The sequence below is a fragment of the Saccopteryx bilineata genome, chromosome 2 (genome assembly GCF_036850765.1).
Source record: "Saccopteryx bilineata isolate mSacBil1 chromosome 2, mSacBil1_pri_phased_curated, whole genome shotgun sequence".
NCBI lineage: Eukaryota > Metazoa > Chordata > Mammalia > Chiroptera > Emballonuridae > Saccopteryx > Saccopteryx bilineata.
In genome coordinates, this window is record NC_089491.1 from 169604043 (window position 1) to 169675701 (window position 71659).

Sequence of the window (71659 nt, forward strand, 5' to 3'; positions counted from 1 at the left end):
TGGGGGCGCATGCAGGAGTCTATCTCTGCCTCCCCTCTCCTCATTAAAATAAAATAAAATAAAAATAATAATAAAAAATTCTTTCAAATTAGTTTTAATCTACAAAGCATTTTGTTTAATATTTTTTAGGGACTCTGGCAAAATCTAAAAAATGTTTTAATGATTCAAACTTGCTATAATCTATTCTATGGTCATCAGAGAAACCTAATTACAGAAGACATGGTTTAGCAAAATAAGAAATGTGTATTAGGCATTGTAAATCTAACCCAGTGTTTCCCAACCTTTTTTGTCCCATGCCCCACCTTAACCTTTCTAAAATTTTTATGTCCCCCCCTATGTAACATACATAATTTTTAACATTAAAAAATTGATTTGTTCACTTAATAAACATAAATGATAGGTTCTAGGAAGAAATCACTATAAAATTGTTAACAAAACACAGTAAGTAAAATTTCAAAACATATAATGAAAAACAGAAATTTAAATTCCAAATAATTTTAATACAGATTTTTCTATATTAATTTATTATTTTAATTTAGTGTGATCCTTGCGCTTGATGCTTGCTGCACAGAGATTTTATATTAGGTTCCAATTGGGTTAGCTTTAGTCTCAAGTCTCCACGTTGTGTTATATCCAGCCAATTTCTTTTTTTTTTTTTACCAGTAAATCATTGACAGCACTAAATCCACATTCAGCTAAAAATGAAGATGGAAACGGTAGCAATAGTTTTCTTGCACATTTGGTTGAATTTGGGTATTTGATTTCTGTTTCCTCACAAAGCCATGCCATCGCTCCTTTGATATTAAATAAAGCTTTAACTGACTCATCATTTTGCAATTCTGCGAGTTCTTCTTGATACTGCATATTTGATATATCAGACAAATCCACTAACATTGGCTGCATCATCCATGTTGGGAAATCAATTTGTTTTAAATAAGAAAATCTTTCTTTTAAATCAGCCAATAGAATATTCAAATGATTGACAATAAAAAGTAAAGCGGTATCAGTTACTTCACATTTTTGGAGCCAATGAAACTGTTTAAAGTTTTTGTTGTTAATATGTTTCTGACAGAACTCAATATTGGTAATGAAACCAAATATCTTTGCTTTTGCATCGACAACAGTTTTATTTATTCCTTGAAGTTGTTTATTTAATATATTTAGTTTTTCAAAGATATCGGCTAAATAACTCACAAATGCTTTACCATCTATTGTTAACAGATACTTCATTTCAGGTTTGTCGCTTAAAAATCACTAAGAGTATCAAACAGTTCCATAAATCTTTTCAAACGGTTTCCTTTAGATAGCCATCTTACTTCAGTATGAAGTAAAAGTCTCACATGGTCTTCATTTTGTTCTTCACAAAATAGCTTGCCTGACCTGTGGTGGCGCAGTGGATAAAGCATTGACCTGGAAATGCTGAGGTCGCCGGTTCAAAACCCTGGGCTTGCCTGGTCAAGGCACATATGGGAGTTGGTGCTTCCAGCTCCTCCCCCTTTCTTTCTCTCTGTTTCTCTCTCTCCCTCTCTCTCTCCTCTGTAAAAATGAATAAATAAAATTTAAAAAAAAACCCAAAACTTAAAAAAGAAAAAAGAAAAAAACCCACAAAATAGCTTGAAAAGACGCTCACATTTGGCACTAGCTTTTATAGCATTAACACACTTTATTACTGTATGTAATACTTCATTCAGAACAGGCGAGATGTTTTTAGCTACCAAGTTTTCCCTATGAATAACACAATGCACAAGAATCATTTCTGGATTCACATCTTTCATCAATTTTAAGCAGCCATTTTTCTTGCCCATCATATTGGGAGCACCATCTGCAGCACAAGATGTTATATTTTTTATTGGTATATCATTGACATCTAAGTAGTTTTTTAGCTTATTATATATATCTTTGGAGGTAGTGGTGCTTTCTAATCTTTTACAGAACAACATTTCTTCAGCAAAATGTCCTTTATCAATATATCTTACATAAGTTATCAATACTGCCTCACTGTCTCTCAAAGTTGATTCATCCATTTGCAAGGAGAATTTTCTTGTTTTCAGCTTTTCAATAAGTTGTTTTCAATATCCTCACTCATTTCGTCTATTCTTCTGCTAACAGTATTGTTACTGAGTGGCATAGCTTTTACATCTTTGTCATCTTTTTCAAGAACCGTTTTAAGAAATGCTGATATTGACAGTTTTATTAAATTCTCTCCTATAGTGTGATTTTCTCCAGTTTTAGCAATGAATAAAGAAATTTGATAACTAGCCTCAAGAACACTATTATTAGTTGAAGTATGAGCAGTAAATAGAGACTTTAATGTTCTTTTTTCAAAATTTTTCTTTAAAGTTTTAAAGTAACTCAAATCTGAATTAATATGAGCACTATGTTTCGCCTTCAAATGCGCCTCAAGACGACCTCGTTTCATTGATTCGTTGGTCAAGCATTGCTGGCATAAAAGACAAAAAGGAATCCACTCATCGTGAACAGCGGGTATGAACCCAAATTTTAAATATTCCTCCGAATATTGACGAGTTTTTTTCTTGCTTGCACCACTCATTTTACTATGGGCTATAATAAAAATAAGATCAATTAAAAACTAATATTAAAATATGTGTTAAAATATATTCAATGTGACATAGAGTAAACATATACTAAAAATTCATATTTATTTAAATGTATATAACACATTTACTACACTACCACTGCAAATCAAAAGGTATCTATATTTTTTCCACTTGACAAAATTTTCTGGAAAGTTATGCTTCTAAAATTAAAATTGTCGTGCATGCACTATTATAGCCCCAATAATATTTATAAAATATTATTGCTTTCTAGCCCCGATGCAAGAAGTACTTAATAAAGAGTTTAATATTGATAAAAATAAAATCAAATACTTACCAATTATATCTATGCAATATATATATGTATATTTATTAAATCAACAAGCTTTTACAACAATTTTGACTGACACTTATTTCAAATTAACACCAACTGAATGATGTGAAACATTACAGAAGTTGCGATGGGCCAATTAGGTGAGAATAACTGTGTTGTTTAGCGAGTTTTTAAAACGTCCGGGGTTCCCCGCGGCAGACGGCACGCTCCGCGATGAACCCAGGACGAAGTTTACTTGACGACGCCAATCACCTAGTTGATATTTTGGTCTCGTCAAACGAAATTATACTTAATAATTATTTACTGCAATTATTTAAGAATTGCATTTTTTGTTAAATTTGGCACCGATATCTAGCATTGCATTTAAATGGCCCGGGGTGAAAAAGTTAAAGTCGTGTTGAGTCCATTTTCAAATTGTCCCCCTTAACTATCGAATTGCCCCCCTGTGGGGCGTGGGCCCCACATTGGGAAACACTGATCTAACCAATGTGATGATATATTGCAATTTATTTTATTTTTTTCATTTTTCTGAAGCTGGAAACAGGGAGAGACAGTCAGACAGACTCCCGCATGCATCCGACCGGGATCCACCCGGCACGCCCACCAGGAGCAATGCTCTGCCCACCAGGGGGCGATGCTCTGCCCATCCTGGGCGTCGCCATATTGCGACCAGAGCCACTCTAGCGCCTGAGGCAGAGGCCACAGAGCCATCCCCAGCGCCCGGGCCATCTTTGCTCCAATGGAGCCTTGGCTGCGGGAGGGGAAGAGAGAGACAGAGAGGAAAGCGCGGCGGAGGGGTGGAGAAGCAAATGGGCGATTCTCCTATGTGCCCTGGCTGGGAATCGAACCCGGGTCCTCCACATGCTAGGCCGACGCTCTACTGCTGAGCCAACCAGCCAGGGCCGCAATATTTTTACATGCTCATGTTTATATGTTTTCAGTCCTAAAAATTTGGTTTTATAATTGCTAAACCAAAGAAGAATTAGGAAAACATACTGGAATATATCATAGATACATCTGAACTTATATGAAATTTCATTTACTTCATGAAGGTCTAATATCAAGCTAAAATGTTCACCAGCACCATAGTGCTCTAGCCAGAAACTAAATCCTATTCAAATACATGTGCTTACTAATGATGTCTTAGCAATTTTTAAATGTATTAATTTATCTGTTGCCCTTGATTAATATAGTTAAACTTTCAATTCCAAGGAATCCCTTAAAGCCTTTGAACTCAAAGCAACACAAAGGCAGCATCAGCTTAGTTTCACCATTATTGAAGAATGAATGAGAAGTGAAGATAAAGAAGTAGTAAGTTTAAGGACTTCCCAAAAACTTGGTGACAGAATGAATACAGATAAAAGTCAAAATATATCAATTATATCTAAAAAAAAAAAGAGTAGGCTTGACCAGGTGGTGGCACAGTGGATAGACTGTCAGACTGGGACGCAGGGGACCCAGGTTCGAGACCCCGAAGTCGCCAGCTTGAGCGCAGGCTCATCTGGTTTGAGCAAGGCTCACCAGCTTGAGCCCAAGGTTGCTGGCTTGAGCAAGGAGTCACTCGGTTTGCTGGAGCCCCCCCAGGTCAAGGCACATATGAGAAAGCAATCAATGAACAACTAAGGAGCCACAATGAAGAAGTGACACTTTTCATCTCTCTCCCTTCCTGTCTGTCTGTCCTTATCTGTCCCTCTCTTTGACTCTCTCTGTCTCTGTCACAAAAATAAAATAAATAAAATAAAATAAAAATGAGTAGCTCTGGGCAGTTTACTCAGTGGATAGAGCATCAGCCCAGGGTATGGATTTTCCAGGTTCGATTCCTGGTCAGGGCACACAAAAGAAGCAACTGTTTGCTTCTCTTACTCCCTCTCTCCCCCTTCTCTCTCTCTTCCCCTCCTGTGACCAGTGGCTTGGTTGGTCTGAGTATTGGCTTTAGGCACTACAGATAGCTTGGTTGATCCAAGGGTGTCAGCTTCAGGTGCTAAAAATAGCTCAGTTGATTGAAGCATTGGCCCCAGATAGGGTTGCTGGGTGGATTCTGGTTGGGGCATATTTGGGAGTCTGTCTCACTATCTCCTCTCCTCTCCCTTAAAAAAAAAAGAGTAATACTGATGAAAAATATGAATTGCATAAAGCTGCTTAACTGAAACATATTAAATATAATCATGCACACAAAGAATCAAAAGATAGTGACCATTTAAGATGGCAGACACTTGACCTTATTTATTTATTTAAGACTTGAGCATATTTAAATGCTGAAGGATAGAGTCATTGGAGAAGATGAAAAATAGAGCTAAGTAACTAGAGAGATTAACCTGAGAGTAGAGGAAAGATCTTCTTCAATAGTATTTGGAGGGATAGATATGGGTTATAAATGTAATAGCAGAAAATTGGGGACCTTTTTGTGAAGCAGTGGGATGGTGAGCTTAAGTGAAGTGAAAAAGCTTTGAAAGGGTGACTATGGAGCTGCCTTTAGGATGTAGTTGAATATTCTTATCATAGTGTTGAAAATTCTTCATAATGCAGGCCGTATGTACATCCTCAGCTTCACTGATTCACACATTCTCACACCCAACAACACTTATTCCAACAACACTGATCTTGAGTCCCTAGAATGTTTCTCTTATGCTGTTTGCTCTTGCAGAACCCCTGTCTAGAACACTTTTCTCCTCATCTCCATATAAACATCTCTCATTTTTTTTAAGAGTTGGCTTCCATACCCTGGTCACCAGGTAGCTCTGCTGGTTCCAGCATTGTCCCAGTAGGCCAAGACTGTGGATTCAATCCCCACTTGGGGCACATACAAGAATCAACCAATGAATGTATAAATAAGTGGAACAAATAGATGTGTTTTTCTCTTTCTCTCTCTAAAATCAATTAAAAGAAAAAAAGAGCCTGATTGGTGGTGGCACAGTGGATAGAGCATTGACCTGAGACACTGATGACCTAATTTGAAACCCTAAGGTTGTCAGCTTGAGCATAGGCTCATCTGGATTGAGTGCAGTCTTACCAGTTTGGGCACAGGGTCACCAGCTTGAGCATGGGATCATCGACATGACTTGCTGGCCTGAGCCCAAAGGTCGCTGGCTTGAAGCCCAAGGTCTCTGACTTGAGCAAAGGGTCACTGGCTTAGCTGGAGCCCCTGGTTAAGGCATGTATGATAAGCAATCAATGAACAACTAAAGTGATAAAACTACAAATTGATGCTTCCCCTCTCTCTCCCTTCCTATCTCTGTCTGTCTCTTGCAAAATAATAATAATAATAATTCCACAAAACTCTGGCACAACCAGGGACTGACCTAAAAACCTATTAGAGATACATGAAAGAGTTTTCTTGCACCTATGAAAAGCCTGGCCATGTCACAGCTTGCTAATACTTTTGCACAGATTTAACTAGTTGGCTCCTTTTCAAATCAGAAACTAAAAAGGACCTAACACTGCTAAGCTTAACCATCTGGGATGACAAACTTCTTTTTGAATATATCACACTTTGCACCAGTGTTTTTCAACCACTAGTCCACAGACTGGTCCACCAGAAATTTCATGCCAGTTCATGAAAGAGTTAACCACCTGTTAGGTTTGGGTCCAGGGCTCCTTTAGATTCAAGGCCTCTTTAAAAACTTAAATTCCCACCTGACCAGATGGTGGCACAGTGGATAGACACGGAGGGCCCAGGTTGGAACTCTGAGATTGCCAGCTTGAGTGTGGGCTTGAGCATGGGATCATAGGCATGACCCCATGGTTGCTGGCTTGAGCCCAAAGGTCACTGACTTGAAGTCCAAGGTCGCAGGCTTGAGCAAGGGGCCACTTGCTTTGCTGTAGCCCCGCTCTCCCCCCCCCATCAAGGCACATATAAGAAAGCAATCAACAAAGGAGCCTCAATGAAGAATTGATGTTCCTTATCTCTCTCCCTTCCCTTCCTGTCTGTCTGTCCCTATCTGTCCCTCTGTCTCTGTCACAAAAAACCAAAACCAAAAATATCCCTCAAATTCCCCTCACCGCAACCTTGCACTAGGGCAACTTCATTAAACACCTCCTTCTCCCAACCTCCCTTTTCTTTAAGCAACTCCCCCCACCCTGGAAAAGTTCTGGAAAATGTCCTTGGTTGGGACAAGGCCATCGGTTGGGAAGGGAAGACAGTCTGTAACCAAGGCCAAAAACCAGGATATGCTAATCTGACCATATCCAGGTACACCAAACCCCATGCCAGCAAATGCTTGCAACAAACCCTATATCAGACACCCCCTCCCTGACACTCTTCGCTTATGCCACTAGGGTTGCAGCTCATCTGTTTTGCAGATGCATAAAAAATAAACTTCTTACAAAATTCATCAAGCCTGTACGTCCCTGTAAACAAGTGTTTTTTTTAGGTTTGCTCTCCTGTGTTGGGGAGCGCCCTGTGTGTATAGTCTATGCAAGGTTATGGATATTTGCCCTCAGGGTGGCAGATTGCAAATTGCAGATTGCCTTCCTGCTTGGGATGGGGGATTGTTTGCTGAAGAAGGATTTTTTTCCTCCAGCCTGTTTTCCTAGAGTGCAGAGAATGAGTCCACGTTGTGGAACCGGAGACCGAGTCCTGGTTTGGGAGCCCTGATTTCTGCCCAGGCTATTTGGCTGAGAACTGCTGAGACTGGTGGGGTCCTGAGATGGAAGAAAAGGAAGCAGTCTTCCCTGTCTGTTTGCTTGTCTGCCATTATAAGACTTTAATAAATGGAATGGCCCACCATTTTTCGGCTCCACAATTCCTTTACTGTCTGCCCAAGTCCAATGAAAACCTGCATCTGCATGGTCACAATGGCAATGGCCACTGGCCCTACAGTCCCTCCTTTGGCTGATCTACCACCACCCTGATGTTGTATGAAGATTATAGACTCAATGATCTTAGCTGAATTCACTTATGCTTATGATGATTTCTGCCTTAGTGGTCCCCAAAATAATTTTCCTATTTTCACCAGAGCTCAAGTGTAAAAAGGTTGACACATGAGAACCACTGCTTAACACATGGGCCTCCCAAGTCATGGGTTCATGATCCATCCTCAGACAAAGGCAGCTATATATATATATGTTGTTGTTGTTGTTTGTTTGTTTTTTGTACTTTTCTGAAGTTGGAAACGGGGAGGCAGTCACGGTCAGACAGACTCCCGGGATCCACCCGGCATGCCCCCAACCGGGATCCACCCGGCATGCCCACCAGGGGGCGATGCTCTGCCCACCTGGGGCATTGCTCTGTTGCAACCAGAGCCATTCTAGCACCTGAGGCAGAGGCCACAGAGCCATCCTCAGCGCCCAGGCCAACTTTGCTCCAATGGAGCCTTGGCTGCAGGAGGGGAAGAGAGACATAGAGGAAGGAGGGGGGGTGGAGAAGCAGATGGGCGCTTCCCTGTGTGCCCCGGCCGGGAATCGAACCCAGGACTCCTGCACGCCAGGCCGATGCTCTACCACTGAGCCAACCAGCCAGGGTCATTTTTTATTTTATTTTATTTTACAGAGACAGAAAGAGAGTCAGAGAGGGACAGACAGACAGGAACAGAGAGAGATGAGAAGCATCAATCATCAGTTTTTCATTGCGACACCTTAATTGTTCATTGATTGCTTTCTCATATGTGCCTTGACCATAGGCCTTCAGCAGACTGACTGAGTAACCCCTTGCTCGAGCCAGCGACCTTCAGTCCAAGCTGGTGAGCTTTTTGCTCAAAGCATGAGCCCACGCTCAAGCTGGCGACCTCAGGGTCTCGAACCTGGGTCCTTCTGCATCCCAGTCCAATGCTCTATCCACTGCACCACTGCCTGGTCAGGCGGCAGCAACATTATAGTAAAAAAAGAGAGGGTCGCAAGGTCAAAGTTCAGCTGAGGGCTGGTTCTCTATGCAAACAGCCTCCCTTTCTACTTTAGATTTTCTTTACTGCCCAACCAGTTCCTATTACTGAAGAGAACTGAGGAGAAAGAGAGTAAGAAGCTCACTACTGATTATAATTAAGGCTAATTCAAAAAAGCAGTAGAAAATAAAAGAAAGCAAATAACTTCTGGGTAATGTTTAGAAATCCCCCAACATACAGTATTTTTCTCTTGACATCTCAAAAGCTTCAGAGAAATAACATTCTTATGAAACAAGGATAAGATTAGGCTGTTAACATTTGGAAAAACTAATGATGGCTTGAGTTTCTACAAAGTATTAGGACCCAAAACTTTCTTAAAGAACTTAATGGGCACCTGACCAGGTGGTGGCACAGTGGATAAAGCATCAGACTAGGATGTGGAAGACCCACATTCAAGACCCTGAGGTCGCCAGCTTGAGCGCAGGCTCATCTGGCTTGAGCAAAAAGCTCACCAGCTTGAGCCCAAGGTCACTGGCTTGAGCAAGGGGTTACTCGGTCTGCTGAAGGCCCGCGGTCAAGGCACATATGAGAATGAGAAAGCAATCAATGAGCAACTAAGGTGTTGCAATGAAAAACTTATGATTGATGCTTCTCATCTCACTCCGTTCCTGTCTGTCTATCCCTCTCTCTGACTCTCTGTCCCTGTAAAAAAAAAAAAAAAAAAAAAAGAACTTATGGGCAAAACCATGCATAAGCCAGCCCAGGGCAAGCAGGAGGCACTAAGTTAGAGAGTCCTATCCATAGGAGAACAGATACTGCAGACAGATAGGGAATGATTACAGAAAGTAAAAGCAAACAAACAAAAACAAAAGAAAGGTGCTATTGGGCAAACAAGTGCCTTAGGTTTGCTTGCTTGTACTTTGCCTGATTGGTGCATGAGCACCGGCCAGCACCACATGCTCTGCAGGTGCTTGCCCTCAGGGTGGCAGACTGTAGATTGTGAATTACCTGCCGCCATTGGGGGAGGGCACTTTTTGCTATTGTTTGGCAAAGAAACCCCCCTACCCCGTCTGTTTTGCTCCTCAGCCCTGAGAGATGGAAGCAGTTTTCCCTGCCTGCTTGCTTGTCCACTGTTGAGAGACTCGAATAAATGGGAATGGCCCAACACTTTCCAGCTCCACAGTTCCTCTACCCATCTGCCTAAAACCAATGTGAACCTGTATGGCCACTGCTCTTACAGGTGCCTTGGTCATGTAGCTCTTCTTGATGCACTAAAGTTGTGGGTTTGATCCCTGGTCAAGACACATGAAAGAATCAATATATCAATGCAAGAAACCGATGTTTCTCTCTTTCCCTTCCTCTCTCTAAAGTCAATCAATTTTTAAAGGTCATTGTTAGGAAAACAGCAGTGTTAGGCTTGCTCGCTTGGACTTTGCATGGTTAGTGTGTGACCACGTGGCAAAGCCACGTGTGTACAGCCTACAGGCTATCCACGGGTACTTTCCCTCAGGGTAGCTTCTGGCAGATTGCTTCCCTGTGATTGTGAGGGGCTATATTCCTGTTTGTTCACCTGCTGCCATGAGAAGAGGTTTCCTCCTGCCTGTCTGTCCACCCGCTGTTGCGAGACTCTAATTAACGAGAATGGCCCAACGCTTTCCAGCTCCACAGTTCTTCTACCCGTCTGCCCAAATCCAATGTGAACCTGCCTGGCCTCAACCACCAGCATTACAGTCGTTCCATCTGGTTTCAAACCAAATAAACCCTCCAACCCTAACAAAGACAAAGGAAAATTGCCGTTCCACAGAACATACCAGGGTATGGTTTGATATTTATTTTCCTATGGTCACCCTTGATGTTCATTTTGATCCAAACATAAAGTGACATTTTGTGATACAGCCAGCCTCCAGGGGTCTCCAAACTTTTTACACAGGGGGCCAGTTCACTGTCCTCAGACCATTGGAGGGCTGCCAAATACAGTGGTCCTCTCACTGACCACCAATGAAAGAGGTGCCCCTTCCAGAAGTGCAGTGGGGGCTGGATAAATGGCCTCAGGGGGCCCCATTGCAGCCCGCGGGCCGTAGTTTGGGGACGCCTGCTAGACAACTGTCAGGACTATATCATAATGCTTCCACATAAAATGTTTTTTTAGGGATGAGGTCATTTCCTGGGATAATTCTATTCAAAGTTAATTTTGGGAAGAGCTGCATGATGGAGAGACCTTTATAGTCAGAGACTTGGGTCTGATTCCTGCACCTACTACTTATTAACTGGGTTATCTTATTCAAAGGAGTAAATTTTTTTTTGAGAGAGAGAGAGGGAGAGGGACACACAGGGGCAAACAGACAGGAAAGGAGAGAGATGAGAAGCATCAACTTGTAGTTGTGACACTTTAGTTATTCATTGATTGCTTTCTCATATGTGCCTTGACTGGGAGCAGGGGGTGGGGTACTCCAGGTGAGCCAGTGAACCCTTGCTCAAGCTAGCAACCTTGGAATTCAAGCCAGTGACCTTTAGGCTCAAGCCAGTGACCATGGGATCATGTCTATGATCCCACAGTCAAGCTGGCAACCTTGGGCTTTTGAACCTGGGTCCTCAGCATCCCAGGCTGATGTTCTATCCACTGCTTCACCACTTGGACATAGTTTCCTCATCTTCAAAATAGAACTAACAACTACTTTGCATGCTTCTGGTAAGAGGAAAATGCAGACTATATAAAGGTTGGCAAGCCGTAAACACTAGATAATAGCTGTTATTTACATGACTTTTTACTAAATATAGATGCTGTGTTAGGCTTTGTGCAGATACAAGTGAATATTCTCTTAGCAACAAATGATAAAATTCCTGAATGTGCTGAGTTTTCAAAATTCTTTTTGTGCATCAATTCTTTTTATTCCCTGGCCTAAGGAACACAGGGGCAAGCAATTAAAATAGCTAAAATTTTGGAAGTACTTAACAGTTTATAAAATATTCAAAGGCTCAAAATGAAGAGTCCCTGATTCCTAAACAACCACAAAATAATTGGTAAAGATAAGAGAACTGACATCTTAGTGAAAGAATGAGACGGCACTCGAATTCCAGGTGTGCAGACTTTATTAGAGGAGAAAGACCTGCTGGGGTACTCCTCCGGGAAGAAGGGCCCCCAAAACCGAGGTAAAATTTTATAGGGTTGGGGATAGCCTGGAGCAAGGGTGTGCTGGTATGTTCGGCTTTCTGGAATACTCCTCTTCTAAGAGATTGACCAGCTTCCTGGAGTTCCTTTGTTCCAGGGGCGATTGTCCAGTAATGAAGGGTGGGGTCAGGCAGCCAAGCAGAACAGCAAAAGGGCAGTTGTAATTCATGTATCTATCACTTAGCAACCACCAGGGTGCACTTTTCAGTCTCCTGACCTCCCTAGGGTGCCTGGGGAGCTGTTTCTGGTCAGGTACTTTCTGGCTGTTTGACTCTTAACTCACCAACACCACCTGCCAGAGACTTAAGTATTTGGCCCCTATGATGCCAGCAGGTGGGTTACTGAGTGCCAACTCTGGCCTTCCAATGTCTCTAAGTGGCCTCTTAAACAAGGCTCATTCTTATTGAAGTACTGTGAGGAAACGTTTTCCTCTCTGAGAATTCCATCTTTCTGACCCCGCTGCATTCTCCCATGGTCTCGGGGCTCGCCAGGCTTAGCAATCGCTCAGCCACGCTTTTCCGGCTCTCCGCGCGTGCTCCCACGGCCGGCCAACCACAACGAGCCTCAGCGCGGAGCAGTCCGCTGGCCTTTGCGGTCAACCCACCTCCTTGCACTCATTGGATAGGTTCTCCCTTTCCCTGCCCCCAAGCTTTTTGCTCCCTCAATGATTGGACCTGGCCATTGTCCATCACAACTCTCAGGCACCGCCCTCTTCTCACGACGCATTGATACCCTCCTCCCGTTTTCTTCCCTAACCAGGGAACTTCTCACCCATCCCCAGCCCAGCGGGAATCGGGGGCACCTGACAGTGACCTGTGCCTTATAGGGGCAGGCCCCGCCTCCTGCTACAATCCCACCCACCTAGCCCAGCTCCTCACCTCCCAGGTTTTGCACTCCATCACAGAGGTCCCGCCACCTATCTTCGCCTCAATTCCTCTGCTCCTCCTTCCAACCCCGGTTCAGACGCGCTGGGAGCTCTGGCAGAACAGGCGGGCGACGTGCAAGGGGGATGCGCTCCTTGAGGGCTCTGCAGAATGCGCTGAGCAGGGCGGGCAGTAACTTTCGGCGGGGAGGCTGGGGTCACCTGAACCGGAGCCCCCTCCTTGGCGGGGGCGATCGGCACCACCTCAGTGAGGCCGCGGCGCAGGGCCGGGAGACGCGGCACAGCCGGGAAACGCTGCATAGCCACCAGCCGCAGCACCCGGATCAGTAAGGCTTGCGCGACGGGTAGGGAAAAGGCTCCCATTTACTAGCTCCCAAGTCCCATTCCTCGGGAGCGCATCTCACCTTCCCTCTCCTCTCCTTGCTCACTAGTCTGAGATGCCTTTTCCTTTAGATTTGGGGCTTTGGGTCCGCCGCACTCGGGCGGTAAAATGCTGTCAGCCCGGGAGGGTGTTTGGTCAGGTGGGTCCTTGGGATGGTGCCTGTCCAAGGTACGTACCTAAATGGGAACGTAGATACACGGGGTGTTTCTCAGTGCACGTGTCCGAGTGCAGGGCCGTGTGCACACCACCCAGCCTCACCCTCCCTCTTCTCCCCGATCCGCATGTGTATTTAAGGGGATGCATGGGTATGCAACAGCCTCTTGCCTCGAGTCGCGCTGTACTTGGGTCTGTCAGTGTGGTGTGTCTGTGTTTTCGGCGTGTAATAATATATAATGCGCATGTATTATTGGTGCGCAAGCACGTGCGTGTTACCGGTTTTGTGTCGTTTGTGTAAGTGTTGGGTGTGTGAGTTATCAGGGCTCTGTAATCTGTGAATAAGAGCTCTGTAATCTGTGAATAAGGGTAGTTTTCCAGTTGATTGTTGAATGAGGAAAATCTTTATAATGAAGGGGAGCGGGGTCATAAGACACAGATTTCCCAAACCAGAGTCCATCGGGTCCCTTATTTGCGCTGCTCAGGCTTACTGATGTAAGGGGCTCTCTCTCTTCCCTTGGGCTCTTATTCTGCCAGAGAGGCTGCACCTCTAACCCTCCACCCAGTAACACTTGTTTGCTGAGCCTCTTTTCTCCCTACGAGACACAGAAAGAGCAGAGCAGGAAATTTTACCACTCCAGAAGTCAACATTGACACTTTCCAATCGCCCCCACCCTATTATAGCAGGAACAGGAAATGGCCCATCTGCCCTGTCATTAACATCTACTATGACTTTCAGAAAGGCATGCGTACCATAATTAAAGTAGCCAGACAGACATAACACTACCTCACCACCACTGGAGTCCCTGTCCCAACAGGTAGCAGACCAATAAGGTATTACTTATTTATTAATAATAATTATTGTGCTGTATGTACTTTTCCATCAGTCTCAAAGAGACATGGAACGTTTTTAAATTTTTTTACTAATTAAAAACATTGATTAATATTTCTCTCTTCCTCTCTTTCTAAAATCAGTTTGTTGTACCACCTACTTATGCATTCCCTGGTTAAAAATTTTTTTATTTTATTTGTTAATTTTAGTGAGAGAGGGAAGGAGTAATAGACAGGAACATTGAACTGTTACTGTATGAGCCCTGACTGGGGTTTGAACTGGCAACCTCTGCACTTCAGGATGATACTCTAACCAACAAAGCTATTGGGTCAGGGCTGCCTGGTTGATTGTAGTATGTGCCCTGACGAAGAATGAAATCTGTAACCTTGGAGTATCAGGACAATGCTCTAACCACCTGAGCTACCCAGCCAGGGCAAACATGGAACATTTAAACTTTAAAGAATAAGCCCTCTCTCCCCTGATCTACTCCCCCCAACTTTCACCAAATAATTGCCATAGGAGAAATGGCAGTGGAAGAGAGCAAAGGCTTAACCTCCCTCACCCTTACTCCCTCACACTTTCTTTGGGATGGGGAGCAAGAGGTGTCCCTGATCCCCTGCCTCCTTTCCTTTTCCAGTGGAGTCAGGTGATAGGAGTGTTTTTAGGAAGCTTGATCTCCTGCCTATGACTGCCTATGCCCAGAGACTTTGCTAATGGCCTTGGACTGATGCTCCCATTGGCAGAAGGAGTTGAGAGCACTGGAGAGGGATGGGCTCTGGGAGAATGACATTGTGAGGGGGAGGGGTTCTTGTATTGGAAGTAAGGAGCACAGCAAAGAGAAAATGCTGTTGTTCAGGGTATTGCTTGTTTATAATATTTAGCTGTATTGTATTTTTAATTATAAAAGAAAAACAAGATAAACAAAACATCCAGGAAAAAAGATCCCAATATTAGAGGTAGCCAGTTAATTTTGTGATATATAAACATCTATATCCTATATATGTATATATAAAATTTAACAAAAATAGGATTATAGCATTCATATTCTTTGGTAATCTGTATTTTCCATTTATGAAGGGCTTTTAATATCATTGAATGTGTGTATACGATATTGTCATTTTTTAATTAATTTTTTTTGCAAGAGGACAAGGGATAGATAGACAGGACAGACAGGTAGGGAAAGAGATGAGAAACATCAACTCATACTTTCAGCACCTTAGTTAAATTCATTGATTGCTGTCTCATATGTGCCTTGACCTGGGGGCTCCAGCAGAGGGAGTGACCCCTTGCTCAAGCCAGTGACCTTGGACTCAAGTCAGCAACCATGAGGTCATCTCTATGATCCCACACTCAAGCCGGCGACCCCACGCTCAAGCTGGTGAGCCCATGCTCAAGCCAGATGAGCTTGCGCTCAAGCTGGCCACCTCAGGCTTTTGAACCTGGGTCCTCTGTCTCGCAGTCCGATGCTCTATCCACTGCACCACCACCTGGTCAGGCTGATATTTTAATGGCTGCCATTTTAAGATTCTATTGTATGAAGTATCATAATTTAACCAATATTCAGTTTACTTACTATATATTCTTGTGCACTTGTTCAATTATTTCTTTTTTTTTTTTTAGAGACAGAGAGTGAGTCAAAGAGAGGGATAGATAGGGACAGACAGACAGGAACGGAGAGAGATGAGAAGCATCAATCATTAGTTTTTCACTGTGCGCTGCAACACCTTAGTTGTTCATTGATTGCCCTCTCATATGTGCCTTGACCGTGGGCCTTCAGCAGACTGAGTAACCCCTTGCTCAAGCCAGCGACCTTGGGTTCAAGCTGGTGGGCTTTTGCTCAAACCAGATGAGCCTGTGCTCAAGCTGGCGACCACAGGGGTTTTGAACCTGGGTCCTCTGCATCCCAGTCCGACGCTCCATCCACTGCGCCACCGCCTGGTCAGGCATTGTTCAATTATTTCTTAAATTGCTAGGAAGTTTTGCTCTTTAGATATATCTGTCATTGATATTTTGTATAACCATCTACTAGAGATATTTTATGCATATATTAGCAAATACATGTTGATATTATTAAGGCTTGGGATATATTCAGTGGTATGGCATTATTTCTGTCTTTCTTTAGCTTCTGGCAGATAGACCTGCCCTCAAAGTGTTCCTGTATACTTTCCTTCTTGAGTTATTCCTAAGATATATTTTTCCTCCCTTCCTCTGTCACCACATAAATCCTCACTTCCCTTGAACTTCCTCAGAAACAGAGGAAAATGTCCCTGTCTTGGTATTCCTCCTCGAACAAAATACATATACACACATGCCTAATCTATGCCAAACTTCTGGAGAGGCTTTTTATTTTTGCTTTTTTGTTTGTTTTGTTTGTGTTTTTTTGTGTGTGTGACAGAGACAGAGAGAGGGACAGATAGGGACAGATAGACAGCAAGGGAGAAAGAAGCATCAATTCTTTTTTGCAGCTCCTTAGTTCATTGGTTGCTTTCTCATATGTGCCTTGATGGGGGGCTATAGCAGAGTGAGTGACCCCTTGCTCAAGCCAGTGACCATGGGGTCAAATTTATGATCCTTCACTCAAGCCAGTGACCCCATGCTCAAGCTGGTGAGCCCACGCTGAAACCAGATGAGTCCGCATTCAAGCTAGATGAGCCTGCACTCAAGCCAGCAACCTCGGGGTTTCAAATCTGGGTCCTTTGTGCCCCAGTTTGATGCTCTACCCATTGTGCCACTGCCTGGTCAAGCTCTGTTAACATATTAATAGGAGAACTTTTGAAGACCAAGAAGTCTTCAGTACCTGGAATTTTAAGTATTATAAGCCAGCTAGAGAGAATTTAGGGAACAAAACTTCCTGGAAATTTAACTATTTAATTCTTTATTGAAGACCCATTATGTGCTAAGGACTTTCCTCAATGCTAGAAAGACAAAAATACATAAAACACAAAGAGCTAACAGTAGAACAAGGGAGATTCTTCTGTCAATAAGATGGTTTATTGTCATACCAGCAGCATAGCAAAATCTGGAAGGGGGGAAGCCTTTACAGTGTTAGTAACATTTGATCAGGACTTGAAGGATGAGCAGAACTGTGCAATGTGAAGGAAAAAATTTCAGTGCACAAGTTTCAGCATAAGCAAAGGCCAGGAAGCCTGACGGTGCCTGGCCCGTTTGGAGAACCGCCTGGCATACCTGGAGTGTGGGGGCATGGTGAAAAATAGGCAAAGAGTGTTGGCAGGTTCTAAAGAGACTTCAATGCCACACTAAGAAATAAGAACTTACTTTGTAAGCACTAGGGAGCTATCAAAGGTTTTTGAGTAAAGAAATAATATTTGAGTTCTAGAGAGATAACTGATGCATGTGGAAGATGGGATGGAAGTCAAGAAAGTGAGTCTAGTACTGTTAGGTGACAGACAATAAGGAGCTGATGATAAGGAAGCATGATTTACCAAGCATCTACCTTGAGAAAGGCAGCTTTTTATGGCATGTTATGTTGATGAAGCTTTACATCACCCAAGTAAAGCAGACATTACTACCCTTATTTTATAGATGAGGAAGCAGGTTCAGCAGTATTAAATAACCTTACTGTCCATATTAAGATCACACAACCATTAAGAGGCAAACACTGGTCCTTTCTACTATACCATGCTGGCAAAGGGAAAGAGAAGAAAAGAGGATGCATTTGAGATATTATAGAGGTGGATTCATCCAATGTTGTTTACCAACTGAGCATGGATATAAAGTATGGGAATTATCAAAATGTGTCCGTGTTCCCAGCTTGGCACCTGAATGAGTGGTAACACTATGAACCCAGATGGAAACACAAGAAGAGGAGCACCAAGGGAGGAGGTGAAATGATCTTACAGTTGGACATGTTGAGTTTGTGGTGCGTATGAGACATCTAGAAATGGATGTGTCTGAAAGCAACTCAAAGTAAAGGTCTAAAGATCAGAAACAAAAACACTAGGGAGTAAAATTTAAGACTTCTCAGGACAGATGTGAAAGTTGGAATTATGAGGATAGATCAGATAGCTCAGGGAAGAGGCCTAGAGTGAAGACACCTAATAATAAATAAGCCCATGTTCCAGGAGGAGCAGCAAGGAGCAGTTCTCAGGCTACTCTTCTCCCCTGTTTCTGTCCCCAAACAGTGATTCTTCAGAGAGTGGCATGCTGTCCCGCTTGGGTGATCTGCTCTTCTACACTATTGCTGAGGGACAGGAACGAATCCCTATCCACAAATTCACTACTGTAAGTTCCTCTCTGCCTGCTCAGAACCCTAATATCTTGGGATCTCTTGAGTGTGGAGAAAGGAGGAGAGGACAGTGCAGGGCAGTGAACAATGGGCTGTTTTATGAGGATGAAGAATCTGATGAGACAATCTCATCCTGCCCCAGGGCGGTCAGATTAAACTCTCTGATTCAACCCATCATCTTGTTTTGGGACATTGACCCAAGGGGTTCAGAAATCAGATGGCTTGATAAAAAAGACTAGGAAACCCCCATTAACCCTCAAAGCTACTCCATTCCCTCCTTTATTAGTCTGCAAACCCATTTGTTACACTTAATGTAGTCATTGGGGTTGAGCTCATTGTTATCCATTGGGAAAGACTGGATTACTGTCCCTGTAGCTGACTTTACCAGCTTCTTCTTTACCCTAAAGGCACTGAAGGCTACTGGACTGCAGACCTCAGATCCTCGACTCCGGGACTGCCTGAGCCAAATGCGCCGCATGGTTCGCGAGTCCAGCAGTGGTGGCCTCTTAGACCGAGATCTCTTCCAAAAGTGAGGGCCCCAGAAACAAAAGCACTGCTCTCAAAACTGTCTTGGACATAGATTATAACAGCAGGGATCTTGGGGATCAGATAGTTCAACCCCTTATTTTATTTTATTACTTACTTATTACACAAGTTACACACGAGTATGTATATAATCGTTATGAGTTCAATATAGAAATACATGTTCTCTTTTCCCTGTCTCCCCATCCCAGTTCCATTATTAACAGATTAGTGGGTGTCTTTTAGATAATGTCCTATGCATTTACATACATATAGGAATATATGTGAATGTGCTTATATGATTTAGGATTTTTAAAATATAAAGATGACCTACTATACATTTTATTCAGCTACTTATTTTTCTTGGGATATCTTTCCACATTATTCCAACTCCTCATTCAAGAAACTTGAGACCCAAAAAGATAATGTGGTGTGCCAAAGGTCACACAGCTGTTGGTCCCAAACCTGATGACCACTCACACTTTCTTTATTCCCAATTTCCATGGCTCCAGAGTGAGTCACAGCTGCATTTCTCCAGCTCCCTAACCCACTCATGTCTGGGATCCAGGTGTGTGAGCAGCAACATTGTGCTCCTGACCCAGGCATTCCGAAAGAAGTTTGTCATTCCTGATTTTGAGGAGTTCACGGGCCATGTGGATCGCATCTTTGAAGATGCCAAAGAGCTGACTGGAGGCAAAGTGAGGGCCAGGGGACTAAGGGAGGGGCAAGGGCTCTGGGCCAGATAAACTTTGTTTCTTAGATCTCCTGGGGCTGGGAATCCAATGGATGAGAGATGAGAAGCAGGACTTCTAAAAATGGGGACAAGGGCTTTATGTATTTCTATACATGTGATTTCTAGAGCCAGCGAGGGAATCTTGAGATTTTTATGGGAACATTTGGCATAAAGACTGAATAAAACTTTGAAAGAGACCTATAGGGTAACTAAGACTAAAAAGCAGAAAGGGAAGCTGACCCCGGAATCCTCCTGCTAGGAGCAGCAACAGAAAGATAGACGTCTTAGGTGTCTCTGGGAACGACATCCATATTTCCATTCTGTCCCTGTTTTCTCTATCCACTCCTGGCCAGGTGGCAGCCTACATCCCTCAGCTGGCCAAGTCAAATCCAGATCTGTGGGGCGTCTCCGTGTGCACGGTGGATGGTCAGCGGTGAGCTCTGGGGGAGAGAAAGGGGAGGCTGGGCACAAGTGCAGCCTATATGGCCGAACTCTCACGGCAACTATCTACCTGCAGGCACTCCGTGGGCCACACGAAGATCCCCTTCTGCCTGCAGTCCTGTGTGAAGCCCCTCACCTACGCCATCTCGGTGAGCACCCTGGGCACTGACTACGTGCACAAGTTTGTGGGCAAGGAGCCCAGTGGCCTGCGCTACAACAAGCTCTCCCTCAATGAGGAAGGTGAGCACTGCCACAGCTCAGACCAGGCTCATAAATGCCCCTTCTTACCCCCACCCCCACCATTTTTCTGTTTGTTTCTTTGCCTTTCCTGATTAGCTCTGTCACTCCATCCTCCCAGCAAAGAACTCTTTGTAGTCTAGCCTGCAGAATGTGCGGGCTGTAAACAAGGTTTTTCTCAGTGGCTGATAAGACATTGGGTGGTTTGTGTTTCCCCAGGAATCCCCCATAACCCCATGGTCAATGCTGGTGCCATTGTCGTGAGCTCCCTGATTAAGGTCAGTTCCCCTCTAACCTTCTCTAAACCCCCTTTTTCCTATATCCCTCCTCTCTGTCCAGCTCTCCAGGGAGACTGGTAGAGCCTTGATTCCTTTGAGGATCCTCCGAAGAATAGTAAGGGTATATATTATGTTGAGGATGTTAGTAAAAGGAATTGTACCCCTGCCCCCACCCATGAGTCTGGAGCCCAGAGCTTCCTGGCCCTTAGAGAAGTGAGCAGGTCCTCACCCCTGCTATGACCAAGGGATAAATGCCAGACACAGGGGGAGGACAGCACTATTAGGTGCTGATTGGCCACTTCTGGGTGAGGGACACATGGAAGGAAGGTTGAAAATGGCCAGGACAGGGCAGCTATTCACGTCACCCAGAACTGTGAGTTGGCCTTGAGCAAGGGTGTCAGGCTGACTTGTCAGCTGTAGGTCTCCCAGGGTTTGAGCAAGAACCTGAGAGCAATGTGGGCAGCAATACTCCAGAGCCAATCACAGCCCCTCCTGGGAAGGTGGTGTTAGGACTTAGGTATCAGAGTCCCTGTAGTGTTGACACTATAGTTGACAAGTGCAGGAAGCAATGGGGGTTGGGGCACACCAGGCTCAAGCCCTTCCCTTGCTCTGGGATATCTTTACAGCTCTGTCTGGGACCTGCCTCACCCATTCCCATCTAAGCAGACCCTATTGGACTTACCTCTCAGCTAAAATCTTTAGCTTTATTTCAATTATCAATATAATAGATATATGTGAATATTATAGTATATGTAACCCACACCCTCATTCCGTTCCTGTCACTCCAGTCTTGGAGATGGCTGTGGGAGTGAGAGAAAGGACAGAGTGAGCTCCAGCACAGAGTATAAGGGTGGGGATAGGATCAAGAATAGAGGTGGGGTTTGGGGACAGGGTTAGAATCAGGAAAACGAAAATGGGGTTTGGGGATGAATGTTGGAATTGAGAATGGAAGTGGCCCTGGCTGGTTGGCTCAGTGGATAAGATAGTGTCGGCCTGGCATGTGGGCAGCTGAGGTTCAGTCTCCGGTCAGGGCACACATGAGAAGTGACCATCTGCTTCTCTTCCCCTCCTTCTCCCCCTTCTCTGTCTCTTCGCCTCACAGAGTGGTTTGACTGGTTCAAGCATCGGCTGGGTGCTGAGGACAGCTCAGTTGATTCAAGCATCGGCCCCAGAGCGGGGTTGCCGGTGGATCCCGGTCAGGGCACATGTGGGAGTCTATTTCTCTTCCTCTCACTTAAAAAAAACAACAAAAAACAAAAAGGGAATAGAAGTAGGACTGAGACTCAGGGATGAGTGAGGCTTATAGATGAGGTGAGGTTATTTGTATTCATTACTTAATAATAAAATCTAAATGGTTTGGTTTTAAGGTCACTAGATATGCATGGATAAAAAGGTCTCAGTTGCTTTTGTCTTTTTTGTTGTTGTTAAGGTGAGAGGAGGGGAGATAGTAAGGCAAACTTCCGCATGCGCCCTGACCAGGATCTGTCAGGCAACCCCATTTGGGGTTGATGTGTACCAAGCTATTTTTAGCGTCTGAGACTGATGTGCTCCAAGGGAGCTATCCTGTGGCTCAAACCAAGCGAGCCACTGACTGTGGGAGGGAAAAAGGGAGAGAAGGGGGGCAGAGAAGCAGATGGTTGCTTCTCCTGTGTGCCTTCACCAGAATCAAACCCGGGATGTGCATATGCTGGGCCGATGCTCTATCCATTGAGCCACCAGCCAGGGCCCTCAGTTGTTTTTTTAAAAAAGAAAAATGTAATTGTAAAATGTAACAGTTTCCTAGTAGCAAAACCATTCTAGCCTGACCAGGCGGTGGCGCAGTGGATAGAGCGTCGGACTAGGATGCCGAGGACCCAGGTTCGAGACCCCGAAGTTGCCAGCTTGAGCGTGGGCTCATCTGGTTTGAGCAAAAGCTCACCAGTTTGGACCCAAGGTCACTGACTCAAGCAAGGGGTTACTCGGTCTGCTGAAGGCCCACGGTCAAGGCACATATGAGAAAGCAATCAATGAACAACTAAGGTGTCGCAATGAGCAACGAAAAACTAATGATTGATGCTTCTCATCTCTCTGTTCCTGTCTGTCTGTCCCTATCTATCCCTCTCTCTGACTCTCTCTCTGTCTCTGTAAAAAAAACAACAACAAACCATTCTAACACTTTAACTGACCCTTCCTTTTTTTTTTTTTTTTTTTTTTTTTTTTTGCATTTTTCTGAAGCTGGAAATGGGGAGAGACAGACAGACTCCCGCATGCGCCCGACCGGGATCCACCCAGCACGCCCACCAGGGGGCGACGCTCTGCCCACCAGGGGGCTATGCTCTGCCCATCCTGGGCGTCGCTATGTTGCGACCAGAGCCACTCTAGCGCCTGAGGCAGAGGCCACAGAGCCATCCCCAGCGCCCAGGCCATCTTTGCTCCAATGGAGCCTTGGCTGCGGGAGGGGAAGAGAGACACAGAGAGGAAGGAGAGGGGGAGGGGTGGAGAAGCAGATGGGCGCTTCTCCTGTGTGCCCTGGCCGGGAATTGAACCCAGGACTTCTGCACGCCAGGCCGATGCTCTACCACTGAGCCAACCAGCCAGGGCCTTAACTGGCCCTTCTGATCCTCCTCAGTCTTCCTCCTAGGCTTGGAATACTGATGACACTCTTTCTGTTTTTGCAGATGGACTGTAACAAAGCAGAGAAGTTTGATTTTGTAAGTTTCCTTGCTGCTCCGCACCTGGCTGCTTTTCTCCATGGCATGTTGTTGTCCTCTCCAGCCGCCCCAGTGCCTGGCTCTAACCCCACTTTGATGGTACACCCATCTAGAAGCCTTATTTCCAGAGGTGGGGGGATCTCCTGGCCTCAGAGAAGAAAGCCAACTGAAGTCCTTGCTGGGATAAGGACTGAGAAGTTAAGAGTTAGTCTTGTGTTTAGTAGGGGTCCTCACTCACATGCCCTGTTTCTCTTCTAGGTGTTGCAATATCTGAATAAAATGGCTGGAAATGAATACATAGGTTTCAGCAATGCCACGTAAGGCCTTGTTCGCAGAATGGGCTGAATGCATTGTGTGGGGCGAGGATGGGGAGGGATGATAGACTCTTAGGAGGAAGAAGTCCCAGGGGAATATTGGCCTCCCAACCTCCACTCGGCCCCCTTTCATTGACATTTGTTTACTCTGTAAAAGGATTTGCTCCATTTCTATTTAGTATTTAGTGAGTGAGGAGGTCTTGCCAAGCCTCTCAAAGCCAAAAACCACTAGTTTTCCTGGACTAGATGACTAGATAATTTGGGTTTTCTTTTTCTACATTTTATAATAATGCTCTGCCCAGTACTTGCTAGTGTCCAGAAGTTTCTCAGTATTACTGTGAGAATTTATAAAGGGGCTTATTTAATTTAATATTTACGATCTAGGCCCTGGCCGGTTGGCTCAGTGGTAGAGCGTCGGCCTGGCATGCAGGAGTCCTGGGTTCGATTCCTGGCCAGAGCACACAGGAGAAGCACCCATCTGCTTCTCCACCCTTCCCCCTCTCCTTCCTCTCTGTCTCTCTCTTCCCCTCCTGCAGCCAAGGCTCCATTGGAGCAAAGTTGGCCTGGGCACTGAGGATGGCTCTGTGGCCTCTGCCTTAGGTGCTAGAATAGCTCTGGTTGCAACAGAGCGACATCCCAGAAGGGCAGAGCGTCGCCCCCTGGTGGGCATGCCGGGTGGATCCCGGTTGGGCGCAGGCAGGAGTCTGTCTGACTGCCTCCTGGTTTCCAACTTCAGAAAAATATAAAAAAAAAAAATTTACGATCTAGTTCGGTCTCTCTCAGGGAAGGTATTTTTTCCTTCTCACACTCACCCTTCAAACATCAAGTGCTGAATTGGTCGTTTGCTTCAGATTCCAGTCAGAGAAGGAAACGGGGGATCGGAATTATGCCATTGGCTATTATCTGAAGGAAAAAAAGGTAACTGCGAGAGGCTGGTAGAGCAATCCCTGGGAATTCTGTGGCTGGGATAAGGGCAGCTGGGGTTGGGGACTTGGGCTAAGATCCTGGCTGTGGAAAGGGGCTATTGATGGCCTAAAGAGAAATGCTCTCCCCTCTTCTTTCTTGCAGTGCTTTCCTAAGGGGGTGGACATGATGGCTGCACTTGATCTCTACTTCCAGGTAAGCCAACACTGCCGTTCTCCTCAGGGCCACAGGATGTTCCTCTCCAGAAACACCAGGGGAACTTGTTGAAAGATCAGGATGCCAAGAATGTTGTTCTATGTCCAAGAGCACAGTGTTCAGGTCCACACCACATCCTCCCCTCTGCCTTGTTTCCATAGCTGTGCTCCGTGGAAGTGACCTGTGAGTCAGGCAGTGTCATGGCAGCCACTCTGGCCAATGGTGGGATCTGCCCCATCACAGGAGAGAGCGTGCTGAGTGCTGAAGCAGTGCGCAACACCCTCAGCCTCATGCACTCCTGCGGCATGTACGACTTCTCAGGCCAGTTTGCCTTCCATGTGAGTGTTCCCGGCCCTCTGTCTCCACTGGCCGTGAGCCCATAGCCAAGAAGAGAGGACATTGAGTCTCTAGAGGTACAGAGGTGGCAGTTTGTTCCTGCCTCTCATTCACTAACTTCCAGCCAAGCAATTAGGCCAAGAATCCCTAGGGATTTGTTAGACTTATCAGGTTCCTCAAGCACATAAACACATGATGTTGTAGCTTCTGAACCATTCCTCTGCCACCCTTCTCATGGCTGGGGCTTCTCTGAGTTTCAGTTTAGATGTCACTTCCAAAGAGAAGCTTTTCTGACCACCATCTCTCAAGTAAAGCTCCCTCCCACTTCTTTCTCTATCCCTTCTTTCTACTTCTTTTCTTTTGTTACCATAAGCTGTGATTATTTTTCTGTTTACCTACTTACTGTCTATCTCCTACTATCAGAATGTAAGTTAAATGAGAGGCTTTGTTCTAGCCCTAGCATCAGTCACAGAGTGAATACAATAAATACTTCCTTACTGAAGCCATGAATTTAAGGGTGGCAGGGGAGGACAGGAGTAAGAAAAGCTAATTAACAAGCCTTGCTCGTGTAGTCATTTGGGACAGACTTGGAGCCCCTCTAGCTCATCCTCAGTTTCAACTTTGTCCCCAAGGTGGGCCTGCCAGCCAAGTCAGCTGTGTCAGGAGCCATCCTCCTGGTGGTACCCAATGTCATGGGAATGATGTGTCTGTCACCTCCTCTGGACAAGCTGGGGAACAGTCACAGGGGCATCAGCTTCTGCCAGGTGAGGTCCTCTGCATATAGTACTAAATAGTCTTGAATAAGTAACTAAAGCAATTTTTAGCTCCTACTAAGTGCAAGGAATAAGTAAATAATCTCTTTGGCTTACGATTTTAGAAGTTGGTGTCTCTCTTCAATTTCCACAACTACGACAACCTGAGGCACTGTGCCCGCAAGCTGGACCCACGGCGTGAGGGGGGAGAAGTTCGGGTAGGAGAAGCACAGGTGGCTTCTAAGAATATCTGAGAATAGAACATTCCCTAACACCTCAGCGATGTCCTTGCCTAAACATCCATGGAGGAGGGTCACAGGGCAGAACTGGGCATGGGTGGGTTCAGAGTCACCACTACTCTCAAGTGGGTATGATCTGTTTTCCAGAACAAGACTGTGGTCAACCTGTTATTTGCTGCCTATAGTGGTGATGTTTCAGCTCTTCGAAGGTACTTCTGTGACCAAATAAACACTATAAAATACTCCTGGTCAGAGATCTCATGAGGAGTCCTCATAGCAAAATAGCTAAGTGCTTCACCTATAGAGCCAGATCAAATGGATACACACTGCATTTAAATGAGATTTTTCTCCAAGTACCATGCCTGCCATGGGATAAGACCTTAATTAATTGTAGCCACTGTTAAGATTAACCTGGGTCTTAAGAGCAGAAGTGGTAGGTGAAGACCTTGCCTTAAATGGATTACTAAAATCAACAAACATATACTGGGTACCTACCATGGATGGGTAAGCAGTGATGTTTCTGGAACCATCCCACTCCCATCTCTCTGATGTGGGTGTAACAGTCTCATCTGGGTAAGAAAACACAGATTGCACAAGGTTTGTAGACCTTGGCATAAGGTCTAGAACCTACCCAGTCTGGCCCCAGTTCAGAAAAGACAGGAGTAATTCTAGGCTGATTTGGGTTATTCCAGCTGCTTTCCACTACCCTCAGGTTTGCTTTGTCAGCCATGGACATGGAACAGAAAGACTACGACTCACGCACAGCCCTGCATGTTGCTGCAGCTGAAGGTATCTGAAGGTTAAATAGGGAAAGGAGATTGTAGGACCCTTCCTTTCTACTAGGAGAACCCCACACTGGTATGCCTTCAAGGTTCCAGGGGCAGCCACTTGTTTTGTGCAGATGCCCTTCAGTTTGCAGGCTATTATTGGGTGTTGCAGGGAGCAAAATGGAAGAGGCCTCTTCTCTTCCCTTATTGGGTCAGAAGTCCCGCTGCCAAGTGTCTGTACCAATGTTATCACCAAAAGGTCAGGATCTGTACCCTCTCATCTTCCTTCTGCCCATATTCCTAGGACACACTGAAGTCGTTAAATTCCTGATTGAGGCTTGCAAAGTGAATCCTTTTGTCAAGGACAGGTGAGTAGGATTAAGCTAAAAGGGGGTGAGAGGTGGGAAGCAGTTTCTTCACTACCGCCCTCCAGCCACCACTGTTAGCAGTGATTTTCAACCTTTTTTGAGCCGCGGCACATTTTTTACATTTACAAAATCCTGGGGCACACCACCTACCAAAATGACACTCTAACACAGTACATATTATACATATAGTTAATAATATAGTTTCTAAATGTATTTATACTCACTTAGTGTGAAACCTGGGCCTGTTTCGATGAACACAAAAGGGATATCCTGGCAGGAATGGTAGAAAGACACACACGAAGCTCTTCCTCAACAGTTCTCAGTCTCTCTCTGTTTTTAGTTTTTATTGCAGTCAAGCTTGAGAAGCTCAGCTCACATAGATATGTGGTTGAAAACGGGAGCGCTAATAGATACTGGAGCTTTCATCAAGGTTGTGGGTTCAAATCAATTTGGCAAATACTCTATATAGAGACTGGACAAAATCAATTTTAGAAAATGGCCTGACCTGTGGTGGCACAGTGGATAAAGCGTCGACCTGGAATGCTGAGGTCGCCGGTCAAAACCCTGGGCTTGCCTGGTCAAGGCATATATGGGAGTTGATGCTTCCTGCTCCTCCCCCTGTTCTCTATCTTTCCCTCTCTCTCCCCTCTCTAATAAAAATGAATAAATAAAATCTAAAAAAAAAAAAAAAAGCCTGATCTGTGGTGGTGTAGTGGATAAAGTGTCAACCTGGAAACACTGAGGTTGCTGATTCAAACCCTGGCTTGCCTGGTCAAGGCACATATGGGAGTTGATGCTTCCTGCTCCTCCCCCTTCTCTCTCTCTCTCTCTCTCTCTCTCTCTCTCTCTCTCTCTCTCTCCCCCCCTCTCTAAAATGAATAAATAAGTAAATAAAATTATTTTTAAAAATCTGAAAATAAAAAATAAAATAAATCTAAAAAAAAAAGTAAATAGAATATGTTGGGTACTTGTGTAACATCATAAGTCCTCAGAGCATCTCTACTGTCAGATTGAGAAGTTTGCTTTCTAGGTAAGGATTCTGATAAATACTAGAGTTCTCCCTGAGGTTGTGGGTTCAAATCCCATGGTCAGCTGGGTGCAGGGGCCTTGGTTCTGTCTGTTTTGATGGTGTATATAGAGATTTGAGCTCTTTAAGAAGATCACCCTTCAGGAGGCCATATAGATAACATTGTGATGCATTGTATATCACCCTCTGTGGGGGCCTCTTTTAAAAAAAAAAGGTCAAATATCTATATACACCATCAGGATAGACATAACCAGCTGAGGCTGAGGCTGAGGCTGAGGCTGAATCTAGTGGTGGCAACATTTACCTCCAGTCCTGACCAGGATTAGAAATCAGGACCATGGGGAGGAGTAGCAGCTTCAACTACTCGCCGCAGCCCCAGCGGGGACCTTCCTGGGTGTGGATGAGAGGCAGCCTACTATTGGTTCATCGCTAGTGGTCAGGATAAATCCTAGGTGATTGGTCAGTGAGCATTCCCTGTGCCTCCACTCTTCCTGTTGCTGATAGCTGGAAAGATTGTGAGGGGAATGTTTTGTTCAGATGGAGGCGGCTGGCCGGATAAATAGCCTCTGTGGGCTGTATCCGGCACGCGGGCCGTAGTTTGGGGACCCATGTTTAATTTCCCCATGGCACACCTGACCATGTCTCACAGCACACTAGTGTGCTGCGGCACACTAGTTGAAAAACACTGATATAGAACCAAGGCATTCACTATGTCAGTGGTTTTCAGCCACTTGTCCATGGACCAGTGCTTGTCTGCCAGAAATTTTGTGCCAGTCCACGAAACAGTTGCATGAAGATTACAGACCCAATGATCTTATGATCAGGGTAGTTGCCACTTATCAGCCTGTATCATCGATGAAAATACTATTGAGGCTGTCTTAGATATCTTTGGAACTTGTCAGTTATATAGTCTATTAATATTTTTATTAGTTTGGTTATTTTAGAGAATTTTCATTTTATAGTATTGTAATTAAAGAAAAGTGTACAAAATACTAATAATGGTTTTTATTTCTGCCTTAGCGGTCCCTGAAATAACTCTATTTTCACCAGTTCCCAAGTGTAAAAAGGTTGAAAACCACTGCTCTGTCTTCTTTGTTCCTCTCAGGTGGGGTAACATTCCTCTAGATGATGCTGTGCAGTTCAATCACTTGGAGGTGGTGAAACTGCTTCAAGATTACCAGGACTCCTACATCCCCTCTGAAACTCAGGCTGAAGCAGTGGCTGAGGCTCTGTCTAAAGAGAACTTGGAGAGCATGGTGTGACCATGGAGCCTGCACAGCCCCGCTCTAGAAAAGCATGAACTGGCCACATATTTAACCCATAACCATCAAACATGCTATGGAGAGCCGCACTGCTTCAGTGGGGACCAAGACAGGTCAGTGCTTTCTGTGATAGTCAAAATACCCCATTCTCTTGGCAGACAGAGTATAGAGAAGTGCCTCGATGGATACGTGAAGTAGAGCTATCCATGGAGACTAGGCTTCTTCAAGGTATAGCCTAATTGCCTGGCCCACTCAAAACCTTCCCAGGTCCCCTCTTCCTGACCCTGAAGAAACTATGATATATGAGAGAGAGACCAGTGAAGGGGCCCCAGCCACCATGCACATGTATATATCCACAGAGCTATGCATATGTATATTTCCACAGTGCTATACATCTGGCTTTAGTTGTCTGAAGTGATCTGCCCCCCTTGGCCAGGAAACAGATTTTATAGACAGAGAAAGTATTTTGTGCTCAAATAAACTTTAATTACACAAATGATTATTTTTGCTAAACCCAGTTCTTTTCTTTCTCCTTTAAAGGCATTTAGTTACATCACTATAATAAAGGTAAAATAAGATGGAACCACAGGGTCAGACAGCAATACATATTTTACATACCTACTCACCCCACCAGGTTTTCCTCAACCCCTAATACTGCTTTAGGTTCAATGTGTTCTGCCAAGGTGGGGGTGGGAGGTGAGGGCTTGAGTCTGAGTTGGCCCAAAAATGTACTATGCAAGACTCCAGGTCCTCTCCTCCTTCTGGAAGTTCCGAATGTAGCAGAAATGAAGATACAACTTCTCAAAAATAAAGCTTCCAGCCTGACTAGGCAGTGGCACAATGGATAGAGTGTTGGCCTGAGATGCTGAGGACCCAGGTTTGAAACCCAGAGGTTGCTGGCTTGAGCACGCGTCCTCAAGCTTTAGTGTGGGATCACGGACATGCCCTGTGGTCGCTGGCTTGAAGCCTAAGGTTGTTAGCTTGAGCCCAGGGTCACTGACTCAGTTGGAGCCCCCCAGTCAAGGCACATATGAGAGAAATCAATGAACAACTAAGGTGCCACAACTATGATGCTTCCCATCTCTCCCTTCCTGTCTGTCTCTAAAAAATAATAAAGTTCTAGCACTAATTCCATCGATATTCCCCAGTGTCTTTCCTTTTGTTCACGGTTATAACTAGCCCGGTGATTACAACATATTGACCAGGTGTCAGAGGTGTGTGTGGGTCCGGGCAGATGAACTCACTGTGAGGGTAGCTGCAGCTACGTGGGGCTGAGGGTCTTGCTTTGAGGTACTGGGGAAGGAGGGCTCTGGACTGACACAGTACTTCCTGACACAGCCTGAGCTGTGCTTTAGAGAAAGGGTCAAGTCTTTGCCTGCGCCACTCTTCCAGCCAGCGGTAGAAAGGACTTCCTGTGGAGAGATTCATTAGAGCCCCAAGAACAGACAAAAGTTACACGTGGGCAAAGGGAGAGAGGTATCAGAGTAATGAATACATTGGAACATAGCTAAAAAGTGAGACCCCAGGACTGAATAGTCTGAGAAAGGCCTGGGCATAGTCAGGCAGAGAGACTGAAGGAAGCAAGTCAGGGAAAATACATTCATGGTAGCCTAGAAAAATTGGCAGTAGCCTAGCTTTCACAGATAGGAGAGAGGAAAATGACTAAGATACTGCACAGAGGACCCAGCACTGAACTGCGGGAGATAGAGGTCGCTTGAGGCTAAGTTAAAAGGTTTCAGACACTTTCAGAAGGAGGCTGGCCAAAAGCCTGACTAGAGACTCCAGCTCTTGGGCACCTCAAGCCCTGAGTGGGTCAGCAATTCTCCATCCCAAAGGGCAAAGGCAGGTACCACTGGCCCTCGGAAATCTGTCTGCAGTGTACGAACCACAGCAACTCGGCTCACATCCACCAAGCTCAGCTTCTGGGCCTCGTACTCCAGCAGCAGCCCCACCTTCTCTGGTTGCCCAATGCCCTCAATAGGGGCTTTCTCGTTGGCCAACATGGTGTGCCACTGGCGCTGGACAAAGGTGAACACCCAGGAACGATCGTCAACACCGATGCAGCTATCCCGAGAAAGGTCCACATCTGCTACTCCTACCCGGAACTGCTGGGAGCGCGTCACTGTCACCTCCCAGAAGTGCCTGCCGCTGGAGACCGCGGTGTCGGCCAGCACCACTGCCCACTCCCGGAAGCGCTCCACATTCAGGGCCAATGTGGTGGGCTCCAACCCCACCATGCCGTATCTGACACCTGTGTCATCTTTTAAGAGGGCCAGGCTGCTGTGGGTCGTTTTTCTTTTCCAGTTTGAAACTGACGCCTGCGGGTAGAGCAAAGAGATTGGATGATGACACCGGCGAAGAACTCTAGAACGAGTGATAAGATACATTACTTCCCATTTGAAGCAGGCAGTCACGAGATCACGAAGAAAGCAGGAAAGAGTCCGAATGTCAAGCGGACAAGAAAGTGGGGCGTCTTAGTATGGGAGTTACAAGGAGCCGAAAAGCTCGCACCGGTGAAGCCATGGGTTTTAAAGAAACCAGATAGTGTCCTAGGTTAGGTGCCTCAAAACTCAACGCAGATGAGGGAGGGGAAAGGACCCCAGGGGGATCTGGTAATAACAGACAGAAACGATTCTGAGGTAAAAGTAAAAGGAGAAAATCCTACCTCTGCGGGCTTCTGCGGCAGCAACCCCCAATCGTTGGGCTCCCCATCGGCACAGGTACAGCGAACGCTTAATGGGCAGCGCCATTTTACCGCCGGCCTCAGTCACCACCATTAGACCGGAGACTCCACGTGCGCGAGAGACGGTGGCGCAGTGTGATTACGTCAGGGAACCAGCGCCCACCAGGGAGCTGCCATTTTAGTGAATCCTAGGCTGTGGGTACAATTTATTCCACTTCTCTGTGGGGAGGAGCGCTAGTGACGTGTTTTGTTTTGTTTTTTAAGAATTTTTGTTTACTTATTTTTAGAGAGAAGGATAGATAGGGTCAGACAGACAGACAGGAACGGAGAGATGAGAAGCATCAATCATCAGTTTTTCCGTTAGGACACCTTAGTTCATTGATTGCTTTCTCATACGTGCCTTGACCCGGAGTAACCCCTCGCTCGAGCCAGCGACCTTGGGTCCAAGCTCCTGAGCTTTTGCTCAAACAAGAAGAGCCTGCGCTCAAGCTGGTGACCTCCGGGGTCTTGAACCTGGGTCTTACGCATTCCAGTCCGACAGGCTATCCACTGCGCCACTGCCTGGTCAGGTCGCTAGTGACGTTTTAACTAAATAGGATGGTGTGTGTCCATTGGCTGCTGCCATTGTTATGGCCACGCAGGTTATCACTGGATTTGGGCAGACCGTCCAGAAACAGTGGAGCCAAAGAAGGTTGGGCCATTGCATTTATTAAAGTCCGCCGCCTACCGGCAGGCGGACAAACAAACAGAGAGAGCGCTTCTCTTTCCTTCGGAACTCCCAAAGTCCTAACGCATTCTCTAGTTCCACAACCCGGAAAATCTCTGATTCCTCTTGGAATCAAAGGCCTCCACCAGCCTCCACGGAGCCCCCCAAAGCCCCTCAGTGCCAGTTCCACATCTGCACTCCTCCTTCTCTTCCTGCAAAACCCAGGCTGGGGAAAAAAACCCTTCTCCCGCAAACATTAGCCACACAATGGCCCCTACCAAGCTGGAAGGTAGTCAGCAATTTGCAATATGATGCCCTGAGGGCAAGCACCTCAGCCTTTCACAGACTACAGACACAGGGTGCTGCCCAGGCCAATGCAAAAGTGTCACAGTAGAGCTCAGCTCTACGTTGATCAGGCGTCCCTGCTTCGACTTCCCCGTGCAGTGGGACACTCCTGCTTATTAGCAGGGCTGGTAGCCTCTTCGAGACTACTCTTGAGGCAGCTATGAGGATGCTACTGTTAAATCCACCGGAGGAGGCCCTGGCCTGTTGGCTCAGTGGTAGAGCGTTGTCCTGGAGTGCAGGAGTCCCGGGTTCAATTCCCAGCCAGGGCACACAGGAAAAGCGCCCATCTGCTTCTCCACTCCTCCCCCTCTCCTTCCTCTCTGTCTCTCTCTTCCCCTCCCGCAGCCGAGGCTTCATTGGAGCAAGATTGGCACTGGCGCTGAGGATGGCTCTATGGCCTCTGCCTCAGGCGCTAGAATGGCTCTGGTTGCAACAGAGCGTCGCCCCAGATGGGCAGAGCATCGCCCCCTGGTAGGCGTGCTGGGTGGATCCCGGTTGGGCGCATGCGGGAGTCTGTATGCCTCCTGGTTTCCAACTTAAGAAAAATACAAAAAAAAAAAAAAAAAATGCCAGCCCTGGCCGGTTGGCTCAGCGGTAGAGTATCAGCCTAGCGTGAGGAGGACCCGGGTTCGATTCCCGGCCAGGGCACACAGGAGAAGCGCCCATTTGCTTCTCCACCCCTCCGCCGCGCTTTCCTCTCTGTCTCTCTCTTCCCCTCCCGCAGCCAAGGCTCCATTGGAGCAAAGATGGCCCGGGCGCTGGGGATGGCTCTGAGGCCTCTGCCTCAGGCGCTAGAGTGGCTCTGGTCGCAATATGGCGACGCCCAGGATGGGCAGAGCATCGCCCCCTGGTGGGCAGAGCATCGCCCCTGGTGGGCGTGCCGGGTGGATCCCGGTCGGGCGCATGCGGGAGTCTGTCTGACTGTCTCTCCCCATTTCCAGCTTCAGAAAAATGATAAAGAAAAAAAAAAAAAATGCCACCGGAGGAAAGACACGACCGACACATAAGTTAGTTGCAATAATCACACAGGCACCTGACCAGGTGGTAGCACAGTGGATAGAGCGTTGGACTGGGATGCGGAGGACCCAGGTTTGAGACCCTGAGGTCGCCAGCTTGAGCGCAGGCTCATCTGGTTTGAGCAAAGCTCACCAGGTTGAACCCAGGGTCACTGGCTCGAGCAAGGGGTTACTCGGTCTGCTGAAGGCCCACAGTCAAGGCACATATGAGAAATCAATCAATGAACAACTAAGATGTCACAACAAAAAATTAATGTTTGATGCTTCTCATTTCTCCGTTCCTGTCTGTCTCTGTCTATCCCTCTCTCTGACTCTCTCTCTGTCTCTGAAAAAAAAAAAAAAAGATTGGTGATAATACACAGCTAAAAAAATTATTTTTTAAAAAATAATCACATAGGCAATTTATTACTCACAAATCCTTCTGGCATGCCTAGGTACAACTTTAGGGGCCCTATCAGTGTGCTCCTCCCAGCTGGCTTTGGTAAGAGCTCAGAGCGGCATGGATACAGTCCACATCAACGTTGGAGTCTGGGCAACTACTGCAGCAGGGGACCTCTCAGCTTTAGTACCTTTTCTGGCCAATGCCTTCTAACAGGTGTCAATCTATAGGATTATCACCTCAAACCACCTTTTTTGGAGTTCCTCATAGGGAACCCCCTTTATGTCAATTTACTGAAATGTTTACATTAAACCGCTTTTTAAGATGTTCTTATTTTCATTAATTTACAAAGTTAATGTAAATAATACTAAGCCACTTCCTATCTATGTATAACTTCACACACATACTAACTGGGTTCTGCTTGTAAGCCATAGTCTGTTTATCACGGTGATTCCCAACGTGGGGCCCACGCCCTACATGGGGGCAACTCGATAGTTAAGGGGGGCAATTTGAAAATGGACTCGACACGACTTTAACTCTTTCGCCCCCGGGCCATTTAAATGCAATACTAGATATCAGTGCCAAATTTAACAAAAAATGTAATTCTTAAATAATTGCGGTAAATAATTATTAAGTATAATTTCGTTTGACGAGACCAAAATATCAACTAGGTGATTGGCGTCGTCAAGTAAACTTCGTCCTGGGGTCACCGCAGAGCGTGCCGTCTGCCATGGGGAACTCCGGACGTTTTAAAAACTCGCTAAACAACGCAGTTATTCTCACCTAATTGGCCCATCGCAACTTCTGTAGTGTTTCACATCATTCAGTTGGTGTTAATTTGAAATAAGTGTCAGTCAAAACTGTTGTAAAAGCTCGTTGATTTAATAAATATACATATATATATTGTATAGATATAATTGGTAAGTATTTGATTTTATTTTTATCAATATTAAACTCTTTATTAAGTACTTCTTGCATCGGGGCTAGAAAGCAATAATATTTTATAAATATTATTGGGGCTATAATAGTGCATGCACGACAATTTTAATTTTAGAAGCATAACTTTCCAGAAAATTTTGTCAAGTGGAAAAAATATAGATACCTTTTGATTTGCGGTGATAGTGTAGTAAATGTAGTAAGTGTTATATATATTTAAATAAATATGAATTTTTAGTATACGTTTACTCTATGTCACATTGAATATATTTTAACACATATTTTAATATTAGTTTTTAATTGATCTTATTTTTATTATAGCCCATAGTAAAATGAGTGGTGCAAGCAAGAAAAAAACTCGTCAATATTCGAAGGAATATTTAAAATTTGGGTTCATACCCGCTGTTCACAATGAGCAGATTACTTTTTGTCTTTTATGCCAGCAATGCTTGACCAACGAATCAATGAAACGAGGTCGTCTTGAGGCGCATTTGAAGGCAAAACATAGTGCTCATATTAATTCAGATTTGAGTTACTTTAAAACTTTAAAGAAAAATTTTGAAAAAAGAACAACATTAAAGTCTCTATTTACTGCTCATACTTCAACTAATAATCGTGTTCTTGAGGCTAGTTATCAAATTTCTTTATTCATCGCTAAAACTGGAGAAAATCACACTATAGGAGAGAATTTAATAAAACCGTCAATATCAGCCTGACCAGGCGGTGGCGCAGTGGATAGAGCATAGGACTGGGATGCGAAGGACCCAGGTTCGAGACCCTGAGGTCGCCAGCTTGAGTGCGGGCTCATCTGGTTTGAGCAAAAAGCCCACCAGCTTGAACCCAAGGTCGCTGGCTCCAGCAAGGGGTTACTTGGTCTGCTGAAGGCCCGCGGTCAAGGCACATATGAGAAAGCAATGAACAACAAAGGTGTTACAACACACAATGGAAAACTAATGATTGATGCTTCTCATCTCTCTCCATTCCTGTCTGTCCCTGTCTATCCCTCTCTCTGACTCTCTCTCTCTGTCTCTGTAAAAAAAAATAATAATAAATAAAATAAAATAAAAACCTTTAAAAAAACCCCGTCAATATCAGCACTTCTTAAAACGGTTCTTGAAAAAGATGACAAAGATGTAAAAGCTATGCCACTCAGTGACAATACTGTTAGCAGAAGAATAGATGAAATGAGTGAGGATATTGAAAAACAACTTATTGAAAAGCTGAAAACAAGAAAATTCTCCTTGCAAATGGATGAATCAACTTTGAGAGACAGTGAGGCAGTATTGATAACTTATGTAAGATATATTGATAAAGGACATTTTGCTGAAGAAATGTTCTGTAAAAGATTAGAAAGCACCACTACCTCCAAAGATATATATAATAAGCTAAAAAACTACTTAGATGTCAATGATATACCAATGAAAAATATAACATCTTGTGCTGCAGATGGTGCTCCCAATATGATGGGCAAGAAAAATGGCTGCTTAAAATTGATGAAAGATGCGAATCCAGAAATGATTCTTGTGCATTGTGTTATTCATAGGGAAAACTTGGTAGCTAAAAACATCTCGCCTGTTCTGAATGAAGTATTACATACAGTAATAAAGTGTGTTAATGCTATTAAAGCTAGTGCCAAATGTGAGCGTCTTTTCAAGCTATTTTGTGAAGAACAAAATGAAGACCATGTGAGACTTTTACTTCATACTGAAGTAAGATGGCTATCTAAAGGAAACCGTTTGAAAAGATTTATGGAACTGTTTGATACTCTTAGTGATTTTTTAAGCGACAAACCTGAAATGAAGTATCTGTTAACAATAGATGGTAAAGCATTTGTGAGTTATTTAGCCGATATCTTTGAAAAACTAAATATATTAAATAAGCAACTTCAAGGAATAAATAAAACTCTTGTCGATGCAAAAGCAAAGATATTCGGTTTCATTACCAATATTGAGTTCTGTCAGAAACATATTAACAACAAAAACTTTAAACAGTTTCATTGGCTCCAAAAATATGAAGTAACTGATACCACTTTACTTGTTATTGTCAATCATTTGAATATTCTATCAGCTGATTTAAAAGAAAGATTTTCTTTTTTTTTAATTTTTTTCATTTTTTTCATTTTTTCTGAAGCTGGAAATGGGGAGAGACAGTCAGACAGACTCCCGCATGCGCCTGACCGGGATCCACCCGGCATGCCCACCAGGGGCGACGCTCTGCCCACCAGGGGGCGATAATCTGCCCATCCTGGGCGTCGCCATGTTGCGACCAGAGCCACTCTAGCGCCTGGGGCAGAGGCCACAGAGCCATCCCCAGCGCCCGGGCCATCTTTGCTCCAATGGAGCCTTGGCTGCGGGAGGGGAAGAGAGAGACAGAGAGGAAAGCGCAGCGGAGGGGTGGAGAAGCAAATGGGTGCTTCTCCTGTGTGCCCTGGCCGGGAATCGAACCCAGGTCCTCCGCACGCTAGGCCGACGCTCTACCGCTGAGCCAACCGGCCAGGGCCGAAAGATTTTCTTATTTAAAACAAATTGATTTCCCAACATGGATGATGCAGCCAATGTTAGTGGATTTGTCTGATATATCAAATATGCAGTATCAAGAAGAACTCGCAGAATTGCAAAATGATGAGTCAGTTAAAGCTTTATTTAATATCAAAGGAGCGATGGCATGGCTTTGTGAGGAAACAGAAATCAAATACCCAAATTCAACCAAATGTGCAAGAAAACTATTGCTACCGTTTCCATCTTCATTTTTAGCTGAATGTGGATTTAGTGCTGTCAATGATTTACTGGTAAAAAAAAAAAAAGAAATTGGCTGGATATAACACAACGTGGAGACTTGAGACTAAAGCTAACCCAATTGGAACCTAATATAAAATCTCTGTGCAGCAAGCATCAAGCGCAAGGATCACACTAAATTAAAATAATAAATTAATATAGAAAAATCTGTATTAAAATTATTTGGAATTTAAATTTCTGTTTTTCATTATATGTTTTGAAATTTTACTTACTGTGTTTTGTTAACAATTTCATAGTGATTTCTTCCTAGAACCTATCATTTATGTTTATTAAGTGAACAAATCAATTTATTTTTATTTTATTTATTTTTTTTGCATTTTTCTGAAGCTGGAAACAGAGAGAGACAGTCAGACAGACTCCCACATGCGCCCGACCGGAATCCACCCAGCACGCCCACCAGGGGCGATGCTCTGCCCACCAGGGGGCGATGCTCTGCCCATCCTGGGCATCACCATGTTGCGACCAGAGCCACTCTAGCGCCTAAGGCAGAGGCCACAGAGCCATCCCCAGCGCCCGGGCCATCTTTGCTCCAATGGAGCCTTGGCTGCAGGAGGGGAAGAGAGAGACAGAGAGGAAGGCACGGCGGAGGGGTGGAGAAGCAAATGGGTGCTTCTCCTGTGTGCCCTGGCCGGGAATCGAACCCGGGTCCTCCACACGCTAGGCCGACGCTCTACCGCTGAGCCAACCGGCCAGGGCCACAAATCAATTTTTTAATGTTAAAAATTATGTATGTTACATAGTGGGGGACATAAAAATTTTAGAAAGGTTAAGGTGGGGCATGGCACAAAAAAGGTTGGGAAACACTGGTTTATCACATTACAGAGTTAAGGCACCAAGTACTTCTTTTTTTTTTTTTTTCTGAAGTTGGAAACAGGGAGGCAGTCAGACAGACTTCCGCATGCGCCTGACCGGGATCCACCTGGCATGCCCACCAGGGGGCGATGCTCTGCCCATCTGGGGCGTTGCTCTGTTGCAACCAGAGTCATTCTGGGGCGTTGCTCTGTTGCAACCAGAGCCATTCTAGCGCCTGAGGCAGAGGCCATGGAGCCATCCTCAGCGCCAGGGCCAACTTTTTGCTCCAATGAAGCCTTGGCTGCGAGAGGGAAAGAGAGACAGAGAGGAAGGAGAGGGGGAGGAGTGGAGAAGCAGATGGGCGCTTCTCCTGTGTGCCCTGGCCGGGAATTGAACCTGGGACTTCTGCACGCCAGGCCAACACTCTTCCACTGAGCCAACCGGCCAGGGCTACTTCTTATCTATGTATAACTTCACACACATATTAACTGGGCTCTGCTTGTAAGTCAGAGTCTGTTTATCACATTACAGAGTTATGGCACTAAGCCACTATATTAATTCCTATCCAGTTGGCATAACTTTACTTAATTTTAATAATTATTTTAAATATCCTTTTAATTACTTTTATATATCATCCATATTTTTATATTTCTATATATTTAATTACTATAACCTTATATTACTACAACAAAAATATAAGTGAGCAAACCTAAAAAACACATTTTACAAACTTATTTGCCTAATACGTTTAAAGAAATGGTGTAGCAAGTGGGTTAAAAGTGATTTTGGAATTAAACAATAATTGGATTCAAGTCTGAGTCCATTGTGTGGCTTTAGACAAATCACTTAACTTCTCTGAGCTCTGTTCTCATGTATGAAATAAAAATATCTAGTCAGCAGACTTCAGTAAAAATTTAATGAGAAAACAGCCTAGAATACAACTTGACAAGTAGTAACCAGTAGGTAACTGACAGTTGTTGTTTTTTTTTAAGATTTTATTTATTCATTATAGAGAGGGAAGAGAGAGAGAGAGAGAAGGAGGGAGGAGCAGGAAGCATCAACTCCCATATGTGTCTTGACTGGGCAAGCCCAGGGTTTTGAACCGGCAACCTCAGCATTTCCAGGTTGATGCTTTATCCACTGTGCCATCACAGGTCAGGCCGATAGTTGTTTTAATAAATGTTAAATACCACCCTGGACAGATTGCTCTTAGTTGATAAGAGTGTCAGCTCAAGCCTAAAAATTGGGGGTTGGATCCCCAGTCAGGGCACATACAGGAACAGATAGATCATTGTCTCTCTCTCTCTCTCATTCTCTCTCTTCCCTTCCTGTCTCTCTAAAATCAACAAATTAAAAAATAAATATTAAATACATAAATACTGTGTAAATGTTGGTTTTACTTTTCAGGGCTGGGAATGGAGGGTTGTTGGTCAAATAAGTTTTTAAATATGCTATATGTTTGCTCGCTTATAGTTTGTATTGGGTGTGGGGGACAAGCTGTAAGCAGGCCAGGTCGTTATATCCTAAGGCAGGGGTCCCCAAACTTTTTACACAGGGGGCCAGTTCACTGTCCCTCAGACCGTTGGAGGGCCGGACTATAAAAAAAACTATGAACAAATTCCTATGCACACTGCACATATCTTATTTTAAAGTAAAAAAACAAAACGGGAACAAATACAATATTTAAAATAAAGAACAAGTAACTTTAAATCAACAAACTGACCAATATTTCAATGGGAACTATGCTCCTCTCACTGACCACCAATGAAAGAGGTACCCTTCCAGAAGTGCGGCGGGGGCCGGATAAATGGCCTCAGGGGGCCGCATGTGGCCCGCGGGCCGTAGTTTGGGGACCCCTGTCCTAAGGCTTAGTTTTAAGACTAAGCTTTTCCCCCATCCTTGACTGTGCATTTTCATGTGGAATCCCAATATGCCTCAGATAAGTGACTTTGTATCAGAGACTTCCTTGATTGTATATTGGATTAAGGGTTTTGGTTTCTACACTACAGTGTGTCCGTAAAGTCATGGTACACTTTTGACCAGTCACAGGAAAGCAATAAAAGACAATAGAAATGTGAAATCTGCACCAAATAAAAGGAAAACTCTCCCAGTTTCATACCTATTCAGTGCAGTTCGATGTGGGCTCACGCACAGATTTTTTAGGGCTCCTTAGGTAGCTATCCCGTATAGCCTCTATAGACTCATCACTGACTGATGGCCTACCAGAACGGGATTTCTCCACCAAACTGCCGGTTTCCTTCAACTGCTTATCCCACTAAGTAATGTTATTTCTATGTGGTGGCACTTCATTATAAACGCACCGATATTCACATTGCACTTTGGTCACAGATTTGAATTCAGCAAGCCACAGAACACACTGAACTTTCCTCTATACCGTCCACATCTCGATTGGCATGGCCGTGGGCTGCTCTGCTGTATACACGGTGTTATGTCATCATCTGCTCATGCACACATGCTGCCACATCATCCTAAAGAAACTGGGAGGGTTTTCCTTTTATTTGGTGCAGATTTCACATTTCTATCGTCTTTTGTTGCTTTCCTATGACCAGTCAAAAGTGCACCATGACTTTACGGACACTGTATAAGGCAGACCGGGAACTTGCTCTCTTTTGGATCCTGAGTTTAGCATTAGAGAGGAGAGCAGAGAAAGGCCACATGGAGGAGAGGAGAAGCAGCCAAAATGGTGGAGTGCTGAGGGAGAAGCCAGTTTGTGCAGAAAGAAGGAGATGGGGAGCAGAGGTAAATAAGGCTGGTGAGGTACTAACCTTTGATCCTTGGAAAACTCGAATAAGTCAGTAGCTTTGTGAGCACTGAATGAGTGGATTTTGGAGCCCAGTATGTGTTTTTACTTGCCCGCTGGGTGCAAGCTAGGATTAAAGCTAATGGCCCACCAGTTCTTGGCTCCGTTGTTTCATTACCATCTGTCCGAATCTAATGCGAACCTGCATGGGCCAGGCGGCTGTGATGGTGGCCATGGATACTGTCTTTACAAGGGTTTAGTTCAATATTTGGTTTTCCAAACAACCGAAAACACTACTTTGGTTGAGTGAACAGGTAACTGATTTTAGAGAGCCTACAGTTAACATTTTCATCTGCTTTTGAGACGTTACAACCCTGCTTTCTAAATTTTTCAACCTGTGCACTTCTTAAGGTTCTGTTGGCCAGCCCAATATCAACATCCAATTTCCATAAGCCTATCCCTCAAAAAAGCAATTTTAGGTCTGTTGGTCAAATAAGTATAAATATGATGTATATGTTTGCTACCTTATAGTTTGCATTGGGTGTGGAAGACAGGCTGTAAACTGGCAAGGTCCTCATAGCCCGAGGCTTAATTTTAAGACCAAGCCTTTCCCACCCTTTTATTTTTATTTATTTTATTTATTTTTTATTATTAATTTTTAGAGAGGAGAGAGAGAGTGAGAGAGAGAGAGAGAGAGAGAGAGAGAGAGAGAGAGAGAAGGGTAAGGGAGGAGCAGGAAGCATCAACTCCCATATGTGCCTTGACCAGGCAAGCCCAGGGTTTTGAACCAGCGACCTCAGCGTTCTAGGTCGACGCTCCATCCACTGCGCCACCACAGGCCAGGCTCCCACCCTTTTAATACTAAGATCTTTTCAACATCCTTCTAATACTAAGTTCTTTTCAAAACTAAGCTTTTCCCTACACCCTTGACTGTTGCATGATGTGGGGTGGTGCACTCTTATGAGGAATCCCATTTATGACTCAGATAAGTGGCTTTTGTTTTTTTTGTTTGTTTTTTTACAGAGACAGAGAGTCAGAGAGAGGGATAGATAGGGACAGACAGACAGGAACAGAGAGAGATGAGAAGCATCAATCATCAGTTTTTTGTTGGGACACCTTAGTTGTTCATTGATTGCTTTCTCATATGTGCCTTGACTTTGGGGCTACAGCAGACCAAGTAACCGCTTGCTCAAGCCAGCAACCTTGGGTCCAAGCTGGTGAGCTTTGCTCAAACCATATAAGCCCGCACTCAAGTTGGCGACCTTGGGGTCTCGAACATGGGTCCTCCGCATCCCAGTCCAACGCTCTATCCACTCTGCCACAACCTGGTCAGGCTCAGATAAGTGGCTTTGTATCAGAGACTTCCTTATTTGTATACTAGCTTAAAGCAGTGGTTCTCAAACTTTTTGAAGTTGGGGTGCATTTAAAATCTTACAAATAATTGTAGGTGCACTATATACAAATTTCTGAGAATAATTAAGTCAAATAGTAAAGAAAAAAATATAAAGTCCAAGTGTGCTTTTATGGTAATTAAACAAAATAAGTACTACAAAATTAAATTTATTCTGACATTAAAAAATATTTGGCCGGTTGGCTCAGCAGTAGAGCGTCGGCCTGGCGTGCAGGAGTCCTGGGTTCGATTCCCGGCCAGGGCACACAGGAGAAGCGCCCATCTGCTTCTCCACCCCTCCCCCTTTCCTTCCTCTCTGTCTCTCTCTTCCCTTCCCGCAGCTGAGGCTCAGTTGGAGCAAAAGATGGCCCGGGCACTGAGGATGGCTCTGTGGCCTCAGCCTCAGGTGCTAGAATGGCTCTGGATGCAACAGAGTGACGCCCCAGAAGGGCAGAGCATCGCCCCCTGGTGGGCATGCCGGGTGGATCCCGGTCGGGCGCATGCGGGAGTCTGTCTGACTGCTTCCCCGTTTCCAGCTTCGAAAAAATGAAAAAAAAATAAATAAATAAAAATTAAAAAAAAACATTTTTATGTTAAATTTTTTGAGTTATGATTCTTAGAATTTGTAAAAAAGAAGGATTAAGAAATTTAAAAATGATGTTATCTTTTTATATATATAGATACATTCTTAGTAAGATTTAGTAAATTTGGCAGGTCCTGGCACGAATGTGTTGTTTTTTCATTCTTGTGTTTATGAGAAACACAAGATGTGTTTGAGTGATTTATTCAATGTTTGGGCATATATTTGAAAGACAAACTCTCATTTCCTTGTCAATACATTGAAGAATTCCTCTCTTTTTACTCTTAATTGTGTTGAGTGCAGAAAACCCCCACCATACATATCATCTTAACTTGACACCAAACAAAGAATAGAAGAAACTTGCTTCCAGTCTTTCTGGGTAATATGGGGGTAGTGTAAACAATCTAGCACCTGGGGGGGGGTTGGGGGAGGGGAGGGGAGGGGCACAAAGAAAACAAGTTAGAAGATAATGGAAGACAATTGGACTTTGGGTGATGGGTATGCAGCATAATCAAATGTCAAAATAACCTGGAGATGTTTTCTCTGAACATATGTACTCTGATTTATCAATGTCACCCCATTAAAATTTTAAAAAAATAAAGCTAAAAAAATTTTTGTAAAAAGAACTTATTTCTAAATTTTAAGTTTTCCCAGACTTTGAGAAAGCCTGTTTGTAACTAATTAAGACAATTCTGAACATAAAAAGAGGAAAGTGTTTAGTTTTTATATACTAAAGATATCAGATCAAATTATTTTTAGAATTTGGGGAAAAGTGTAAAGTACAATTTAGATAAACTAGAGAAAGCATGTTGAAAAATTTATAGACAAGTACTTCAACACCTAAAATTAATATCATATACAACAGGTATCTCAAAGATAAGAAAATAAAAGTTTTCAGCAGCCTAAAAACAACAACAAAAATCCAGCACCACAGCTTAACAGCCTTTTGCAACCTAATCAGGCAAGTAAGGTGGGAGGTTGGGCAGACTGTCAGCTTACAGCCAATTTCCCATACCTCTGTCCCCTAAAAATCTAAACTTCAAAAATCCTGTTGGTTTTTTGGTCCCCAACAGGCAAATATTTCTCTGGAATTCCATAGGGTGCACCTGGAAATCTTCTAGGGCGCACACTTTGAGAACCACTGGCTTAAAGGCTTTAATTTCTACACTGTAGAATGAGGCAGACCGGGGGCACATTTGTTCAGATCCTGCCATCAGCATTGAAGAGGAGAGGCAGCCAAGATGGCAGCATGCTGAAGGACAAGCCAGTTTGTGCAGGGAGAAGGAGATGGGGAACAGAGGTGAATAAGGCTAGTGAGCTAGAAACCTTTGATCTAGGAAACTCGGATAAATCAGTGGCTTTGGGAGCCCTGAATGGAAAAGGAAGTGTTTTCCCACTGTGTGTATTTCTTGCCCTCCGGGTGCGAGCTAGGATTAAAGCTAATGGCCCACCAGTTCTTGGCTCCCTTCTTTCATTACCGCCTGAATCAAATGTGAACCTGCACGGGCCAGGCGACTGTGATGGTGGCCGTGGCTACTGGCCTTACCAAGGTCCTTAAGAGCCTAAAAAGTTAGATAAAAATTCTTCCCGTACCCCAGAGATCCAACCATGGTTCTTATGGAGACAGCACTAGTTCAGGTCACTGTCATCCTTGGCCTCAATTGGGGCTTTCTTCTTTTTTGAGGGAGAGGGGGTGCTTTCTCTTTTTAATAGGGTGGCTTCTAAGCTGATATCCCACCTGCCATTTGTCTGCTTTAATTGAATGCCCATAGTAGAGTCAGAGTGGTACAGTACAGTGTGTCCGTAAAGTCATGGTGCACTTTTGACCGGTCACAGGAAGGCAACAAAAGACGATAGAAATGTAAAATCTGCACCAAATAAAAGGAAAACCCTCCCAGTTTCTGTAGGATGATGTGGCAGCATGTGCGCATGCGCAGATGATGACATAACACCGTGTATACAGTGAAGCAGTGCACGGCCATGCCAGTCAAGATGTGGACAGTATACAGGAAAGTTCAGTGTGTTCTGTGGTTTGCTAAATTCGAATCCGTGACCAAAGTGCTACATGAATATCGGCGCATTTATAATGAAGCATCACCACATAGGAATAATATTACTCAGTGGGATAAGCAGTTGAAGGAAACCGGCAGTTTGGTGGAGAAATCCCGTTCTGGTAGGCCATCAGTCAGTGATGAGTCTATAGAGGCTATACGGGATAGCTACCTAAGGAGCCCTAAAAAATCTGTGCGTGAGCCCACATCGAACTGCACTGAATAGGTATGAAACTGGGAGAGTTTTCCTTTTATTTGGTGCAGATTTCACATTTCTATCGTCTTTTATTGCTTTCCTGTGACCGGTCAAAAGTGCACCATGACTCTACAGACAACACTGTATTTCTAAATCCCTAATCTGAGCATGCCACTGCCCTGCTTAAATCTTCAGTGGCCTGTAGCACATTTCCTAGCATAGTCAAAATTTCATGACTGCTGCCTACATTTTTCTTTTTCCCCTCACAAAAGAGTTTCTCTTTCAAAGGTCTACTAGTGAGGAATGGCGGCAGCCACAATATTAAGTGTCGTGACTGATGTGATTGCAGGATGCTCAGTAAGCTAAAGAAAAGCCTCTGAGTTCCTGTAGATGAAGGAATGTTGGAGGGAGGCTTCCCAGAAGCCACAGCTATGTCTTGGAAAGCAAAACTGGTTAAGCAGGTGAAGGAACCTCAGAGTGCTGAAGATCTCAGCTAAAGTCTTTTCTAACACACATACTTGAGTATCTTGTCTACATTGCTGGAGACCCCTATTACCTGTTGCAGAAGGACTTTCAAAAGCTCTACCCTTTACTTCTTTCCTGAGACCAGATCTGTATATCCAACAGCCTATTGGACATTTCTACCTGGATGCCCCACAGTCACCTCAGTCATACTTAACATGCCCGAAGCTAACTTTGTCTTCCTATATAAACTTCCTCTTCCTAGATTCCCTGACTCCATGAACTACAACCCATTACCAGCCAGTTTCCCAGGCCAGAAACCTTGACATCCATGACCTTTGTCTCCCTCTCATATATCTGATTGTGATTGAATCCTTACCACATGAATTCTCCCCTGGAATACTGCACTGACCTTCTAGCTGGTCTCCCATTCTCCTCAGTGCTCTCAAGAGAACATTTAGAGAGGCAGCTACCCATCTCATCCATTAGATTGTGAATTCTTAAGAATAGGGATGAAGTCATTTGTTCTCTGTGTGCCAGGGCCGCAGTGTTCCCAGTATTACAGAGTAGTGTTCATTGTTTTTGAATTAATAAATAAATATAAAAGGAGAGGAGTGCTGTGCCCACACTCATGGAGTGCAGTGACTTGTTCCCTCCACTAGGGGTCAGCCTGGCGCAGCCTTTTCATCTGGTTTAACGTGAGAAGAGAGGTTAGCATAGGAGCAAAGGGGTAGAGGAGAGATTTCCTTCAGAAAAAGCCTCCTCTGCCAGTCCTTTTTGCATTTTGGTAATAATGAGAGGAAAGTTTCAGAATTATGTTTCTGTAGAATTTCTCCTTTTGGTTCTATCCTGGTCATGAGTGCTGAAGCAAATAGTTTCTTTTTTTTTTATTTTTATTTTTTAATTTATTGATTGATTTTAGTGAGGGAGGCCAGGAGAGGGAGAGAGACAGAAACATCAATCTGATCCTGTATGTGCCCTGACTCAGGATTGAACCGGTAACTCTGTGCTTCAGGATAACACTCTTATCTAACTGAGCTATCTGGCCAGGGCAGCAAATAGTTTCTTACTTGTCATCTTTTGCATTATTTCACTTTGACGTAGACTATCCATCAGATAAACTCACCTTCATTATTCAGATGATTTATCTACCTTGTTGCTAATGAACAAGCAATTCTTAACATTCCCTTTCATAATAATTAGAAAGTGATATAATTTTACTTGATAGACAAGAGGGGAATAGACAGTAAAGGTATAGGGACAGTTTAGGCTAAATCACTGGATTATGAAACAGAATGGCATGTTTAGGGGCCACAGCAGCACATTATTGCCAGAGTCTCATGCTGGGTAGATAAGGACAGCAGCTGGAAAAGTTGAGACTGGATTATGAAAAGTCATGTATGCTGTGTGATATGAATCTTTCAACTCTTCCCAAAAGCAGACAGAGGTGACCCCTAAAAATGGTTTCCTATTCATTTGATTAAGAAAAACTCACAAAATCGTGCCAGTGAAGAGATTCCGCTCTTTGTGTTCAGTTTAAGAACACTTGTGAGGCCTTGACTGGGTAGCTCAGTTGGTTAGAGCATCGTCCTGATAATCCAAGATTGTGGATTCTATCCCTGGTTAGGGCATACATGAAAATCAAACAGTGCATAAATAAATGGAACAACAAATTAATGTTTCTCTCTCCCCCCCCATCTCCCCATATCTTTCTTTAAAAAAAAAAATCATTTAAGGCCCTGGCCGGTTGGCTCAGCGGTAGAGCGTCGGCCTGGCGTGCGGGGGACCCGGGTTCTATTCCCGGCCAAGGCACATAGGAGAAGCGCCCATTTGCTTCTCCACCCCTCCGCCGCGCTTTCCTCTCTGTCTCTCTCTTCCCCTCCCGCAGCCAAGGCTCCATTGGAGCAAAGATGGCCCGGGTGCTGGGGATGGCTCCTTGGCCTCTGCCCCAGGCTCTAGAGTGGCTCTGGTCGCGGCAGAGCAATGCCCCGGAGGGGCAGAGCATCGCCCCCTGGTGGGCAGAGTGTCTCCCCTGGTGGGCGTGCCGGGTGGATCCCGGTCGGGTGCATGCGGGAGTCTGTCTGACTGTCTCTCCCCGTTTCCAGCTTCAGAAAAATACAAAAAAAAAAAAATCATTTAAAAAAAGAACACTTGTGGAACTGCCCAGGCCATCAAGAGTATGCATATCTGAAAAGCCACCAAGTATCTGAAGAATGTCATATCACATTACAGAAGCAATATGTTCCACTCTGTCATTACCGTGGTGGATTTGGCCTGACCAGGCGGGATACAGTAGATAGAACGTCAGCCTGGGATACTGAGGATCCAAGTTCGAAACCCCAAGGTCACCAGCTTGAGTGCAGAATCACCAGCTTGAGCACGGAGTTGCCAGCTTGAGCATGGAATCATAGACATGACCCCATGGTCAATGGCTTGAGCAAGGCTTCACTGGCTCAGTTGGAGTTCCCTGGTCAAGGCCCATATAAGAAAGGAATCAATAAACAAGTAAAGTGCCACAACTACAAGAGGATGCTTTTCACCTCTCTCCCTTCCTGTCTGTCTTTCTCTCTCTTGCTTAAAAATAAATAAATAAATAAATAAATAAATGTTGGATTTGGTAGGTGTACTTAGGCCAAACCGTGGGGCTGGATACAGGGTCAGTGGCTTAAAAAGAGTGCTGAATTTTTGCTGCATACACTTAAAAATGCAAAGAGTAATACTAAACTTAAGGGTTTAGCTGTAAACTTTTCTTGTCATTGAGCACATCGAAATGGACAAAGCTCCCAAGATGTGGCACAGAACAGACAGAGTTTTTGGGCAGATTAATACACTTGTGAACTCTCCCTGCCACGTTGAAATGAGCCTTACTGAAAAAAAGCACGTTGTTCCTAAGCCAGGAAACGAGGTTGCACAGAAGAAAATGATATCCCAAAAGAAACTAAAGAAACTAAATCATACAGCCTGGAAATAAATTCAGCATAAAATAAATACTGGGCCCTGGCTGGCTAGCTCAACAGTAGAGTGTCAGCCCGGCGTGTGCAAGTCCTGGGTTCGATTTCTGGCCAGGGCACACAGGAGAAACACCCATTTGCTTCTTCACCCTTACCCTTCTCCTTTCTCTCTCTCTTCTCCTTCCACAGCCAAGGCTCCATTGGAGCAAAGTTGGCCCGGACACTGGGGACGGCTCCATGGCCTCCGCCTCAGGTGCTAGAATGGCTCCTGTTGCACTGGAGCAAGGCCCCAGATAGGCAGAGCATCGCCCCCTGGTGGGCATGCCGGGTGGATCCAAGTCGGGCACATGTGGGAGAGTCTGTCTCTCTGCCTCCCCACTTCTCACTTCAGAAAAATACAAAACAAAACTAAAACTAAAATAAATACTAACAAAAGTTAAAAATAAATAAAAGAATTTAGGCATTCAGGAGCAATTAAAGAGAATACAGGGAATTGACAAATTGCTTTTATAAAAATAAAGCTGGCAACAACATGAAGAATTTGTTGGCAGGGATAAGACTAGAAACAGGGTCTAAGACCAATAGAGTTCTCAGGTGAGACAGTGTGGGCTCAACTACCTAAAAGGTAGACTCGATGGTACTTTATTGACTGGTTACCTGGGAATGACAGGATGGAGGAAGGAGAGCTGATTCATAGATTTATGATTTCATAAGGGGATACGGAAGGAAAAGCATATTTGGATGGGGGGAAGATAATTAGTTGAGTTTTGGACAGGTTGAATTTGTAGTGTCTATGGGACACCTAGGTGAAAATGTTCTGTAGTCATATAAATATAAATATCCAAAGTAACTGTACTATTTTGCATTCCTATCAAAAATGTTTGAGTTCTAGTTGCTTTATATCAGGGGTCCCCAAACTACGGCCCGAGGGCCACATGTGGCCCCCTGAGGCCATTTATCCGGCCACCACCACACTTCTGGAAGGGGCACCTCTTTCATTGGTGGTCAGTGAGAGGAGCTTAGTTCCCATTGAAGTACTGGTCAGTTTGTTGATTTAAAGTTACTTGTTCTTTATTTTAAATATTGTATTTGTTCCCGTTTTGTTTTTTTTACTTAAAAATAAGATATGTGCAGTGTGCATAGGGATTTGTTCATAGTTTTTTTTATAGTCCGGCCCTCCAATGGTCTGAGGGACAGTGAACTGACCCCTGTGTAAAAAGTTTGGGGACCCCTGCTCTAGATCCTCATCAGTACTTGATATTGTCAGGTTTAAAAAAATATATTTTGGAGATGACGTCAGAGTAATGGCAGGGTAGGAAGCAATACAGTTAAATCTCCCCCAAAACTCAACAAGATCTTCAACCAGAAACAGAAAAACCTATCCTTGGAGCCTCCAGATGTTTCGCAATACACCCGAAGGTATGGTCGAGCGAAAAATTGGCTAAATATATAACCAAACCCCGAAGGAAATAGGGAGTAAAAAATGCTCCGCCTTCCTCACTAACCTAAACAGGGCGGCTTTCTCTGGGATCTGTGAATATAGAAACTGAGGCGGGCAAAGGGGGTGAATAGATCCAGGCCGCGGCACAAACGGCCAAACCAGGCTGTGGCACGGAGATCCAAGCCGAGGAAATACTGATCCTGTGGCAACCCAGGCAATACAAGCTAACACTCGCGCCAAACCCAAAGAAAGAAAGATAAGCGGGGCAGCCATTTTACCCGATCTCCTGGTCGGCGCGCGCATATAGTGGGCGAGAGATTTCTTCCAAAGCCCCGGGAGTGGGTGCCCGCTGAAAGCGGAATCTCTGGACAGCCCAGTGCCCTGGGAAAGCCACGCATGGGAGGGAGCGAGAACTAATTCCAACGGTGGAACTTTTCCGTGCTGGTGAGGGTTTCACTCAGAGGGAAACGTGGCCAACCTGATATCCTGGTCTGCGCGCGCAGATAGTGAGAGATTCCTCCGAGTGCCTCAGCAGTGCGTGCCCGTGTTATCGCACGGAGGGGCAGAGTCAGGGGCCTTTGTGTGGGCCAAAGCGGAATCTCGGGCCACCCCAGCGCCTTGCAAAAGCCGCGCACGGGGACGGAGCGAGAGCCAATTCCAACGCTGCAACTTTTCCATGCGGTTGGGGGTTTCACTCAGAGCGTGAGACTGCTGGCTGGATATCCTGGTCTGCGCGTGCAGATAGTGAGCCAGAGTTTCCTCCAAGCGCCCCGGAAGTGGGTGCCCGCCTGTGTTACCGGACAGAGTGGCAGAGCCAGAGGTCTTTGAGTGGGCAGAAACCCCGTCTGGTTATGCTAGCACCTCTGACTGACTGAGCCTTACCCAGAGCCCTGTGCTGAGTGGAAATAGAGTGGGGAGTTGCCAGCTCTTTGAGCTTCTTACTATCCAGGCAGAGGCAGCAGCAACCCCATAGCTGGATTATCAGGCTACTAATTGAGGAAGGAAAGACTAGGAGAAAGGCTCCAGGAACACGGACTCTCTCACTGTTGGAGCCTATAAATGCTAATGAGCCTCGACTGCCAACGAGACTAAAGCACAATACATGACATCACCATAGAGACTTATCAACTGCAAACCTCTACCTGAGCGTGCCAAAGGGGCAGAACCCGGGGTACAGAGTCACCGACCAGGAAGAGGGAGAGAAAAGAAAAAGCAAGAAGATAACCTCTCAAAATCAAGAATAATCTGCAGACTTTATAACCTGTCCCATTTTATTATATTTGTTCGTTTGTTTCTCTTATCTTCATTCTTGATATTTTTTTTCCTCCTCCAATTTGGCCGATTAACTCTCTGCCGGTCTTACTCTCTCCTCTCCTTGAACTACACTACCCATAAGTGTTACATCTCCCAATATCTTTTCTCTCCTCTTCCTTTCTCTCTATGAGGGTTGCACTCCAAAACCCTTAACTCTCTCTCTCTCTCATCTTTTTTCTTTTTTATTCTTTTAGTGGTTCCCTCTTTTTTTTCTCTCTCTCTCTCTTTCTTTTCTCCCTCTATATTAGTTTCTTCCTTTCTCCTTTACATCTCCTCTCATTCAAACCTCAATAACAAACAAATTATCTTATCTGGGACTCAAACTTATGTTTGTGGCATTTTGGGGGGTTTTTACCTCACCTTTTTAACTCACTAGCAGTGCTCCCATCCCTGGCTCTCCATTTTATCTAGTTCTTGTTCCACTAAATACAATAGTAATTTTTTAATTTGTCCCCCCATTTTTCTGTTTCCCTCTATTTCCTCTCATCATAACTCTTAGTCAACCAACACCTAAAAGCAAATCATTTTATTCTTTACCCAAATTTTTTCCTTATTTGCTTTTTGTGGGTCCAAAGCCCCTTCTTTTTTTTTTTTTTTTTTTCTATTTTTGCCCCTTTATTACTTTTCCACAATTCAGGCCCTCCATTACAGGCATTGTTTGTTATAATTCACAGTTCACCACAAGATTTTCTCAAGAAAGAGGGGAGAGGAGAGGAGAGGAAAAAAGGAGGGGGGGAATAATTTCCTTTTTTAAAAATTTTTATTTTATTTTATTTTTCTTTATTTTATTATTAATTTAAAAAAACAACTCTTTTCGATTTTTTATTTTTTTAACTTTTTATTCTTTATTAAATCTCATTAATACTATCAACAAAACCACCCTCAAATGCCATTAAGGAAGAGAAAATCAAATATCATGGATACAAAAGAAAGAGAGGTAACACAGCTAGATGAGGAAAAATCTATGGAGAAAAAATTTAATATATTGGAAACCTTGGAACTAAATGACAGAGAATCCAAGATAGAAATCCTAAAAGTCCTCCGAGATATACAAGAAAACACAGAAAGGCAATTTAGGGAGCTCAGAAAACAACTCAATGAACACAAAAAATATATGTCCAAGGAAATTAAAACTATAAAAACAAATCAAACAGAGATGAAAAACTCAATTCACGAGCTGAAAAACAAAGTAACAAGCTTAGCTAATAGAACAGGTCAGATAGAAGAGAGGATTAGTGAAATAGAAGACAAGCAACTTGAGGCACAACAGAGAGACGAAGAAAGAGACTCAAAAATTTAAAAAAATTAGATAGCCCTACAAGAATTATCTGACTCCATCAAAAAGAATAACATAAGAATAATAGGTATATCAGAGGGAGAAGAGAGAGAAAATGGAATGGAGAACATACTCAAACAAATAATAGATGAGAACTTCCCAAGCCTGTGGAAAGAACTAAAGCCTCAAGTTCAAGAAGCAAACAGAACTCCGAGTTTTCTTAACCCCAAAAAACCTACTCCAAGGCATATCATAATGAAATTGACACAAACCAACAGCAAAGAAAAAAATTCTCAAGGCAGCCAGGGAAAAGAAGAATACAACATATAAAGGAAGGCCCATTAGATTATCATCAGATTTATCAGCAGAAACTCTACAAGCTAGAAGAGAGTGGACCCCAATATTTAAAGTCCTGAAAGAGAGGAACTTTCAGCCATGAATACTATACCCATCAAAGCTATCCTTCAAATATGAAGGAGAAATAAAAACATTCACAGATACAGAAAAGATGAGGGAATTTATCATCAGAAAACCCCCACTCCAGGAATTACTAAAGGGGGTTCTCCAATCAGATACAAAGAACAAAAAAAAAAACAGAGCCACAAATAAAAGCTCCAAGAAGAACACAATAAAACCAAATTTAAACTGTGACAACAACAAAAAGAAAGGGGGGGAGAAGATGGAGATTAACAGTAGCAAAGGACGATGGAGTGCAAAAGTACTCACAAAATAGTTCGCTACAATGAACAGGGTAGGGACCCTTTTCATTACTCAAAGGTAACCACCATTGAAAAAACCACCACAGAAGCACATGAGATAAAAAAGATAGCAACAGAGGAAAGATGTATGGAATACAACCAAATAAAAACAAAAGATAGAAAAACGAAAGAGAAGGTCAAACAAGACACAAAACTAACAGAAAGCAAGATATAAAATGGCAATAGGGAACTCACAAGTGTCAATAATTACACTAAATGTAAACGGATTAAACTCACCAATAAAAAGGCACAGGGTAGCAGAATGGATTAAAAAAGAAAATCCAACTGTATGCTGCCTACAGGAAACTCATCTAAGTAACAAGGATAAAAACAAATTCAAAGTGAAAGGCTGGAAAACAATACTCCAAGCAAATAACATCCAAAAAAAAGCAGGTGTAGCTATACTCATATCAGATAATGCTGACTACAAGACAACGAAAGTACTCAGAGACAAAAATGGCCATTTCTAATGGCTAAGGGGACACTGAATCAAGAAGACATAACAATTCTTAATATATATGCACCAAACCAAGGAGAACCAAAATATATAAGACAGCTACTTATTGATCTTAAAACAAAAACTGACAAAAATACAATTATACTTGGAGACCTCAATACACCACTGATGGCTCTAGATCGGTCATCCAAACAGAGAATCAACAAAGACATAGTGGCCTTAAACAAAACACTAGAGCACCTGGATATGATAGACATCTACACGACATTTCATCCCAAAGTGACTGAGTATACATTTTTCTCCAGTGTACATGGATCATTCTCAAGAATTGACCATATGTTGGGCCACAAAAACAACATCAGCAAATTCAGAAAAATTGAAATTGTAACAAGCATATTTTCTGATCATAAAGCCTTGAAACTAGAATTCAACTGCAAAAAAGAGGAAATAAAGCCCACAAAAATGTGGAAACTAAACAACATACTTTTAAAAAATGAATGGGTCAAAGAAGAAATAAGTGCAGAGATCAAAAGATATATACAGACTAATGAAAATGACAATACGACATATCAGAATCTATGGGATGCAGCAAAAGCAGTGATAAGAGGGAAGTTCATATCACTTCAGGCATATATGAACAAACAAGAGAGAGCCCAAGTGAACCACTTAACTTCCCACCTTAAGGAACTAGAAAAAGAAGAACAAAGAAAACCCAAAACCAGCCGAAGAAAGGAGATAATAAAAATCAGAGCAGAAATAAATGAATTAGAGAACAGAAAAACTATAGAAAAAATTAATAGAACAAGGAGCTGGTTCTTTGAAAAGATCAACAAAATTGACAAACCCTTGGCAAGACTTACCAAGGAAAAAAGAGAAAGAACTCATATAAACAAAATCCAAAATGAAAGAGGAGAAATAACCACGGACACCGTAGATATACCAAGAATTATTGTAGAATACTATGAAAAACTTTATTCCACTAAATTCAACAACCTAGAAGAAATGGATAAATTCCTAGAACAATACAACCTTCCTAGACTGAGTCAAGAAGAAGCAGAAAGCCTAAACAGACCTATCAGTAGAGAAGAAATAGAAAAAAACATAAAAAACCTCCCCCAAAATAAAAGTCCAGGCCCTGACGGCTATACCAGCGAATTTTATCAAACATTCAAAGAAGACTTGGTTCCTATTCTACTCAAAGTCTTCCAAAAAATTGAAGAAGAAGCAATACTTCCAAACACATTTTATGAGGCCAACATAACCCTCATACCAAAACCAGGCAAGGATGGCACAAAAAAAGAAAACTACAGACCAATATCTCTAATGAATACAGATGCTAAAATACTAAACAAAATACTAGCAAATCGAATACAACAACATATTAAAAAAAATAATACATCATGATCAAGTGGGATTCATCCCAGAATCTCAAGGATGGTTCAACATACGTAAAACGGTTAACGTAATACACCATATCAACAAAACAAAGAACAAAAACCACATGATCTTATCAATAGACGAAGAAAAGGCTTTTGATAAAATACAACACAATTTTATGTTTAAGACTCTCACCAAAATGGGTATAGAAGGAAAATATCTCAACATGATAAAGGCCATATATGATAAACCATCAGCTAACATCATATTAAATGGCACTAAACTGAAGGCTTTCCCCCTTAAATCAGGAACAAGACAGGGTTGTCCACTCTCTCCACTCTTATTTAATGTGGTACTAGAGGTTCTAGCCAGAGCAATCAGACAAGACAAAGAAATAAAAGGCATCCATATCGGAAAAGAAGAAGTAAAGGTATCACTTTTTGCAGATGATATGATCCTATACATCGAAAACCCCAAAGAATCCACAAAAAGACTACTAGAAACAATAAGCCAATACAGTAAGGTCGCAGGATACAAAATTTACATACAGAAGTCAATAGCCTTTCTATATGCCAACAATGAAACAATTGAGAACGAACTCAGAAGAATAATCCCCTTCACGATTGCACCAAAAAATAAATAAATAAATAAAATACTTAGGAATAAACATAACAAAGAATGTAAAGGACTTATATAATGAAAACTATAAACCACTGTTAAGGGAAATGGAAAAAGATATAATGAGATGGAAGAATATACCTTGTTCTTGGCTAGGAAGAATAAATATAATCAAGATGGCTATATTACCCAAAGCAATATACAAATTTAATGCAATTCCCATCAAAATTCCAATGACTTTTTTTTTAAGAAATAGAGCAAAAAGTCATCAGATTTATATGGAACTATAAAAAACCCCGAATAGCCAAAGCAATCCTAAAGAAAAAGAATGAAGCTGGGGGCATTACAATACCTGACTTCAAACTCTATTATAGGGCCACGACAATCAAAACAGCATGGTATTGGCAGAAAAATAGACACTCAGACCAATGGAACAGAATAGAAAGTCCAGAAATAAAACCACATATATATAGTCAAATAATTTTTGATAAAGGGGCCAACAACACACAATGGAGAAAAGAAAGCCTCTTCAATAAATGGTGCTGGGAAAACTGGAAAACCACATGCAAAAGAATGAAACTGGACTACAGTTTTTCCCCCTGTACAAAAATTAACTCAAAATGGATCAAAGATCTAAACATAAGACCTGAAACAATTAAGTACATAGAAGAAGACATAGGCACTCAACTCATGGACCTGGGTTTTAAAGAGCATTTTATGAATTTGACTCCACAGGCAAGAGAAGTAATTCTTTTTGAAGGCAAAAATTAATGAATGGGACTACATCAGACTAAGAAGTTTTTACTCAGCAAGAGAAACTGATAACAAAATAAACAGAAAGCCAACTAAATGGGAAATGATATTTTCAAACAACAGCTCAGATAAGGGCCTAATATCCAAAATATACAAAGAACTCATAAAACTGAACAACAAACAAACAAACAAACAATCCAATAAAAAAATGGGAAGAGGACATGAACAGACACACCAGGAAGAAATACAAATGGCCAACAGATATATGAAAAGGTGCTCATCTTCTTTAGCTATTAGAGAAATGCAAATCAAAACTGCAATGAGATACCACCTCACACCTGTTCGATTAGCTATTATTAACAAGACAGGTAATAGCAAATGTTGGAGAGGCTGTGGAGAAAAAGGAACCCTCATACACTGTTGGTGGGAATGTAAAGTAGTACAACCATTATGGAAGAAAGTATGGTGGTTCCTCAAAAAACTGAAAATAGAACTACCTTATGACCCAGCAATCCCTCTACTGGGTATATACCCCCAAAACTCAGAAACATTGATACGTAAAGGCACATGCAGCCCCATGTTCATTGCAGCATTGTTCACAGTGGCCAGGACATGGAAACAACCAAAAAGCCCGTCAATAGATGACTGGATAAAGAAGATGTGGCACATATACACTATGGAATACTACTCAGCCATAAGAAATGATGACATCGGAACATTTACAGCAAAATGGTGGGATCTTGATAACATGATACGAAGCAAAATAAGTAAATCAGAAAAAACCAGGAACTGCATTATTCCATACGTAGGTGGGACATAAAAGTGAAACTAAGAGACATTGATAAGAGTGTGGTGGTTACGGGGGGGGGGGAGGGGAATGGGAGAGGGAAAGGGGGAGGGGGAGGGGCACAAAGAAAACAAGATAGAAGGTGACAGAAGACAATCTGACTTTGGGTGATGGATATGCAACATAATTGAACGACAAGATAACCTGGACTTGTTATCTTTGAATATATGTATCCTGATTTATTGATGTCACCCCATTAAAAAAATAAAATTATTATAAAAAAAAAGAGAAAAAAATATTTTATTTTAAAAAATATTTTATTTTAAAAAATATTTTATTTCCGGCCCTGGCCAGTTGGCTCAGCGGTAGAGCATCGGCCTGGCATGCAGGGGACCCGGGTTTGATTCCATCCAGGGCACATAGGAGAAGCACCCATTTGCTTCTCCACCTCTCCCCCTCTCCTTCCTCTCTGTCTCTCTCTTCCCCTCCCGCAGCCAAGGCTCCATTGGAGCAAAATATGGCCCGGGCGCTGGGGATGGCTCCTTGGCCTCTGCCCCAGGCGCTAGAGTGGCTCTGGTTGCGGGCAGAGCGACGCCCTAGAGGGGCAGAGCATTGCCCCCTGGTGGGCAGAGCATCGCCCCTGGTGGGCGTGCCAGTTGGATCCCAGTCGGGCACATGCGGGAGTCTGTCTGACTGTCTCTCCCCGTTTCCAGCTTCAGAAAAAAATAAAATAAAATAAATAAAAAATAAAAAAAATATATTTTATTTCCTGACCAGGCGGTGGCGCAGTAGATAGAGCATCGGACTGGGATGCAGAGGACCCAGGTTCGAGACCCCAAGATCGCCAGCTTGAGTGCAGGCTCATCTGATTTGAGCAAAAGCTCACCAGCTTGGACCCAAGGTCGCTGACTCGAGCAAGGGGTCACTCGGTCTGCTGTAGCCCCACAGTCAAGGCAGATATGAGAAAGCAACCAATGAACAACTGAGATGTCGCAATGTGCAATAAAAAACTAATGATTGATGCTTCTCTCCATTCCTGTCTGTCTGTCCCTGTTTATCCCTCTCTCTGACTCTCTCTCTGTCTCTGTTTAAAAAAAAAAAAATTTATTCATTTTAGAGAGGTGGGGGAGAGAGAGAGAGAGAGAGAAAAGGAGGGGAGGGGCAGGAATGGTCAACTCCCATATGTGCCTTGACCTGGCAAGCCCAGGGTTTCAAACCAGCGACCTCAGTGTTCCAGGTCAATGCTTTATCCACTATGCCACCACCGGGTCAGTCAGATATAAATTTCAAGGTGGAGGTGGACATAGATGAAGTCATTCAAGGAGAGACACTCTCTCCTGGCCAGTTAGCTCAGTTGGTTAGAGTGTCATCCCAACACACCAAAGTTGCAGGTTCATTTTCCAGTCAGGACACATATAAGGAGCAACCAATGAATGCATAAATAAGTTGAAAAACAAATCAGTGTTTCTCTCTCTCCCCCCTTTCTCCCTCCTTCTTTCTCTAAAAATTAATAAATAAAAACTTAAAGAAAATAAAAAGGAGCCTTGGCCAATTAGCTCAGTCAGTTAGAGAATTGTCCTGAAACATCAAGGTTGTAGATTCAGTCCCTGGTCAGAGCACATACGGGAGGCAACCAATGAATGCACAACTAAGTGGAACAACAGATGAATGCTTTCCCTTCTCTCATTTTAAAAGAGAGAAAGAGAGTTACAACAAAGTAAGTGGGGAATAAAACCTGAAGGTGCAATCCTAGGGAACACAGTACCTGAGATAACATATATGAAGTGCTTAGAACAGAACCTGAGCCATAGTGCTCATTGATCTGCCTGGCTTGGGATTGTATCTGACTTTATCAGAAAGGAAGGGGGTAAGGAGGCAAAACCAAAATTGGCTGGTTTATTTTTACTGTTTCTTAGATTGCCCCATTTCTAATGTGTGGGGGTCCTGACCCAATCCAAGTGATATTTGCAACCCTTAACCACAAATGGGAGAGAGATGATGCTTTCAGAGCTTGGTGATTTTTCTGGACTTTGCCAGGAGTCAGCAGTCAGCAAAGCATAACCAGAGAAAGAGAAAGAAGGGGGGCCCTGGGAACTAGCCAAAGGGGCTGCTAGACTGGCTTGTGCAACAACAGGGCCTTTGTCCTACTGAAACAGTGCACACAATAGAGCTAGGTTACATGCTGACCTGGTTTTCTGAGAATAAGGCTAGGCTAGAGATTTCACAAGGTAGAAACAGAAATAGATGGTCACTTATCCCCTCAGGATCATGTCTCTACTCAAACACATTGTAATTGCTAAAGAGAATGTTTAATACTTGGTAATCATAAATTATATTTTTTTACATCTGATTAATTCATGCATCAGTTCATTTGTACTTCGATTTAAGGCAACTAACTTAACAATGCATACTGCTTGGGCATATGTCATTTGATCCTCATACAATCCTATAAAATTGGCAAAGTAGATATATTTATGGAACTCAAATCTGGGTTATTTTTTTTAAAGTACATTTTATTTTATTATTATTTTTTTTAACAGAGGCAGAGATAGACAGGGACAGACAGACAGGAATGGAGAGAGATGAGAAGCATCAATCATCAGTTTCTCGTTGCACGTTGCGACTTCTTAGTTGTTCATTGATTGCTTTCTCACATGTGCCTTGACCATGGGCCTTCAGCAGACCGAGTAACCCCCTGCTGGAGCCAGTGACCTTGGGTCCAAGCTGGTGAGCTCTTTGCTCAAGCCAGATGAGCCCGCGCTCAAGCTGGCAACCTCGGGGTCTCGAACCTGGGTCCTTCCGCATCCCAGTCCGACGCTCTATCCACTGTGCCACCACCTGGTCAGGCCTGGGTTATTTTTTTTAATTGATTATAGAGAGAGGAAGGAAGGGACAGAAAGAGAAACACTGATCTATTCCTGTATGTGCCCTGACTGGGGATTGAACTAGCAACCACTGCGCTTTGGGATAATGCTCTAACCAACCAAGCCATCCAGCTGGGGCTGGATTATTCTTTAGGTCCTGATGATATGGGCTGGTTAGGAAGTCGCTTCAGTAAGGTGGTGAATTGCCACGGACCAGCGCGGCTCCTAATAACAGTGCGGAATTAAGGAAACACATTTATCAAAACAAAAACGATGGGACCCAGAGGACTCTTCAAAATGCCTGGCAGTATCCGAGTGCCCCATAGCTCCAGTTCGCTTTATTATCTTTATTATATGCGACTTAAGTGTCTGTTTGTCGCCGATAGCTTATTGGTTGCTTGCGTAACTGTACTAGCCAATGGAGTGAAGTTGCCACGGCTGAACTCAAATTGAGCGGGTCAGGGGGAAGGTGAACATTTGTTTGCATTGGCAATCATCTGCTTTTGAAACAATTTAAGGCTGAACGCAAATTGAGCGTGTCAGGGGGAAGGTGAACATTTGTTTGCATTGGCAATCATCTGTTTTACATTAAAACTGCATCTTAACGTAATTTCTTTTAAGAATGTCTCCTAGGAAATACAGCACGGAAGAGGAAAAAAAAGGAGCTAAAGCTGCACAAAAATGGCTTTCTCGACAAAAAGAAACCACTGAGCAGAGAAAGACAAGGCTTGCTTCAGTCGCAGAGCAAATGCATCTTTCTCGGCAAAATGAGACTGATGAGCATAGAGAAACAAGATTTGCCTCAGATGCAAGACAAAAAAGCCTGTCTCGACAAAATGAGTCCCTTGAACAAAGGCAGGAGAGAAATGCAAAAAAACGACAGAGTAATGCTGACCGAAACGCAAAAAGGATTAAAACAGTTTCAAAGGGAGAAACTTTAATTTTTGAGCATTCCTCTGGTGACATGAATATTAAATGTGAACACTGTCAGTCAAGCTTAAAAATGATGGAAAGATCTACACAAGAAATGCTGTGTACAAAGAGATCTTTGACATGTGAATTAACATTTTATTATTTAAATCACCTTTATTTATTGAGCTAGCGGTGGCTCTTAAGAAATGTACTGCCAGTGGTTTCCTTCATTGCACTCTACTTTAAGCAACTAAGCAAGTAGAAGGGGGAAACCCCATGGGGCACTAAGCAAAGGGGCGTCCTCACCGCCTGCCCTGGGTAATTCAGTTTGAATTAGCAGACACCTTTGCACAAATCATTTTAATTACAATTTATAATATCTAGAACAGTGGTCATTTCGTATGACCACCGGGCTTTCTAGTATAGAAATCAAGGACCCTGATACAAAGTTGCACATCCAAAGCTAAGACAGGAACTCTCCCAAGGCATAAAACAGGATGCATTAGTGAAATCTCCCAACATCCGAAAACAAACAAAGAGTCAGAGGAAGGGCATGTATATTGCTTCCAGCAACCCAAGGAAGCAAGTGGAGTGGGTGCAAATACTCAGCATCAAAGCCAAATATGGAGGTGAAGAGGGGGAAGAACTTAGCCTTTTGCTAAGCCTCGAATCTACAATGGCTTTTTGCCATTTATGGTCCACAACATATCCCCCTTTTCTTTTTTATTTTTAGTTTGTGTGCTGAGATTTGCACTTATCTGATTTCCTAGTTTCCCAGATTCTAATTTGGAGGCAGACGGAAAAAATACAGAACACAAAATTGGTATAGCCAATGCTAACAGATACCCAAAACAAGTATACTAGTACATCACAGTGATTAAAGCCTTTAAGCAAACTCTTGGCTAATACAACAAGAATCTATAAAAGAGTAATGTCCTTAACATGTTCACCAAGTCCAAGTTGGCACCAACACCATTCCAAATCTCTGCAAATGCAACCCAACCCCAGTTCAGTCCATCAAAAACTGTCACAGGAGCAGGAGTCCAGGAAAAGTCCACATTCAGGAAAAGTCCACATGGCACTGGAATTGCTGTCACACTTCCACACTCTGCAGCTAGCATCAAAGTCCCAATGACCGCTGCTCCCAGCTGGCAATGACCCAGGTAGACTGGAAAAGCCATCCGCAGCATGCATGAAGACGGAGCTTCCGTCTTCTTTAAACTGGAAAGATGAACCCAGGGGGCCCTACACTGGAGCTATACAGCCATGGGGTGGTGAGGAGAACCTTGGGATACACTAAGCTGGGTGGCAGAGGTAAATTTGTAAGTTGGCAAAAAAGGAAAAAAGGAGCTCTGAATTAGGAGTAGGTCCTAGCCTAAAATATGAGTGGGGCATTGAGGCAGGAGGAATAAAGTAAAACTATATATTAAACAAAGCAACAGAAAACATAACTATCAATACCCACAGCAGAGATCTTCAAGGGAAGAACAAAAAAACCTGAATATTCAGGCAAGACATAGTTAAGTGGCCCTTGTGTAAATGAGACCAGTCTACTGGCTACTTGGAAGAAATACCCCAGGCTCGTCCATAGTGTCATAGATGGGGCCGATGGCCCTGGGCACATTTTAGCCTTCATTGGCAAATCCCAGTATTCTGGGCAAGGTTAGGTCACAGGTGGCTGGAGCAGGGCTGTAAGAGACTGAACCCTCCCTTAGAGGAGCGAGGGGGAAGTCTACCTCCCAGTGTCCCTTCTTCCTCACAGCAAAAGCATGTAAGTCTGGCAGGCTTTGGCTTAAATGACCATCCTTTCTATTATTGAAGCAGGGCCCTGATGAAGTTCCAGTTGGAGCGCTGGAGCCTCTGAGGGCGTATGCCAAGAGCTAGTATTTTACCTGATCTCCTTTGGGCTTTTTCTGCCTCTTGGTACCTTAAAAGCCACGCTCAGAAGATCTCGCTGAGGGGCTTGAGGGTCCCTATCTGCCTATATATCTGGAGCTATTTGGAAAAAGACAAAACAGTGTTATTAGCTGGAATAAAAAAAATAAAAATAAAAAAGGGGATGTAGTTTGCAGGACAAAAAAATTTGGCATCTCTTGTACATCAGCATTCAAAAGAAATTGAAGTAAAAAGCATGATAGGGTAGACCTGCAGGAGCTCCAGGACATGACTCCCCCCCTTTCTTTTTATATTATTTACGATTGATCTTCAAGTAAATGTTAAGCACACTTTACAATATTTTGACTTCAAAGATTGCAAGAAATTCTTGACTTTGTTACCTTTTAACAAAAATAGAGTAAATACACCTTCAAGCAACATTCCCACACTTACCAAAACACCCCCTTAACATTAACAGGTACTTTAAAGAATACATATCAAAACTGAAAAATCCCAGTGTAATCTTCATTATTCTCCTATAGTAAAAAAAATCTTTGCACTTTTATTATGTAAATCTATGCTGTTTCAAGCCTTCCACTTGCAGCCTGGAGCAGCCTGGCTAAATTAGCAAGTCTTTTGGATCCACAATTAGCGCACTTTACTTATTCCAAATAAAATTATATTTATGTAGGGAAATGAAATTATTTTTATTTTGTTTTCAATACTAGAGCCGGCATTTCCAAAATTATTATTATTATTACTTTTCATGTAAGGACTTAATTCAGGCCTTATAAACAAAGACACTTAGACATTAAACAAAGACTTCATATACAATCACACAAATCAAGAGTGAAACCCAGGGTTTTAGAGATTAAACTATGGCCTGCTTGATCTTAAGTTGGGCTACCTTAATAGGAATGTGTAAGGTATTTTTCCCCACCGAGAAGGAAGGAAGAAAGTTTGGAGCCACCAAGTGTGGAATAACAAAAAGGCTTTATTCAGTACAGAGCACGCATCCTGCCCGGCAAGGTTCCCTGGCCCCGAGGTAAGATGGAGGCCAGGGAAGTTGCACAGATTAAACCGCATGGGAGATATTTAAAGGGGTCCCTCTAGGGAAGTCGAGCTAACATGATGTGGTGAAATCCCACTGGCTGGTAGACGGTCGCTTTTTTCCAAACGGTTCCTGTGAAGCCTCCTTTGGCGTGCTTGGTTGTGGGTGGTCCTAGCCAAAGTTCGCGGGTCTGAGTTCCCCATGTGACCATCCCCCATTATCTACTGACCTTACATTCTGACCTTTTGTGTTAAATAGAAAAGGGGCGCTGTTCATTTGTCTGGCTACTTCCTGCTGAATAGGGGTGTCGTGGGGAGGGGGAGATCAGAAGGTGGTGGCTTGGAGGGGTGTCAGGAGGAACATCTGTGTGGCCGTGAGTTGAGAAACTTCATGAATGAGGTCCTGTAAGGATTTTTTAAAAAAAGAGTAATAGGGGGATTTGTAGGGTCCAGCCTTTTGGTGAGCTAGAGATGGATGGAGTCCAGTGGTTCTGACTGCCAGTGGTCCTATAAGGAGGCAAGCTTGAGGCAGAACTGCATGTCAGAAGTGGCATAAAAAGGGGAAAGGAAGGGGTCCCATCCATTCCCATAACCGAGATCTGTGAGGGAACTAGAGGTCCAGAGTGCAATGGCAAAACAGAGAAGGTAGCCCCTGTGTCCACAAGAAATGAGATGGATTTACCCATTCGTTGCAGCATACCCTGGGTTCTCCAAGTCCAGGCCGTGTCCTAGGAGTTTGAGCGGTGCACCCACCTGGCTGGATTGGCCTCCCATTCGGGCGGCTTGTCCTCCATGTAGAGGTGCCGAGGAAAAGCCTGTTGCCCAAAGGGGCAACCACTCTGCCAGTGACTGGGCTGCTTGCAGTCAGGGCAGGGCTCAGTGGGCAGCTGTCAGCAGGAGCCCTGCCGGGACCAGTGGTCCTGCTTACCACACTTAAAGCAAACTGCTGGTGGCTCTGCTGGTCTCAAGGTTGCCACAAGAGCCGGGGTTTAGAGTGTTACCTTCTGCTGCATGCGGGACTGGCGAACAGCCTTGGCCTGTTTCTACTAGTTGGGACCGTTAAAAACTTTAAATGCCATGTTCACAGGTTCCAGATAGGGGGTTGGGGGATTGAGAATAAGAGGAGGAAGGTTCATGCGGAGCCCGGCACCCAGATCCGGCAGGAAACGCTGGAGCCAAAGGCAGGACAGGGCCAGAACTTCCTGCAAGAAAATTGGGGTTGGACGTCCTGAAAACTGGTGTAAGAGCCAATGCTAAGCTGAGAATTTAGCATTGGAGGAGGGGTTTAAGAACACAGTGGAGAAGGGAAGGGCTCCTGGCCAGCAGGGGAGGAGAAAGAGAATGGTAGTGGTGAATAAGAAACAGATTTTTGAGAAGGGAGGGGAGGGGGCTCTCAGAGGGAAGAGACCCAAGCACAAAAGAGGTCCGCAGAGGGACCAGAGAAAAGTCCTGAGAGAGGTGCCCCTGGGGGTCAGGCAGGAGGGAGAGAGAGTTGGGAGTCCACGAAGGAAAGATTAGGAGTAGAGGTTTTAGGTGAGGTTTCTCTGGCCAGAAAAAGACCTGCGTGGTGGAACAGGCAGCACAGAGATTAAGGACGGGTGCGCAAATAATTAGAAGCCGTATATGTAAGAGATCTCCAATCAGTTCCCAGCTTTTTTGGCAATAGTTAAATTGGTGAGGGTGTTAACACCGAAAGTCCCTTCAGGAGGCTAATTGAGTGGGTTCTGTGACCTAGCCACAGCGGAGAAGAAGAACAGTTTCTTCTTCTTTTAAGGAGGGAGATTCCTGTGCCCCCACAGCCGCCCTCAGTCCTCGTAGTGGTCAGTATTGAGTATTAGCGTCCTAAAAACTCAAGGTCTGGCCACAGACGGAAAAGGTAAAGTGGATGTGCTTGGGGACAAGCACACGCACTCGGATGGATGGAAAAGACTTCCCTGATGTAGCTATGGTTTGGACAGGGAGTCTCGGAGGAAAGAACTGAGGTGAGGCTGGAGGCACTTACCACACCATGCGCTGAAGTGGGTAGAAGGTCAGAGATCCTGGTTCTTTCTCCTGGTTCATTCTCAGAGGGGATGAGAAAGAGGAGCGGTCCTTGCGGACTTCTACTCCTCCCGGGTTTTCAGCACCAAAATGTAAGGTATTTTTCCCCACCGAGAAGGAAAGAAGAGGGCTCGGAGCCACCAAGTGTGGAATAACAAAAAGGCTTTATTCAGTACAGAGCACACATCCTGCCCAGCAAGGTTCCCTGGCCCCGAGGTAAGATGGAGGCCAGGGAAGTTGCACAGATTAAACCATGTAGGAGATATTTAAAGGGGTCCCTCTAGGGAAGTCGAGCTAACATGACGTGGTGAAATCCCACTGGCTGGTAAACAGTTGCTTTTTTCCAAACGGTTCCTGTGAAGCCTCCTTTGGCGTGCTTGGTTGTGGGCGGCCCTAGCCAAAGTTCACGGGTCTGAGTTCCCCACGTGACCATCCCCCATTATCCACCAACCTTACAGAACGTAATAAGGATACATACTAAACAGAGATCTCTCTTGAAAAATCTCAAGACGGCTGTATGAGATTTCTGTTCAGCAACACCCAAATCAAGCCCCCCTTTCACCCTCTTTTCAGGCAATGGAGCAGGAAAGAAATAAAATAATCTAAAACATTAAAAAAATTAGATAATAATAATTGAGAAAGGGAAGATAGCACAGTAAAATAAGTCTTATGCAATTGCTCTTGTGAAGTGAGTCTCTCATCCAGAATCATAGTGTCTCACCAGTCATTCAGGGATCCACTGAGGAGCTTCAGCAGACCTAGGAAAAACACACACATATCCTTGGCCCCATAAGAGAACAGGGTCTGGCCCTTGCCAGATTCCTGTGAGCGGGTCCCTCCATCGCACTTCAAGGAAGGCTTTCCTTGCAGGGTTCCAGAGTCTCCCTGCTGCTGAATGACCCTGTACATCAGTATTCAAAAAATTTTAAAAAGAGCATGACAAAGAAGATTTGCAGGAGTTTGAGGGTATAATTCCCTTTTTTTTATTTTTTCCAATTGATTTTTAAGTGTTTGATGTGCACGCTCTACAATGCCTTGACCCTGGGGATTGTAAGGAATTCTGTCCTTAGGTCAAGTCCAAAAGTCTGACAAAATGTAGTAAATGTTTTTCCTACATATGCAGGAGCATTGTCAGTTTTAATCAGTTTAGGAAGTCCAATAATAGAAAATGCATACAAGCAATGAGCTTATAACATGCTTAGCAGCCTCTCCTGTTCTGGCAGAGGCTACTATAAATCCAGAATAAGTATCCACTGTAACATGGACAAAGGACTGTTTGCCAAATGAAGGTATATGAGTAACATCCATTTGCCAAAGTTGTCCTGGTAGGAGTCCTCGAGGGTTAATTCCAAACAAAGGGACAGATTGTAGTATAGAACACCTTGGACAAGATTACCAATCTGCTGTGCTCCTTCCCGAGAAAGTTGAAACTGTTAACACAGGGCTGCAGCATTCTGGTGATGAATAGTATGAGACTGAATTGCTTGATCTGTCATGGTTGCTCCAATAATTTTCTTTTGGGTAGCTTGATCAACAAGGGCATTCCCTTGTGCTAAAACTCCAGGGAGCATGGAGTGAGCTCGAATATGTCCTATAAATATGGAGCTGTATGTTGACATACAAGTCTTTGAAGGAGAAACTGCTGAAATAGTTCCTCATCAGCGGTCTCTATAGTGAAAACAACCATAAGTAAATATCTGCTGTTATTCTAGTTGCTGCAAAATGGTCAACACAGTGTCTTTATCTGGATGAGCAATAAGAATATCATCCACATAATGAATTATGTATGCCTTAGGGTGCTGCCTTCATACTAGAGAGATGGCTTGAGCAACATATTTTTGGCACAAGGTAGGACTATTAACCATACCTTGAGGCAAAACTCTCCACTGGTATTGCTCCATTGGAGCCTGGAAATTAAGTGAAGGAACACTGAATGCAAAACACTTGCAATCATGCGGGCTTAAAGGAATAGTAAAAGAGCAATCCTTCAAGTCAACAACTACAAGGTGATAGTTCCATGGAATGGCAGTAGGAGAAGAAAGTCCTAGATGGAGAGGACCCATAATTTCCATAGTCTTATTTATTGCTCTCAAATCTTGTAATAGCCTCCAGTTTCTTGATTTCTTTCTAATGACAAATATAGGCATATCCATGGACTATTAGATGATTCAATGTGCCCAAGCTGTAGCTGTTCCTATACCAATTGAGCAGCTGCCTTAAGTTTCTCCTGAGAAAGGGGCCATTGGTCTACCCATACAGGATTATCTGATTTTCAAGTAATTGGGTCTGCACAATGCATGATTGGGGTAGCAGGAGCTACCAAGGCCCCTATGCTAAATTTTGATATCCTAATCCACGCCTTCTGGTATTGGGTGCCACTTCTATGGAGGTGAGAATTCCTCGCTGTTCTTTCCCTAGTCCCCTAGTGGGCAAAAATCCCTGATCAAGCATTTGAGTGCTAACTAAACTATTAGGACTGACAAGCAATGCCCCCATATTTTTCAAAACATCTCTACCCCACAAATTAACTGGCAATCCAGGGAGCACATAAGGCTGAAAAAATCCAGAATGACCTTCTTTATCTTCCCATTGTAAAAAACTAGAACTTTGTTGAGGGGATTTACTCTGCCCTATACCTTGTAATTCTGTGGTTGCTGCATGAGTGGGCCAGGAAGGAGGTCAATGTAGCTTAGCAATAACAGATACATCAGCCCCAGTATCTAAAAGCTCTTTAAATTTCCACTCTTATATTGTTAGTTCCATTTCAGGGCGTTCCTGACCTATTTTTTGAATCCAATAGGCAGTATCAGTGGAGCCAAATCTTTGATTCTCTTGGGGTCCCTTTAGCAGGATTTGGCCTTGTCTTAAAAGAGGTAAAAGGATTAATTGAGCAATTTTCATGTCAGGGGAGATAGTGACTATATTCCTCAAACTGTAAGCCATTACTTTAATTTCCCCTGTATAATCAGAGTCTATTACTCCAGGAAGAACAAAGAATTCTCTCATAGTTAAACTACTTCTGCCTAATAAGATTCCTACTGTGTTATTGGGAAGTGGCCCAAAAATTTCAGGGGGTATGGCTTGAGGTCCCATCTCTGGAGTTAATATGAATTGGGAGGTGGGACTGAGGTCCAGTCCTGCACTGCCTGTTGTTGCCCAGGATAGTTGGGCAATGTTTGGCCTGCTGGAATCAGAATTTGCTGAGGAAACACTAACATCGCCCCTATTGTTTGATGGGGCCGGGGAGGGCCCCATTGTCCATTTCCCTGCCCTCTGGTTGTACATTTAGTCCTACACTTATTCTTCCAATGTTTCCCTTGTCTACAAAGTGGGCAGAGGTCCAGAGCCTTAAGGGCTGGCTGTCCTTAAGGGAGAGGCCAAGACCAATATCCAGGGGAAGCAGGGCAGTTTTTCTTTACTTTTCTTTTCTTTTCTTTTTCTTTTTTTTTTTTACAGAGACAGAGATAGACAGGGACAGACAGACAGGAACGGAGAGAGATGAGAAACATCAATCATCAGTTTCTTGTTGTGCATTGCGACTTCTTAGTTGTTCATTGATTGCTTTCTCACATGTGCCTTGACCGCGGGCCTTCAGCAGACCGAGTAACCCCCTGCTGGAGCCAGCGACCTTGGGTCTAAGCTGGTGAGCCCTTTGCTCAAGCCAGATGAGCCTGCGCTCAAGCTGGTGACCTCAGGGTCTCGAACCTGGGTCCTTCCGCATCCCAGTCCGATGCTCTATCCACTGCGCCACCACCTGGTCAGGCAGGGGCAGTTTTTAGCAAAATGCCCCGAACCCCGCATTGAAAACAGTTTCCACGGGCAGAAGTACTTCCTTGACCTTCCTTCTTTCGCTTGTTCTGCCCTTTATCAAAGTATGTCCTGGAAATCTTGCCTTATTGCCTATGGTAAAAGCAAGACCTTGCATGTATGAAGGCCCAACATTGGTGCATATTCTGATATAGTTCTCTATATCTCCTTTCTTGCGGTGAGGCCGAAGTGCAGCCTGACAAGCAGAATTAGCATTTTCATAGGCTAGTTGTTTTATTAAAACCTTTCCCACATTTTGATCCCCTACTATTCTTTCAACTGCTTGAATTAGCCGTGAGACAAAGTCTTGAAATCGCTCGTCTGCACCCTGCCTAATTTTACCAAATTCTTCCGGTTTGGTCCCTGGAATAGGCAGGCATTTCCATGCCTGTGTGGCTATCTGATTAATTATATCATAAATAGCTGGTCGATACTCTAATTGAGTTGCCATATGGGCATATTGTCCTTCTCCAGTTAACATATCTACAATAATAGCAACCTCCTCTTGCTGATTTTTCTCATCCTGCTCTACAGCCTTTTCATGAAAGTCTGACTTCCACAGCAAATAATCACCCTCGGAGAGACAAACATGAGCAATTGCCTTCCAATCATTTGGGGGAAGAGCCTTTGCACTAATTGTATCTATTAAACCAAGTGTAAAAGGAGCAGTAGGCCCATACTGAGCACAAGCAAGTTTAAGCTCTTTCAGAGTTCTAAAAGGTACAGGTTCATGTTCTCACACTAGTCTCCTTGTATCATCCTTTCTTTCCACAACAAGAAAACAGGCAAAGCCCTGGCCAGTTGGCTCAGCGGTAGAGCATCGGCCTAGCGT

The 71659-nt window shown here is 43.8% G+C and overlaps 2 protein-coding genes and 1 long non-coding RNA gene across 5 annotated transcripts; 1 reads left to right on the forward strand and 2 right to left on the reverse strand.

The window, feature by feature from the left end:
* Window positions 1–11777: 11777 nt before the first annotated feature.
* Window positions 11778–12890, reverse strand: LOC136324897 (uncharacterized). The gene is made up of 2 exons (XR_010729160.1): window positions 12753–12890; window positions 11778–11960 (listed from the first exon to the last, which is right to left on the reverse strand). It is a non-coding gene; the product is annotated as an uncharacterized lncRNA (long non-coding RNA).
* On the forward strand, window positions 12753–29955 carry GLS2 (glutaminase 2). Of its 3 annotated transcripts, none has more exons than XM_066258391.1 (18): window positions 12753–13083; window positions 18267–18366; window positions 18778–18899; window positions 19461–19590; window positions 19979–20058; window positions 20143–20306; window positions 20523–20581; window positions 23239–23271; window positions 23530–23588; window positions 24437–24503; window positions 24654–24704; window positions 24866–25042; window positions 25673–25804; window positions 25918–26010; window positions 26179–26240; window positions 26744–26820; window positions 27103–27166; window positions 29299–29955. In XM_066258391.1, the coding sequence occupies exons 1-18, from the start codon at window positions 12884–12886 to the stop codon at window positions 29453–29455; spliced, it is 1827 nt and encodes a 608-aa protein (XP_066114488.1). In that variant the 5' UTR covers window positions 12753–12883; the 3' UTR covers window positions 29456–29955. The 3 variants fall into 3 exon arrangements, with proteins under 3 accessions (XP_066114488.1, XP_066114490.1, XP_066114489.1); XM_066258393.1 differs by having other exon boundaries at window positions 12942–13307; XM_066258392.1 differs by having other exon boundaries at window positions 12942–13101.
* Window positions 29956–30089: 134 nt separating this feature from the next.
* On the reverse strand, window positions 30090–32297 carry SPRYD4 (SPRY domain containing 4). Its single transcript, XM_066258394.1, is given in 3 exon segments — window positions 30090–31749; window positions 31751–31773; window positions 32121–32297. Coding segments are annotated over 3 exon segments (657 nt in total). The 5' UTR covers window positions 32233–32297; the 3' UTR covers window positions 30090–31227.
* Between the last annotated feature and the right edge of the window lie 39362 nt (window positions 32298–71659).

Coding starts and splice junctions, on each gene's coding strand:
- GLS2 (XM_066258391.1), top strand. CDS start 12,884: ATGCGCTCCTTGAGGGCTCTGCAGAATGCGCTGAGCAGGGCGGGCAGT. Junction 13,084..18,266: donor CAGCCGCAGCACCCGGATCA/GTAAGGCTTGCG, acceptor GTCCCCAAACAG/TGATTCTTCAGAGAGTGGCA. Junction 24,705..24,865: donor CACTTGATCTCTACTTCCAG/GTAAGCCAACAC, acceptor TTGTTTCCATAG/CTGTGCTCCGTGGAAGTGAC.